Raw genomic sequence first — 72,089 nt, 5'->3', positions numbered from 1 at the left:
CGATTTTCCTTAAATCGCGTATACCAGGGTTTTAACTTATAATTCACTAACTTATTATCATTGCTTCTAATCACATATTATTTCTCACCTAAAAGTCACTCTTAAGCACCAAATTTGATTCTCACTCCGTACCGAATAGTAACACTACGGAAAAACGTGAAAACCCTAATTCGCGCTAACTTAAAAACGAAAAGGGAAAACCTTTACTTTCATGTTCATTTGCACTTATTGTGGGGTGATTGGGTGGTAGGGCTATTATAAAATCATAATTTCCAATTAAAAGGGGATTTTTAAGAAAATGTGAGGGATTTTACAATTCCATAAATTGAATTTAGGGTTTCGGTTGAAATATGAGAAATTTGAGAAAACGGTCAGTCACAAATGAAACTAGGGTTTTTATTAGACTTTAGGGTTTCTAGTCTTTAAAACAAAACAATGTCTTAAAATAAAACTAAACTAAAGGAAGCGTAATATGTTTTTTTTTTTGAGACTAAACAACAATAGTATCCTAAAAGTTGGGGTATCACATAAGAGGCAGCGATGAAGTGAAACGCACTCCATATGAATCGTACGAATTTGCGCAAGTTGGAGTTGGTAAAGTAAGCTCGTGGTGACCAGCTTTCGGACGTGTGAAGAAGCACGAACGTGCACCACTTTTAGCAGGAATAAGCACGAAATCGGGTTGCAAGCCTTTAATCGTAGTTGGGAAATTTTGGACAGCGTTACAACCTACAAAAACAAAATAACCTTCGACTTGAAACAATTCAGAAATCGGGTAAAGAACTAATGGGACATTATTAGCTAGATGGTAAGAAGGTGTAGAACAAGATTTAAATGAGAAAACTCCTTTTGGCACTTCAATATTCCTTCCACCAATTGATTCAACCTGAGATTCCAGTGCTAGTCCTTTACACTTCTCATCAACACCTACATAAGAGCAACAAGAGTTAGTGCTAATAACATGCTCAAAATAAGACAAAGGTGATGAATGAACCATAGGTAGAGAACAAGAAGTAGAATCTGGAATTTCCCTTTTAAGATGAGCTCGAATGAATCCTCCAATGGCACGGACAGGTTTGAATGGACATTGTTCCATGAATTGATACCAAAGAGATTTAGTTCCTAGAAGACAAACTCCATGGAAACTCACAAAGTGTCCAAGTGACTTCAAGATGGAACATGCCATGACCAACTCTACTTGACTTTGTTTAATCTGGACAAACGAAGAGATACTAAACAAAACACATGTTAGCCGGTTAGCAAACAAAATGTTCACACTTTCAGACTTTGTAAACACGGTCAACTCCTCCTCTTTACTCTTCACTACGGCCAAATTGGTCTTGCCTTTTTCCCACTCCATTCTTCTCGGACCATTGCTCACTCATTGTACATGAGGTTTGATTTTTATTGTCTAGCTCATGTTCATGACTCGGTTGCAACTCATTCATATTTGGCTCTTCAATCAATGAGGAAATAGAATGAAATTTTCCTTTATTAGCTCCGGTTGACACATGATTAAGTTGCTCCAAGTGTGAATCCAGCATTTGGCTTAGTCTTTCCATCATGGAATCAACCAATGCCTTAGTCTGACTTCGGAATTCATCCTTTGATTCACGAAGCTTTGACTCAATTCGAGAATTCTCAAACTCCTTGTCTTGATTGTTAAGACACTTCTTAGATGAATCTCGTTTGCTTGAGGTTGACCTCGTTTGCTTGAGGGTGACCTCGATTTAGATGCTCGACGTAAACTTCTTTGCTCCTTCTCATACTCATCACAATCTCGTTTATACCTTTCATATACACACGAAGCACGGTAACGTTGTGTCGCCCCCACTACTCCCAAAGGCGAACCCGAGGGTATCGGCGGGACGCCTGCCTAGCTCGCGCCAGGACTCGATACTCTAAAACTAGAAAATAGAGGTCACGCCAAAAGAAAGTTCTATTTAAACGATTACATCTTCAAAAGTTACATAAACTAGTACATCAAGTCATACATACCACGAGTACCAGAAAGTAAACCCTAGAAAAGCTGATAACTACAACCACCACGACAACTATATATATCTTACTAGTCAACTTATAATAAGTACAAATTCAACTATTCTATAATCAAAAGTCTAAACACCTTCCCGAACGATTCCCGCGTCGGCCCCCCCTGCTAAGGAAAACAAATAGAATGGGTAAGTTATATGCTTAGTAAGTAATCAGGGATAAAAATGTAAACTCACATTCAGTAAATCAAGATATTTCACATCAATAACAGAAAGGTGACATCACAATGGTAGGATACGGGCGGCTCCAAAGCCAGTTCAATTCCCCGAGCTTGAACGCCTGTTGACACTCCGTCAACCAAAGTACCCATGGTCCGTAGACTCCACTTACTTTTCCCGTTCACCTTATCAACCCCCGCTGGCCAGTCAACAGCACACAGCAGCTCGAGCGAAACTGAGCTTTCATCAAAGCTTTAACAAAGAACGAAATCCCAAGGTTAGCATAGAACTAACTTCGACCAAGCCCCGGCAGGCTCGAATAGTTCGTCTACCCTTGGAACCGGATTGGAACCAAGCCCTGAGATATCCAATCTCTCAATAGATGATATCTCTTAATAAAGTACACAACAAAGTACTTACCCCAACAGCACACAGCAAAAAGGGGTTCAACTCAAGTCATGTAACCACCCCATCAGCACACAGCAAGAGGGTGATACTCAACATAAGACATGTATTCGCACATATGAAAGCAAAACAAATGATGGGCTTAGGTCGAGTGAGATAAAATACACCCTCGCCTAAGTAACCTTTTAACATATACAAAACACTTTGATAATTTCACATCAATAAACAACCCAATTACTCACTTGATAAAGCTTGGCACGAAAAATGATACAATTCACTGAGTTTGACCGTCACCGTCAAAAGCCCCACAGTCTGTATTGACAGAATATATACACACATAAGTGAAATGACCATACAATAGCACTTTATAACTTAAACGATCGAAAACGGTCGAAAACGGTCAAAAATAATAAAAAACGGTCAAAAATGACGTTAAGGCCAAAAGAATGTCGAAATTGGCGGAAACGGCCGGAATGGTAACAAAATAACAAAAGGAGTCCTAAACGGTCCAAAACGGTAAAAACGGTTGAGAAATGCACGTGCGTGTGCGCAGGAATGAAAATGGTACAAAACGGGTTACACGATTTTGACCATAACTGGAGCGGTGGTTATCGGATCAAAATGTACTAGATAGTGTCTCGAAACTTAGACAAAAGGTTACAACTTCCATGAAGACACCTCAACCCAGTTTTCAGTGTATCCAAGTCAAATTTGCAGAATACAGAACTAGAACGCCAAAGGCTAGTTTATATCTCTAGCGAAAATTTGGCGGCATGCCCCTTGTGTTTACCTATTTTTCAGTCATTTATGGCTTCAATATTTTCCTCAAACAGTCCCAAAGTCACACACAAAATAATCTCATTTCAATAGCCATTCAATAGACTCAAAGTCATACAAGTACAAAATCAAGCTAGGAACATGTGCGGAAATGAAGTTTGAGTCAAGAAACAAAAGATAGATTTGACGTTGTTTTGCGTAACGGACACAACCAAGGCTACGCTTATTGGATTGAGATGAAATTTATACCATTTCGAAGCTAAGGCAGAGAGCTAAAACTTTGATGAAGAGCACCTAGTCCAGTTCGTAGTGTATCTAGGTCAAAATTTGAAATTACTGAACCAGAATCGTACAAATAGGTCAGTTAACCGTGCTATGTTTAAATGACAATAACTCAGGTTACCGAAGTCCAATCTAGGTGATTCGAGGGGCGTTGGAAATCTAAGACATAGCACTACAACTTTTGTGTTTTGGATAAATGCTAATTCAGTACGCATCAGGGTGAACAGGCGCGGTTAAATTGGTGAAATGTCAAAACTGTCCCTAAAGTTCTACCTATGGCAGTCAGGGGTATTTTTGTCTTTTCACATGTTACAGTGCTCTGACTGAGCTGAAATTTTACAGGTACCTATAACACATCATTTTGTACAACTTTCATGTTTTATACTAGGCCTAATTCAGCCTCTATCATAGGCAAACAGAAACGGGCAGAACTGAAAACAAGATTTCCTGAAATCTGGAATTTGGGGTTTAAAAGGGAAATCTCTTCATTTCTTGCTTAAATCACTACCACAACCTCTTATACAAGCTTGCATACATCATAAACCATCCATACAACAAGTATGAGAAGGGAATAATTCAAACCCTAACTCAAATGCATCACTCCAATCATCCAAAATCTCTTGATTTAAGCATCACAATCACAAATACAAGTTACAAAACAACTCCAACGTGATTAAGTGTGACAGCCCCACCTTCCCCTAAGGCGAACCAAAGGGGTTAGCGGACTGCCTGCCCAACTCTCGCCAGGCCTAACGGTTCAGTTTAGAGTGATCTAATACGTTCCGGAACATACAACCGCGCATAAACAAGTCAAAATGTCAAAATAAAAAAAAATGAAATCGGAGCCGGTCATGAATAGTAATCGACCCGTCAGAACCCAACCAAACGCCAAGTAAATATTTACATCTCGAAATTTAGTATATACAACCCAAAGGGGCATACCAAAGTGACTCAAAAGTGGATACGTGTACGGTTTGCCAAATCTAAAAGAGAAACGGACCCAAAAGTACATTTAGGGTTTCAATCAATGAGCTATACAAAAGATATGTCCAACTAACTCAATTCGGCAACCAATTGTCAAATCCAGTCCAAAAGTATTTATTTTCCTGTAAGGAAAAACAAAAAGGAACCGAAAGGGGTGAGCTTGCGCTCAATGAGGTACCAGACATATAGCAGTAAACTCATGGCATTTCACATTTAACAAATCAGGTATGTGACAGCCCCACCTCCCCCTAAGGCGAACCAGAGGGTTCGGCGGACCGCCTACCCAGCTCTCGCCGGGACTCAGTCGCTCACTACAGTCCTCAAACAAATATAAGATAAATCTCAATATAACTCAAATGAATTACAATAAAAATCTCAAATATTACATCAAATTCCCCAAGAATTACATATCAAAAGCGAAGCGTCCACGCTTCCACTGCGCCACTCTGATCCATGATCCCAATTATTATACAAGAGGAATTCCACAACAATAAAATCGCAACAAGCCTTCCTTCGCCACGAGCCCTGTGGAGGGGAAATAGTTTTGGGGTGAGCTAGAAGCTCAGCGAGTAACCAGTAAAATCATTAATCAAATATATTTCACAATGTTGCATTTCGATCATTTCGATGATGTCATGATTCAGAGATCAAATGTCCGTTTATTGCTCTCGTGAGCTAGTGAAATCATTGCACTTGAACACCCAACGCTCAAATAGATCATTTAACATTAACATTGAGAGGGAGCCCCTTTTTGAGCTCCAGATAAACATGAACATGAACCATAAACAAGGTGGAGACGTTGGTGTCTAGCACAAGACTTTTCCAGAACTCATTGAAGCCAAATCATGTCATGAATCCACATGCAAGCACGCATGATATGCAATCGAATAAATAATGCAAGAAACATTTCACAAGTACTTTGGAAATAGCTTAGGGTCACTCACCTCCATGGCTCAGAAATCATCCATCATATAACATTGCCTTGCTCAAATCCAAGTCTTAGATCACAAATTCAATGCAAACAAATCCCTTCAAAGTTCGGACAGCACTTCCCCTGAATTTGCTAACTTTTCCAGCCATCATGGCTTCATTATTTCCTCAGCCAATCCCAAAGGTACACACACAACAACAAGTTCATCCAATAGCCATTCAGCAAGCTCCAAGTAGTACTAGTACAAGTCAAGCTAGGGAAAAGTCCGGAATTGAAAGTTAAGCTCAAAACCAGAAAAACAGTTTTTGACGTCATTTTGCGGTAATGGTACCAAAGGCACTACGATTATCGGATGAAGGTGAAAGATACACCGTTTTGAAGATAAGGGATAGGGCTACAATATTACAGAAGGTCACTCAACCCAGTTTCGAGTGTAACCAGGTCAAAAATGCAAGATACTACAACGGAATCACAAAAACAGATTCACAGAACGCATTCTAGCGGAAACATCATAAAGCAGGCTATCCAAGTCCAAATCTAGAAATTCCAAAACCAGCAGAAAGCTACGAAACAGGGATACATTTCCTCAGAAGATCTCAACAGCCAATTCGGAATCAATTCCAGCCAAAACAACCAATTACAGGCGCAATTCTTATATTCGGGTAAAACCAGGACAGCAAGAGTAATTTCGAATTTTCTCATTCTACACTACTCCGATTGACCTGAAATTTTGTAGGAACCTCTAAAATGTCATTCCCTACAAATTTTATGTTTTAATTCAAGGCCAATTCGGCCTCTAACTAGGAGCTATAAATTCGGACAGAATGTTATTCACAAAGACCCTAACTTGTCAATTTTTTCTTCCAAACCAGAAATTGGTTGCAATCATCCATTTTTTCCACCTTCCAGAATCATTATATACCATTTCCAATCATCATAGATAGCCACACAATCATGTTCATATTAAAACAGAAAAATCTCCAAAAATAATAAAACTTCATCACTTCAACCACAAATCAAGAAATAATCCATAAACTTGCATCTCATACCACCACTAATCATGATTTAAGCATCAATTAAGGAAGGAGAGTGGTTCTTCATAACTCACCTTGAAATGCAAGAAAAGGAACAACTTGGCACCTTAATCCTCCCAACAACTCCACTAATCACCTTACAAGCACTAAACTAAGAGGTTTTATGGAAGGAATTCAAGATTAAACGGTTTAATTGAAAGATTGGGCAAGATTGGAGACTAGAAAATTGAGAGCTTTTCTTCCCTTTTTTGAGCAAGAGAATTCGGCCAAGAAGCTTGCAAAATGAAGAGATTTTGGCCAATTTTAATTAAATGGTAAAGTTATAAATATTAGTCAAACTCAAGACTAAATCTTATGGTGACACTTGTCACCTTTAGGTTTAAAACTTATCTTTTTGTCTCTCCAATACAAATATCTTAACACTTTGTAAAATAATATCACTTAATACAAAATTCCAACAAGTTGTCAAAAATATAATGCATTTACCGCACTAGCGGGTCCCACGTCCAAAATACGCTCGTAATTTCTCAAAAACTAACCAATACTAGAAAAATCATTTTAAAACTATCATTGCTCATAAACTTTATCTGGGGAATTTTTCTAATAAAGAAAATGTAGAAAAGACGGGCGATTAAATAAAATAAACCCTAGAAATTTCTTTCGGGGCGTCACAAACTCTCCTCCTTAAAAGAATGTCGTCCTCGACATTCCATCTTGTACCAATCAAGTCGAGACATCCCGCAAGAATCACTAATATTTCAGAGGTTACCCACAGTCCGGCATCCTAAACTTCAAGCCTAGGATACATAACAAGAATCTGAAACCTAAGCTCTGATACCAACTGTGACAGCCCCACCTCCCCCTAAGGCGAACCAGAGGGTTCGGCGGGCCGCTTGCCCAGCTCTCGCCGGGACTCAGTCGCTCACTACAGTCCTCAAACAAATATAAGATAAATCTCAATATAACTCAAATGAATTACAATAAAAATCTCAAATATTACATCAAATTCCCCAAGAATTACATATCAAAAGCGAAGCGTCCACGCTTCCACTGCGCCACTCTGATCCATGATCCCAATTATTATACAAGAGGAATTCCACAACAATAAAATCGCAACAAGCCTTCCTTCGCCACGAGCCCTGTGGAGGGGAAATAGTTTTAGAGAGAGGCCAGATAGGAGGCTCGGCTTCTGTAGCACGCGGAGCTTGCGGGTATTGCGGAAAGCCAAACCACTCGGAGGACACTTGCTGGAAGAATGAGGGAAAATGTTTGCGCTGTGGAAGTGCAAACCATCAGCTCGCTACTTGTCCAGTCCTATCACGAGATGGAAAGGGGAATCAGCAAGCGACGAAAACTAATTCCGAACTGGCCAAGGTGGAAGGGACCAAATCTAAGGTAGCGGCTCGAGTGTATTCATTGGAACCACAACAGGTCCCCGATTCTCCTGAAATTGAGGAAGGTATGATTTTGGTATTCCACCGATTTGCGGGAATCTGAGTAGATTCCGATGTTATTCATGCATTTGTCAACCCCAATTTTGAGGGACGAAATAGATACCACGCCTGATTGTCTACCCTACGACCTGAAAGTAGTACTCCTATGGGGAAACATCGTTTGAGCATTGGTATGGTTTGTAAGGATCGCAGCGTTTGGGTAGGAAAGAGAATAGTGTTCACGCGGAAAAAAAAAAGTGGAAAAAAATCATGGGATAGAAGAGGCTACCTGGGAGGTGCAAAAGGAATACCCTGAACTGGTTGTGAACCAAGGTGAGAAATTTCGAGGGCGAAATTCTTTTAAGGGGGAGAGAGTGTGAGAACCCGTAATTTTCCCATTTTCTAGGTTTTATTATTTTTCATGGCTTGTTTTCTGCATTTTCGTGAGTAGGAAAAATTTCTAGATAATTTTAAGGAGCAGATATAATTTTTAGATGATTTTTCTAGTATCGAATAGTTTTTGAGAAATTAAGAGCGTATACCGGACGTGGTACCCGCTAGTGCGAAAAGTTCGGAATAATTCGGCCAACTAGGTTAAGTTTTGGATACTGTAATTAATTTACCGGGTGTTAAGAGATAAGTAGAGGATGTTAAGTGGATTGGTATAAGAGAGACAAAAGTTAGGCAAGTCATAAATGAGGTGACAAGTGTCACCATGAGATTGGTTCTTACCTAAGACCACTATTCACCTTTTTCTAATTGACCAAATAAATCACAAAATTAACCAAAAATTCACCATTTTCTCTCCTCTTTGGCCGGCTCTCTCTCTCAAAAAGAAAGAAAGAAACTCTTCAAGTTTTGCTTCCATTTAGCTCAAATCCATCCAACCAACCATTGAAACTTGCAATTTCTCCATACAACCTCTTCAATTAGTGTTAGTGAGTTGATTTGTGGAGTTATTTGGAAAGCTAAGAGGACCTATTGCTCCCTTTCTCTTGTTTCTAAGGTGAGTTGAGAAGAACCACCCTCCTCCCTCTAATGATGCTTAATTTGTGATTAGTGGTAGTATAAGGTGCAATATTATGGATTACATCTTGATTTGTGGTTGAATTAGTGAAGTTTTCTATTTATTGGTGATTTTTCTGTTTTAATATGAACATGATTGTGTGGCTATCTATGATGATTGGAAATGGTATATAATGACTCTAGGAGGTGGAAAAAGTGGGTAATTACAACCAATTTCTGGTTTGGAAGAAATTGTAGAAAGTTAGGGTTTTATTGGGAACATTCTGCCCGGTTTTGTAGCTCCTAGTTATAGGCCCAATTGGCCTTGGCTTAAAACATGAAAGTTGTAGGGAATGATATTTTAGAGGTTCCTACAAAATTTCAGGTCAATCGGAGTAGCGTAGCCTGAGAGAAGTCGAAATTACCCTTGCTGTCCTGGTTTTACCCGAATGTAAGAATTGCGCCTGTAATTGGTTGTTTTGGCTGGAATTGCTTCGGAATTGGTTGTTGAGGCCTTCTGATGAAATTTATCCCTGTTTCTTAGCTTTCATCTGGTTTTGGAATTTCTGGATTTGGACTTGGATAGCCTGATTTATGATGTTTCCGCTAGAATACGTTCTGTGAATCTGTTTTACGGGTTTTGGTGTAGTATCTTGCATTTTTTACATGGTTTCACTCAAAACTGGGTTGAGTGACCTTCTGTAATGTTGTAGCCCTGTCTTTTAGCTTCGTAACGGTGTATCTTACACCTTCATCCGGTAATCGTAGTACCTTGGGTGCCATTACCGTAAAAAGAGGTCAAAAATTGTTTTTTTCCGGGCCAAAGCTAATTGCATTTCCGCATTTTCTGGTTTCCTCTAATGCTTGTATATGCTTATGGAACCCTATTGGGGTTGTATTTGGCATTGGTTTATGACTCGTTATCGAGTCTCATTGTACTTGTTTGCGTGTTTTAGGGCGTGACGGTGGTTCACGACGTTCCTTTGACGGAAGTGCATGAAATATCACTTTCGAGCTTGGTAAGTGTACGACTCACTTATGTGTTACTATATAGCTTTGATACTTGAACTTGATGAGTTGAATGTTAATTGATTGAAGTGAGAGCGTACTTTATCACTCTCACTTATTATTTCTCATGTTATTGAAATGTTACACGAAATGTTACATGAAATGAAAAGTACTTGACTTGGTGTCGTTTGGACGAGTATCCAACGACCATGATTGTTACCATTGAGCTCAACCCCATTGGTAGTTGATTGAATCGAGCCGGCAAGGGCTTGGTCGTGACAATTAATGAGCCTTGGGTAAAGTTATAAGGAATCTTGTAGTATGAGAGACTCTCGATTCCGGTATACTCGAGTAATACCACAGTGCAAGTGTTTGGAGTTCGGGCCCGGTAGGGGGATGTTAGGTGGAAGGAATGGGAGTGAAGTGAAGTCTACGGTTGGTTACTTTTAAACATTGACGGAGAGTCAATGAGATCCGATCAAGAATGCAAACGAGGAAAAATGGCTCTTGAGAGCCGCCCGTATCCTTTTATCGTCATTATTGATGTGTGTCTTTATTTACTTTAGATGAATTGGACTGAAAAGCTTGATGCATCTATGAACTCGGTGGCTTGAGTGGTACTATCTCACTGGGCAATTAGCTCACCCCGTTCCTTTTGTTTTCCTTACAGGAATCTGACTGCTTTTGGAATGACTTTTGAATTGGTTGCCGAATGAACTAGATGACTATAGCTTTTGAAATGTATAGCTTATGATTGAAACCTTAAATGTGCCTTTGAGGCCGTTTTCACTTTTCATTTGGCAATCGTACATGTATTAACTTTTGAGTGACTTTCATATGCCATTTTGGCTTGTAAACGCTAAATGTTACGTTGTATATGTATTTTTGATGTTTGGTTGGGTTGCGGATAGGTTCGGTTTCCGAACGGCAAAAGAAAAAATTTTGGCGAGGACTGCCTGGCCTGAATCCGGCCAGGAATCCGGCCAGAAACTGGACGGATTGCCTGGGGAAAATTTTGAATCCGGGCTGTTAGCTACTGGACAGTATCCGGCCAAGAATCCGGCCGGATTCCACTGTTCCAGACACTATTCATCATTTTCGTTTTTTTTATTTTTTTTTATTTTGGTACTTGTGGCTTGTCCGAGCGCTCTTTTACTTTTCCGAAACGTTTTAGATCGCGTGTAACTGCCCGTTAGTCCTGGCGAGAGCTAGGCAGGCAGTCCGCTAACCCTTTTGGTTCGCCTTTGGGGAAGGTGGGGCTATCACAGGTGGTATCAGAGCCACTTCGCATGGTCTCTGCGCGAAGTGAGCTTGGGCTAAGTGGTGTTATGGTCCTGATTTCATGGATATGTCTAAGTGCTCGTTTGAGCATAAGTTATGAACCGAGCATGTGATAAGTGTAAAAATCTTGATCATGAAACTTGAGGAAGTTAGATCTGTATGTCGGGTAGGAATCTTTAATATGGATGATTTACGCTTGGGACCGGCCGGCTCGAGTTGTGAATTATCTTAAATGGGATTCTTGCGCCCGGATACGAAAGAGATGAGAGTCTAGGTTAGAAAGAATTGGGCGAACTAGAAATTACGATTCTATGGATGACCTTGTATGTACCTGACTGACTGTTCTGTATACTTGTTGATCCTGTTATGTGTTCTCTGTATATGTGTTATGTGTTTAAATGCTCTACGAGGGAGTTGAGTAGTTAATTGTTCTTATTTACTTGTTCCTGTTTTGTGCTGCGAAAAGGAGGGGTTAGGTGCCCTTTAACAGTATATTCATTTTGTGACCGATCTTAGATTGTATGGAAGGCACACGTAGTGGACGGGGGCGTGGGCGCGGGAATAGGCAACCTACGCCAGACCGGGGTGCTGGGGAAACATCCTCAGGACCCCATCCTGAACCGAGAGTTGACCCCAATGTACAGATAGCTGCCGCTATGCAGCAAATGACAAACCTGCTGGCACAAGTGGTGCAACAACAAGGCCAGAATCCAAACCCTAATCCGGGAAACCCTGGAAACCCTGGCAATCATGTTGAGAGCGAAGACAGAGCTCTTGAACGTTTTCAAAAGTTTGCTCCACCCAAGTTCATTGGGGGACCCGATCCGGATGTCGCCGAAAGGTGGCTCGAAAAGATGGTCGATATTTTCGCCGCCCTGCACTATACCGAAGAACGGCAGGTGACTTTTGCCATTTTCCGGCTGGAAGAGGCGGCCCGCTCCAGGTGGAATGTCATTCGGCAAAAATGGGAGCGGGAACAAACGCCCAGGACTTGGGTAAATTTTATGAGGGAGTTTAACGCGAAATTCTTCCCTCCTCTGGTTCAAGAGAGGAAGGAAGATGAGTTCATCCGACTCCGCCAAGGAGCTCAATCGGTGGCGGAATACGAGAGCCAGTTCACCCAGGCTCCTGAGTTGATTGTGACGGAACAACGGCGAATTAGGCGTTTTATCCAGGGCCTAAACGTGAAGATTCAGAAGGACCTCGCAGTGGCTCAAATCAATGCTTTTAGCGAGGCCGTTGAGAAGGCCCAACGGGTAGAGAGTACCAGATTGCAAGTAAGAAACTTTCAGGCGAAAAAGTTAGGATTTCCTGGAAGTAGTTCGGGGCAGGGGGATGAGAGTACCCCTTCCAAGTTTGGGCGAGGAATTGGAGAAGAAAGGATGCCGAGAGTGTCACGAGAGAGCCCGTCACGAGGCGGCCAAGTGGGGAGAGGCCAGAGAGGAGGCTCAGCTTCTGCAGCACGCGGACCTTGCGGGTATTGCGGAAAGCCAAACCACTCGGAGGACACTTGCTGGAAGAAGGAGGGAAAATGTTTGCGCTGTGGATGTGCAAACCATCAGCTCGCTACTTGTCCAGTCCTATCACGAGATGGAAAGGGGAATGAGCAAGCGACGAAGACTAATTCCGAACTGGCCAAGGTGGAAGGGACCAAATCTAAGGTAGCGGCTCGAGTGTATTCATTGGAACCACAACAGGTCCCCGATTCTCCTGAAATTGAGGAAGGTATGATTTTGGTATTCCACCGATTTGCGGGAATCTGAGTAGATTCCGATGTTACTCATGCATTTTTCAACCCCAATTTTGAGGGACGAAATAGATACCACGCCTGCTTGTCTACCCTACGACCTGAAAGTAGTACTCCTATGGGGAAACATCGTTTGAGCATTGGTATGGTTTGTAAGGATCGCAGCGTTTGGGTAGGAAAGAGAATAGTGTTCACGCGGAAAAAAAAAAGTGAAAAAAAATCATGGGATAGAAGAGGCTACCTGGGAGGTGCAAAAGGAATACCCTGAACTGGTTGTGAACCAAGGTGAGAAATTTCGAGGGAAAATTCTTTTAAGGGGGAGAGAGTGTGAGAACCCGTAATTTTCCCATTTTCTAGGTTTTATTATTTTTCATGGCTTGTTTTCTGCATTTTCGTGAGTAGGAAAAATTTCTAGATAATTTTAAGGAGCAGATATAATTTTTAGATGATTTTTCTAGTATCGAATAGTTTTTGAGAAATTAAGAGCGTATACCGGACGTGGGACCCGCTAGTTCGAAAAGTTCGGAAAAATTCGGCCAACTAGGTTAAGTTTTGGATACTGTAATTAATTTATCGGGTGTTAAGAGATAAGTAGAGGATGTTAAGTGGATTGGTATAAGAGAGACAAAAGTTAGGCAAGTCATAAATGAGGTGACAAGTGTCACCATGAGATTGGTTCTTACCTAAGATGACACTCCGTCAGCCGGGTGGGTATTAAGTCCATAGAACTTCACTTACTCTTCTCCATTCACTGTTACACCCCCTGTCTCGAGCCCGCTCTTCTTTTATAAAAGCACTACTCCACGAGTATGCCAAGCGAGATCTCTTAATAGATCAAACTTTTGATTATCTCATGGTTCACCGAGCTTCTCGACCAAGCCCATGCTATCTCGAGTCGCAAGGTCGGCCAATTGAGATTTGGGCATCCCCCACTATTATAAATATAAGTCGAGAAGATTCACTCCAATCGACATTGATTCAAACATAGTATAATTCACTATTGCAACACTGAGCAAATTCACTTCATATAATTCACTTAAAAGAGAACGAGTGCGATAAAGTACACACTCGACTCGACAATTCTAAATCATGTAATCAATGAGAAGCAATTCAAGTAATTTCAACAACTCATGCACTTGACACTCACCAATTCAAAACTAATGAGTAAGTGCAAAATAAGATCTTTAGTAGTCGGCTCCGAGATTCTCTTCAAGATCCTCTTGAGCGCCTGAAGAAATAACAATTATCTATCACTCACAAATACTTACAAACCTCTTGCCAAACAATGAAAAATGTACACTTGTTTAGAACTTAAGACAATGTCTTAAAATTGAACTTTAATTGCTAAAAATTGAGATTCGAAAGTGAGGATTTAAAGTCTCAAGAGAAACTTGCCTCTCCAGTGAAATCGGGTTCAAAACGATCTATCAATATCAAAAGGAAATGAAAAGTTCCTAATAACTCATTTCCTACGAAATCATGAATTTTTTGTTTTGCGCGATAAACTTGGTAAAATCGGATCTTGAGTTTGACATGTCCAAAAATGGAAAACATTACACCGACGGAAACTAGATTTAAAGTATTAAAAGTTCCTAGAAGACACTTTTCCAAGATTCTAAACGGAGAGCCCACATATTTCAGCTCAAAGTTGCTGATTGAAGAAGGTAAGACAGAACCCGTCTTGGTTTTCGGCGATATTTGGAAATTTGGCAAAATTCACAGAAAGTGAATTAGCTTTTGAAATTTGTAACAGAATAAGAGTCCCTAACAAGGTTTCAAACACGACAAACGGAACTAAATTCAGAGTTTTGAGCGCCAAGATATAGTAGCTTAAATTGGGCTAACTTTTGTACACTGATAAAAAAATTTCAGATTTGAAGAGCAAACTTTGGGCGTTATTTGAGTATCCAAACAGTCTTGAATTTATACCAAATTTGGTACACTTAAACTTTCATATGTGGACTACCTTTCTACCAAATTTCACGCAAAAACTCATGTGGGAAGGCAGTTAACAAAACTACCAAAGTTCAAAAAAATGTTTCAAGGCTAATCTGCCCTCTTGCTTTTCTTTCTTTTCCAAACGTTTTGCACAATGAAATCAGCCCCAATTCAATCCATTGTGAAACCAAGGTCCTATAAACATTTAATAAGCAATTGACATCAAAATTTTCGAGACAAAACATCCCAAAACAACTCTGACCATTCAGCCAGCAAGAAGGGAAAGACTTTCTAGTTTTCCAGCTTGTTGCACTTTCGAAATCAGACCACATCTCACTCAATACAAGTTCAAATTGGGAATGGTTGGTGGCGTTGGAAACTAGGTTCAAAATGCCACATTTCATCAGAAAGAGTCATGTCCAAAATCAGTTCACAAGTGAGATAAAATAGAGCCACAAGATGCAGCTTCTCCTTTCTTCTCGGACAGACAGGCACAACAGAATAGCAAACTTTGCCGAATCACTACGTGTGACGCCCCACTTCTCCCTAAGGCGAACCAAAGGGTATCAGCGAAACGCCTGCCCAGCTCTCGCCAGGACTCATGGCAATATCCGTTCAAGCTTAGCACAATACTATTCAACAATACTAGATAAGTAAGAAAGTGCGGAAAACTTCCAAACTTAATAATATATATAACGATTATCCAATCCTTACATCAAATTCCCAAAAATTACATCAATACCCAAAATATACAACATCCAGGTACATCAAATATCCAAATCATATATTAGGTTCCCAAAAGTACAACCAACAAGAGGTCTAGCCCAAACTATATTAGAAACCCTAAGCCAAAAGTGCATCAAAAGGGTTCCTCCAAGTCTCACTCCATGCCAAATCCTGTTAAGGAAAACAAATCTACAGGGTGAGCAAAACGCTCTGAGGCCAAGAACACACATGCAGGCACGTTGTTCAAGTAACAACCCCAATTCAACAAGTAGAGCAATAATATTGCAATAAATAACAATTCGAGCGAGAAAAGTAAACAGAAACAATTCAAGGATATAGGAGCTCTCAGGAGCTATTTTCCACTTGCACGATCACGAACCTCCACGAGTTGACACTCCGTCAATCGGGTAGGTTTAGTCCGTAGAACTTCACTTATCATGTCCCCTTTCACCTTACATACCCCTGTATCGGGCCCGCCTATTGTTTGTTTGAGGCGATACTGCTCGAGTATACCAAGTAAGATCTCTTAATAGATCAAACTTTTGTTTTCTCATGGTTCGCCAAGGAGCCCGACCAAACCCATGCCAGCTCGAGTCCAAGGTTAGCCAGTGAGATTTGAGCGTCCCCCATGTACATTTGAGTGTCAAGGAGATTCACTCTAGCGACGTATGCAGCCATAGCATACTATTTCAGGTCAAACAAACATGTGATATATTCAAGCATTCATGTTATGTCCAGCAGGTCATTCATTTCATGTCAAGCAAGTTAATCATGAATCATTGGTTTCAAATGAGAACGAGTGCGATAAAGTACACACTCGTCTCCATTTTCAAAATCTCAAGTCATGGATACCAAGTAAGCATGTATCAAATTCACAGGAGTCCAATTAGTCATGCACTTGACACTCACCAAGTCAACCAAGGAAAAATGTTACTTGAAGTTCAAGCGTCTACCGTAGGATCCTCAAGGAAGATCGCACGCCTGTACAATCCTAGAAAATTTCACTAAAATGAGCCTAAATTACTCGCAAATTAAGGCTCAAAAGTGGGGTTTTAAAGTACAAGAGAAATCGAGTTTTCATCTTCAAAATCAAGTATAAAACTTTCAAGTGATATCGAGGGAAAAAGAAGAATTCGAAAAACTCCATTTTCTTAAGTTCTGAAAATTTCAGTTTTGATACGAGATATTTGAAAAATCGTATCTCACTCTTTACAAGTCTAAAATTGGAAAACTTGGTACCGTTGGAAACTTCTTCCAAAGTACTAAAAGTTCCTAGAATACACTTTCCCTTGATTCCAAACGGAAGGTATTCAAAAATTGGCTCAAAGTCGCTGTTTAAAGCTTGCTAGACAGTTTCGGGGTTGGTTTTTCGCCAACTTTGGAAATTCAGTGAATTCCAAATTTGAAACTCAATTAGAGTTGCATTCAAAGTTTAAAACAAAATAAGCGGAACAAGAATCAGAGTTTTGAGCACCAAGTTATAGTAGCTCAAAGTTGCTGAAAAATTGAGACGGTTGGGCAATTTCCAGATTTAAGTTACAAACTTTGGGACTTTGTTTGAGTATCGAAACGGACTCGGAATGGCACCAAAATTAGCAGTATTACACTACCATATAAGGGCTATTCTACTGTAAAATTTCATAGAAAAATACGCATGGGAAGTTGGTTAATAAAACCGCTAAAGTCCCAAGAAGTTCCAAGGCAAATCTGCCTTGGACTTCCGTTTTTCCGTTTTCAAGCATTTGGCCAAGGAAAATTCCTCAAACATGGTTCATTGGTGTAGACAAGGTCTAATAATCATCCAAGATGTGTTTGGTAGGTGATTTACACCAAAACTTTCAAATAGCAAGGCCCAAATCAATATTGGTTACAATCTGTCCAAAATGAGGGTTTTCGCCTACAGAGTTGGTTTCAAAATCTGGTCATAATTTACTCAATTCAACTCGGAATTCAGTGTGGTTTGTGGAGTTGAAAACTAGACTCTTAAGGCTACAATTTCATAGAAGAAATCGTTTCCAAAATCTGTCCACTACTAGCTCATTTTTGAGTATCAACTCGTTGTTCAAAACAGGGTTCCAGTGTAAACGAGAAACAGGACAGTCATGTTTAAATGATTGGCACGGACTGCTCAGGCAGAATCAGAACGTGTATTTTATACCATTGGAAAGATGGGAATGTCTAGTTTCCAGTGCCACAAACGGTACTCAATTTCGACATCGAAGTAACAAGTTATAGCCGAAAAAAAAGACTGCCTGGGCAATGACGGGAAAATTTCCAGATTTGCTAAACCTTTGAAATCACCACATTTGACCAACCAAATCATGTTATTTTTCAATGAAACTTTCTACACCATTCATATAACATGTATACTTCATAATTAAGCCATTAGAATCACTAAAAATCACCCTAAGGGTCACGGACAACATAGGGGTAGAATTGGAAAATTTTCACCTTCTCTCCCCTTTGAGTTTCTACCAACAATACAACGTTATTCTACTACTTTAAGCACTAAACCAACATTATTAGCATCATCATTCACCAAATCAGTTCATCCAACCAAAGTGGGAGTTCATAGAGCCCACACAACAATTTTGCCAACATAAACAAGCTACCCATATGCAAACATGAGCTCATATGTGTACTACTACTTCTATAAAGTAAGATTTGAAGGGTTGATCATGATTTACCTTCTTAGATGAACTACGACAGAATTTTCGGTCCAACAAAGCCAAAGAAAACCGTGGAAAGCAGCCCTCTTTCTTAGCTCGATGTAATCTCCAAGTGATTTGCTAAGTGTAGGTGAAATTTGAGGTGAAATAGAGAAGATTTGGTGAAGGAAATGAAGAGGAAATTCGAGCTGTTTTTCCTTCCTCTTGGTCGGCTGTTTGGAGCAGCAAAAGAAGAGCTAATGCTGATGGTCAGCTTCCGTGAGAAGCTTTAAAATTTGTGGCCAACATTTGCTTCCAAAGTCAACTCTCCTTCGCGCGCGCGCGTGTTTTGTGCTCGATTCCTCTCGAGTTTGTTTCACTAGTGCACTAAACATCTAATGCATTTGTATTCATACTATTATTATTCACTCTTAATGGTCTAAAAATAATGGTCTTAAATCCCTCAATTTAATCGCGGGCGTAAAAACGCGTGCTTCCGATTTTTGTGCGATAAAGTGAAATCTCCAAGAAATTCTTATAACGATAGCTTCACTAATTAATACTTGAATACTTAAGTATAAAATTACCTATTTTAAGACTAATGTACAACTCTCCAATTTTCCAAACTTATAGTATTCTCAAAACGGTTATTGCTTCCAACCGCGCATTCGCTATTCTCACTTAACGAGCTTTCAAAAATTATATTTTGAAACGAGTCATTTTAAAAATATAATTAAGTTATAGACCCATGTAATTAGGTCTAGAGAGGTTAGAAAATAATATTCGGGGCAATTGGTCAAATAAATAATTAAATGAGCTAGTAATAGGAGTTTAAAATAGGTAAATTTTTGCAAGTCCTCACATGAGTCGAGTATTAATTTCTCAATTAACCTTTCTTAATCTACCATTGATCATTCTTAACTCTACAATATTAATACACTCCCGATTCTAGTATAGCCTCGAAAGACGTGCAGTCGTTGTTCCGAACTAAACGAATTTTCGAAAAGTGAATTTTCCAACAAAACGCTTTAAAAATATAAAAGAGGCGTTGTTCCATATAAATGGATTTTAAATGGTCGAAATAAACACTTCGGAGAAAATGAGTAAATAAATATTTAAGTAAACTTGTAATATTCAATAAATAAGAAAATTTTTGGCTCCTCATACTATGGATGACTCAAAATGAACTAGCGGGTGATTTTTATACCATTAGAAAACTACGGATGTCTAGTTTTGAATGCCACAAATAGCACTCAGTTTTGAATTTGGTACAGAGAGTTACATTGAAACAAAGAGTTACTGTTCGGACATCCTGATTACCATTTCCAGATTTCTTTCAATTTCGAAAACCCTAGTTTTGAACAACCAAATGAAATGATTTTCGCAAGACACTTTGTACATATAATATACCACATATAACCATCAATTTCACAGCCAAACTAGCATCAAAAATTCAAAATTAAAACAGAACATCATAACCAGAAATTCGGCCAGCTCTCTTGCACTATTTTCCTTCGATTTTTCTTTCACTTTCTAACCAATATCATCTCATACAACACATAAACAACATTTATCAACCAATTACACCTCAAGTCAGCTACCTATAATCCATCTCAAGACTGCTAGCCTAGTGATTAAAGCAAGAAATGAAACACCTCAAGTCCGCTAGCCTATTCCTTGCTTAGGGTTGTAAACCCATGCAAACCAACCATGATTCTTGAGGAAATTTGAAAGATTGAAGAAGGTGAAGGGTTACCTCATGAACCCTTGAAGAAACCAGAAATTTTTACCACAAAACGTCCAAGAAAATCCACAAGATGAAGCCTTTCTTCAAGCCAAGATGAATCTCCAAGTGGTATGTGATTTGGGTGAGGATTTCCAAGTGAAATGGAAGCAAGGATGGAGCAAAATGAGAAGAGCTTTCTTCCTCCTTTTCCCTTGGAGTGTTCGGCCGAGCAAGGAGAGAAGAGAGAGAGTGTTGGTTGGTGTGAAGCTTCCCTTGGAAGATTGGAGGGAAAAAGGAAATAAAAACTAGCCAAAGTCAACTGCAAATAGTGTTCGAATAGTGTCCCGTACTACCACTTTTCTCTCTTGTTTGTTGCACTAGTGCACTAATCCTCCAATGTAATTCCTTTAACACTGTATTTACTCATTTTTATGAGTCTAGTATAACTTTCTCAAATTTTCACTGAGTCGTTCCGACGCGAAATGCGCGAACATTCGACTCGCACTCGATAAAGCGAAATTTTTGAACCCACTCACCTCTAATCTCTCAATTAACTTTTCCTAGTCTACTATTGATCATTCTTAATATTCCAAGATTATTGTACTCTCGGATCGAATATTGTCTCAAAAAAAGTGTACTCGCTATTTCTCGCTAAACGAGCCTCTGAAAAATTAAATTTGCTAACGAAACGTTTTTAAAATATAAGTGAGACATTGCTCCATGTAAATAGATTTAAAATAGTTGAAATAAATTATTCGGAGAAAACAGGTGAATAAATAATTAAATTGGCTAGTAAAATTGAATTAAAAGTAAGTAAAATTGGGGTCCTCACAATGGATCTAGATCAAAAGAATTCAACTCAAACCCTACCCATTAACATGTTTAACTATCGCAATGCACAACTATTTTTCTTCATTGGTTTTTGGCACCATGTTCTTATGTAAAGCTTTTAATGTTAATTGCTCTTTACAAGAAAACCCAGAACATTTGGAAGGTGGAAGTCTGATTAGAGATTGTAGAGAACATTTATTAAATGGTTTCCTATCCTTCTACGGTTCTACAATTTTCACACAAACATGAAGGTAGAAGCAATGGTTCCATTAGGACTCCAATTATGTTTAACTAAAGATTTCTCTAGAGTGACTGTGGAGGTAAGATTTGCAAGCCTTCTTAAACCCAGTTTTACTCTGGTCAACCTACACTTGGAAAATACATGACAATGTCATTTGTATTTCTCAATTATTATAATAAGGTTGGACTTCACTTTAGTACATTGTTACAAGGAACCTATTCTAGTAACAGATGCTCTTGCCAAAATACCAACTACAACTCACATGTTGGCTACTTATGAAGCTACAGATCTACGAGCAAAAGAATGAGGCATTCTTCATCTTAACAAAGAGCAATTTCCTTATATCCATTCTGGACATTAATTGTAATGGAGTAGTACTTCTTATTTGTTGCTTTCCATAGCTTGTATTGGGGGCTTGGTCTATAAATCACTCCAAGATTTTTCATCTTTGACTAATAAAATTCGGATTGGCATCCTATCCTTATATACCAAGTTTGTCAAAGAGAGAGAGAGAGAGAAATTTTGATAGCATTCCCAAAATTTGTTTTATCATATAGTCTAATAAATGAAAATTGTATGATAAAAATGACAATAGGAGTGTTGTGACGCCCCGAAAGTATGAGTGTGAGAACCCGAAAATTTTCTAATTTTCTAGGGTTTATTTTATTTAATCGCCCGCCTTTTCTACATTTTCTTTATTAGAAAAATTCCCAAGATAAAGTTTATGAGCAAAGATAGTTTTAAAATGATTTTTCTAGTATCGGTTAGTTTTTGAGAAATTAAGAGCGTATTTTGAACGTGGGACCCGCTAGTGCGGTAAATGCATTATATTTTTGACAACTTGTTGGAATTTTGTATTAAGTAATATTATTTTACAAGGTGTTAAGATATTTGTATTGGAGAGACAAAAAGATAAGTTTTAAACCAAAAGGTGACATGTGTCACCTTCTTATTCAAAGTTGGACTTTGACTAATTTGCATCACCTTTACTAAACCTCAAAAATTGACGAATTTCTCTCCATTTTAAGCTTGTCTTGGCCGAACCTCTTGGAGCAAAAATACAAGAGAAGCCTTTCTTGTCTACTTCTATTTCTTGCTCAATCTTCAAATCCAACCAATAAAACTCCAAATCATTCCATAAAATCTCTTTGCTAAGTGGTCTTGAGGTGTTTTGTGGAGTTGTTTGGAAAGCTAAGGTGACTAGTTGCTCTATCTCTTGTATTGCTAAGGTGAGTTGTGAAGGACCCCTCTCCTTCCTCTAATGATGTTCAATTCATGATTGGTGGTAGTATAAGATGCAATTTTATGGATTATATCTTGATTTTGGTTGAATTGGTGAAGTTTTATAATTATTGGGGATTTTTCTGTTTTCATATGGATATGATTGTGTGGTCATTTATGATGATTGGAAATGATGTTTAAGGACTCTATGAGGTGGAAAAAGTGGTAAATTGCAAGCAATTTCTGTTTTGGATGAAATTTTGAAAAGTTAGGGTTTATGAAGGAACATTCTGCCCGAATTTATAGCTCATAGATAGAGGCCAAATTGGCCTTGACCTAAAACATGAAAGTTGTATGGAATGATATTTTAGAGGTGTCTACAAAATGTCAGGTCAATCGGAGCAGTGTATCTTGTGAAAAGACGGAATTACCCTTGCTACCCTGGTTTTACCCGAATTTGAGAATTGCTTCTGTAATGGGTTGTTTTGGTTGGGATTGCTTCCGAATTGGTTGTTGAGGTCTTCTGATTAAATGTATCCCTATTTCTTAGATTTCAGCTGGTTTTGGAATTTCTGGATTTGGACTTGGATAGCCTGATTTATGATGCTTCCGCTAGAATGCGTTCTGTGAATCTGTTTTTGTGATTCTGGTATAGTATCTTGCATTTTTGACCTGGTTACACTCAAAACTGGGTTGAGTGACCTTCTGAAATATTTTAGCCCTATCTCTTAGCTTCGAAACGGTGGATCTTACACCTTCATCCGACAATCGTAGCGCCTTTGGTACCATTACCGCAAAATGACGTCAAAAACAATTTTTCTGGTTTTGAGCGTAACTTTCATTTCCGGACTTTTACCTAGCTTGACTTGTACTAGTACTACTTGGAGCTTGCTGAATGGCTATTGGATGAACTTGTTGTTGTGTGTGTACCTTTGGGGTTGGAATGAGGAAATAATGAAGCCATGATGGTTGGAAAAGTTAGCAAATTCAGGGGAAGTGCTGTCCGAACTTTGAAGGAACTTATTTGCGTTGGGTTTGTGATCTAAGGCTTGGATTTGAGCAAGGCAATGTTATATGATGGATGTTTTCTGAGCCATGGAGGTGAGTGACCTCAAACTATTTCTAAAGTTATTTATGAACCGTTTCTTGCATTATTTACCTTTAAACTGTTTCCAAAGTTACTTTTGAACTGTTTTCTTGCATATCATGCGTGCTTGCATATGAGTGTTCCTTGTTTGTTGTATTCTTTGACTTATTGGCTTGTTATTATTGATTGATAATGTGTTAAGTGCTTTCAATGATTGTTAAAACGAGTTTTCCAGGCGAGTGTGTACTTTATCGCACTCGACCTAAATACATGTGAAATTTTCAATGGTTAATTATTAAATGCTACTTGCGCATGAATGTAAGCCTTTTGGGCTGAACTGGCCATTGCCCCTTGTTACCGGTCGTCTCGAGCCAGAAGCGGACTCGGTCGGGCGATTAGGGACCTGGGTGAACGTTTGGTATACTCGAGTATTACCTTTGTAGGTTGGTGGAGGTTGGTGGAGCCTGGACGATGTCCGGGAAAGGTTGAATGAAAAAAAAATACAATTTCAAAGGAATAAAAAAAAAAGGGAATGACAGGAGAACGAATGTATCCTTTTCATGAATGTTACTATCGCTTTCCATTGTACATGTTTCTTGAATTATTGATACTCCATATTTAATGTTTTGTAAATGTTGTAATTGTTTCTGGACTTATCATTTGATTTATGACATCATTGAAATGAACTATTGTTAAACCGATTTGATTACTGATTTTCCTGGTTACTCGCTGAGCTTTTAGCTCACCCCAAAAATATTTTATTCCCCTCCACAGGGCTCAAGGCGAAGGAAGGCTTGTAGTACTTATTCACGTGGCTGGATGGCATATATCTTGTACAGTTTGGATTTTGAATCATTTTATGTATAGTTGGGAATTGTTTCCGCTTCGCTTATGACATGTAATTTTTTTTTGAGAATTTGATGTATATTGGAGATTTATATTGTAATATTTGAGGTTTATTCTTGTAATTCATTTGAGGACTTTAGTGAACGACTGAGTCCCGGCGAGAGCTGGGCAGGCGGCCCGCTGACCCCTTTGGTTCGCCCTAGGGGGAGGTGGGGCCGTCACAAGTGTGATTAACTAAACGGGAAGTGTAATTAGCATTTTTCCTTAAAAAAGGGAGAATTACTAATTAAATTTATTTTGTTCCTTGTTAAATTTATTTTTCTAGTAGGGAAGGGGTGGGATTTAGAAAGCGGGGAGGGAGCAGGAGAATTAGAGTTCAGGACTTCTAATTTCTGAGATCTCAATCTTATCCACTAAACCAAGGTCTGCTTGGCAAATTTATTTGTACCTACCTACTCTTAAAGTAATTAATAAGTTAATAGGTTATCAAAAATTAGTTAAGGGTTTCTCTCTAGGGTTTCTCTCTACCAACATTGAGCTGCACGTTTGCTTGATAGCAAGCGCCTCCATGGACGCCCTTCAACCTGGGGCCCCCTCGGCACCCCCCCTCGCCTTCAACAAAATCTTTTGCACCTCTCTTTGCTGCTGAATCACCATCTCCGATTGAGATCTAGAAGCCGGCGGCGCACAAAAGGGAGCCTGCAGTTTTCTTCTCACGCGAGGACATTGATAAGCTTGCTGCACCATATAAATTTGCACTCGTTGGGAAATTCTCTCATGGTAGGCCGAGATTGGAGGAGATTCGTAGATTCTTCACCACTTTGGACCTTAAAAACTCTGTCACAATTGGACACCTAGATGCTCGTCACGTTCTACTGCGGTTCGTCCAGGAGTAAGATTTTTTACGTATTTGGACTCGGGGGCTTTGGTAGATAGCGAAGTCTCCTATGCGGGTGTTTCGATGGATGCCGGACTTCCCTGTTCAGTGGGAATCTTCTCTAGCGCCAATGTGGATTGCGCTGCTGTGTTTACCAATCCACTTTTTTGACAAACATAGCCTGCTCTCCATTGCCAGTGTGGTTGGGCGGCCTCTATACGTGGATGCGGCTACTTCCTCTTTGCGTCGGCCCAGCGTGGCTCGCGTATGTGTAGAGGTTGATCTCCTGCAACCTTTACGGCAACGTGTTTGAGTGGGGATGGCTGGAGAGGTGAATGGGTTTTGGCAGCCAATTGTGGCTAATCACCTACCGCAATATTGTATCAACTGCTGGCACATGGGACATGCGAAGAAGGACTGCAAAACGGCTGACCATGTAGGCAAGCTAAAACGTCTGGAGAAGAAAGGCCCAGCTGCTGTTACGCAAGGTTTGACGGCACCCAGAAAGGTTGTCAAAGCTATGACAACAGACATGCCATATGTTGGTTTTGTGGAGGCTGGTGGTCTTGGCGGGGGGTGTGAAGAAGGCGGGAGTGCAGATATTCAGGGGGGTCTGGTTGATCAGGGAGCAGGACACACGGGAACTCAGGAGAAGGTGGGGTGGTGAATCAAGGGAGTGCAACTGGTATGGGTAGTGCCTATCAAGAGGGTTGGGTGGAGACGTTTGTCCAAGGCTTAGGCTGCGGGGGAAGTAAAGATGAGGTCTCTCAGGGGGGCTGGATCCTCAGGAGGTGAGAGAAAAGGGGCCACACGGAAAAGGTGAGGAGGGGATTTTGGTAGTGAAGCAGGCAATGGAGGGAGGCTGGAGATTGTCTTGTCACAGGATGGCATTGAGGCTGTAAGCTGGAAACATGGAGAAACTTGCGAGTTGGGAAGGATTGTAGTTTCTGATGCTGTTATGCCACGGGCTACAGATACAGTGGTCGAGGCTACGGGGGACATGGAGCTTGAGAGGGTGGATGAACAGTGAGCGGAATCTAGCAGCGAGAAAGAGCTTCAGATAGCAAATACTTCAGTGGGCAACTTGTCTCCTCGTCATGCTGAGAGCCTGGCGTGTAGAGAGGATGAGCAGTTTACTTCAGCGGTGGGGGCTCTTGAGAGTTCAGTAGCAGTCCGAAGTCCCAAACAAAAAGGTATTCGTGCAAAATTCCCATCTGACAGACTGTTGCGCTCTAAATTAATTAATTCGTAGAATGCCTTCCAAGTTTTATTAAATGATTAAGAGTCACTTTTGGAATGTTCGGGGCATTTCTAAAGCTCCGAAAATTAGAAGGATTAAAAAGTTGATTCAAATGCATAAGATTCAATTTCTTGCTATCTGTGAGATTTGGCTGGAGGTTGACAAAGCGGAACGCTATCGCTATAAATTAAATTTTCATGGTTTGGTGCATAATTCTGTGGGCTCTATCTGGTTTTTTTTCTAAGAACTTTTTTCGGGTTTGGTTATTGGAGAGAGCCCCTAACATGTGTCTCTTCGACTGTCCCACGATCACATACCAGGATCTCAATTTATGGTATCTTTTGTGCATGCTCGGTGTACCTCTGTTAAGAGAAGTGAGCTTTGGGCTGGATTATTGCGGGATAACACAAGCTCTGATGCATGGCTTGTTAGTGGTGATTTCAATGTAATTCTAGATGCTGATGAGAAGAAAGGGGGACGGCCTTTTAATCCTGCTGAAGCTATGGAGTTTGGGCAATTTATTAATGAGATGAAACTCATAGATATAGGATTTTCTGGTGCAAGGTGTGACAACCCCACCTCCCCCTAAGGCGAACCAGAGGGTTCGGCGGGCCGCCTGCCCAGCTCTCGCCGGGACTCAGTCATTCACTACATTCCTCAAACAGATTACAAGATAAAACTCAAATATTACATCAAATTCTCCAATAAATAATTACATATCAAAAGCGAAGCGTCCATGCTTCCACTGCGCCACTCTGATCCATGATCCAACTATTATACAAGAGGAAGTCCAAATTCAAAGTACACATGAGATAATTCATCCGATCACAGGAATAAGTACTACAAGCCTTCCTTCGCCTTGAGCCCTGTGGAGGGGAATAAAATAGTTTTGGGGTGAGCTAGAAGCTCAGCGAGTAACCAGTAAAATCAGTAATCAAATCGGTTTAACAATAGTTCATTTCAATGATGTCATAAATCAATGATAAGTCTAGAAACAATTACAACATTTACAAAACATTAAATATGGAGTATCAATAATTCAAGAAACATTTACAATGAAAAGCGATAGTAACATTCATGAAAAGGATACGGGCCCACATGGAGCCAAATATTCCCGCGCGCGCTCATTCTCCTGACATTTCCTCCTTCCTTCATTCTTTTGAAAAGCATTTGTTTTTTTTTTCTTTAAATGAAATCCCCGCACATTTGATCATGCATTTCATTCACCCCCTTCCCAGCCATTGGCCGGGCTCCACCAGACTTCAAGGTAATACTCGAGTATACCAAAACGTTCACCCAAGTCACCATATCGCCCGACCGAGTCCTCTTCTGGCTCGAGTCGATCGGTAACAAGGGGCAGTGGCCAGTTCAGCCAAAAGGCTTACATTCATGCACAACTAGCATTTCAATTATTAAATCCTTGAAAATTGCACAGTTATTTAGGTCGAGTGCGATAAAGTACACCCTCGCCTAGAAAGCTCGTTTTGGAAATCATTAAAAGCACTTAACACATTATCAATAAATAATAACAAGCCAATAAGTCAAGGAATATAGCAAACAAGGAACACTCACATGTAAGCACGCATGATATGCAAGAAAACAGTTCAACAGTAAATAATGCAAGAAAACAGTTCAAAAGTAACTTTGGAAACGGTTCAAAAGTAAATAATGCAGGAAAACAGTTCAAAAGTAACTTTGGAAACAGTTCAAAAGTAAATAATGCAGGAAAACAGTTCATAAATAACTTTAGAAATAGTTTGAGGTCACTCACCTCCATGGCTCCGAAACTATCCATCATATAGCATTGCCTTGCTCAAATCCAAGCCTTAGATCACAAACTCAATGTAAACAAGTCCCTTCAAAGTTCGGACAGCACTTCCCCTGAATTTACTAACTTTTCCAGCCATCATGGCTTCATTATTTCCTCAGCCAGTCCCAAAGTCACACGAAATATAAACTCTTCACAACGGCCGTTCAATAGGCTCCCAATAGTACAAGTACAATTCAAGCTCTAAAATATTCCAATAAGCACAATAAAACTCGATTACAAGTCATAAACCAATTCCAAATACCACCAAAATAGGGCTCCATAAGAATGTATAAGCATTAGAGTAAACCAGGAAAATCCGGAAATGGAGCTAGCTTTAACCCTGAAAAAAACAGTTTTTGACGTCATTTTGCGGTAATGGCACCAAAGGCGCTACGATTGTTAGATGAAGGTACAAGATACACCGTTTCGAAGCTAAGAGATAGGGGTACAATATTACAGAAGGTCACTCAACCCAGTTTCGAGTGTAACCAGGTCAAAAATGCAATCTACTACACCAGAACCGCAAAAACAGATTCACAGAATGCATTCTAGCGGAAACATCATAACTCAGGCTCTCCAAGTCCAAATCAAGAAATTCCAAAACCAGCTGAAAGCTAAGAAACAGGGATACATTTCATCACAAGGCCTAAACAACCAATTCGGAAGCAATTCCAGCCAAAACAACCAATTACAGGCGCAATTCTTACATTCGGGTAAAACCAGGACAGCAAGGGTAATTTCGACTTTTCTCATTCTACGCTACTCCGATTGACCTGAAATTTTGTAGTCACCTCTAAAATATCATTCCCTACAGCTTTCATGTTTTACGCCAAGGCCAATTCAGCCTCTATCTATGAGCTATAAATTCGGGCAGAATGAAGAACATCAAACCCTAACTTTCCAAGATTTCTTCCAAAACAGAAATTGTTTGCAATAATCCACTTTTTCCACCTTCTAGAGGCATTATATACCATTTCCAATCATCATAGATAGTCACACAATCATGCTCATATTAAAACAGAAAAATCCCCAAAAATAATAAAACTTCATCTCTTCAACCACAAATCAAGAAATAATCCATAAACTTGCATCTCATACTACCACTAATCATGATTTAAGCTTCAATTAAGGGAGGAGAGTGGTTCTTCATAACTCACCTTGAAATGCAAGAAAAGGAACAACTTGGCACCTTAATCCTCCCAACAACTCCACTAATCACCTTACAAGCACTAAACTAAGAGGTTTTATGGAAGGAATTCAAGATTAAACGGTTAGTTTGTGAGATTGGGCAAGATTGGAGCAAGAAACTTGGAAGCTTTTCTTTCTTTTATTGTAGGAAGAGGTTCGGCCAAGAAGCTTTGAAATTTGGAGAGTTTTTGATCAATTTTTGGGTTTATTTAGTAAAATGGTAAAAAGATGAATAGTAAGTCAAATGTAGGAATAAATCTCCAAGTGACACATGTCACTTTCATTAATTGTTTGCCTAACTTTTTGTCTCTCTCACACCTATCCACTTGGCAACCTCTAAATATCTCATAACACTCGGTAATTTAATTCCAGTATCCAAAACTTAACCTAGTTGGCCGAATTTTTCTGAACTTTTCGCACTAATGGGTCCCACGCCCGGTATACACTCTTAATTTCTCAAAAACTAACCGATACTAGAAAAATCATCTAAAAACTATATTTACTCATAAACTTTATCTGGGGATTTTTCTAATAAAGAAAATGTAGAAAAGGCAGGCGATTAAATAAAATAAACCCTAGAAAATTAGAAAATTTCTGGGTTCTCACTCTCATTCTTTCCGGGGCGTCACAATCTCCCCTCCTTAAAAGAATGTCGTCCTCGACATTCCATCTTGTACCAATCAAGTCGAGATATCCCGCAAGAATCACTAATATTGCAAACCAAACCCACAGTCCGGCATCCTAAACTTCAAGCCTAGGATACACTACAGAGATCTGAAGCCTAAGCTCTGATACCAACTGTGACAACCCCACCTCCCCCTAAGGCGAACCAGAGGGTTCGACGGGCCGCCTGCCCAGCTCTCGGCGGGACTCAGTCGTTCACTACATTCCTCAAACAGATTACAAGATAAAACTCAAATATTACATTAAATTCTCCAATAAATAATTACATATCAAAAGCGAAGCGTCCATGCTTCCACTGCGCCACTCTGATCCATGATCCAACTATTATACAAGAGGAAGTCCAAATTCAAAGTACACATGAGATAATTCCAGTATCCAAAACTTAACCTAGTTGGCCGAATTTTTCTGAACTTTTCGCACTAATGGGTCCCACGCCCGGTATACACTCTTAATTTCTCAAAAACTAACCGATACTAGAAAAATCATCTAAAAACTATATTTACTCATAAACTTTATCTGGGAAATTTTTCTAATAAAGAAAATGTAGAAAAGGCAGGCGATTAAATAAAATAAACCCTAGAAAATTAGAAAATTTCCGGGTTCTCACTCTCATTCTTTCCGGGGCGTCACACAAGGTTTACCTGGTGTAACAATAGGCACGGTGGGGCAAGGATTTGGAAATGGTTAGATCAGGTACTGGTGAATGAGGAGTGCGTTGACTCGGGGTTTTCATTGTCGGTGTCTCATTTAGCCCGGGAGTCATCTGATCATGCTCCGCTACTTATATTTGTCTCAACCAGATTGGATAATAAACCACGGCCGTTCAAATTTGTAAACTTTTGAACGGGGCGTGAGAATTTCCTGCCAATTGTCAGAGAGTCTTGGGGGTAGCCATGTTTTGGTTCCCCTTTGCAAGTCCTGTGTCGCAGGCTGAAAAGGCTTAGGGGAGAGATCCATGTGTGGAGTAAGGAGGTGTTTGGGGATATCTTGCAGGCAGTTATGCAGAAGGAAGAGGAGGTACGGTTGGTTGAGATCCGTATGGAGAGTGATGAGTCTGAGGAAGCTAGGGTGCATTTACATCTTGCTCAAGCCCAATTACGAGCTGCCTTACGAGTGGAGGAGCTCTTTTGGAAGTAGAAGGCTCGTCTTAAGTGGCTACAAGAGGGAGACCGAAATACAAAGTTCTTTCACTCTGTGGTGAAACATAGAAGGGTGCGTTCCGTTATTCACAGGATCAAAAATGAACGAGGGGAATAGGTTGAATCGGAGGAGGAGATAGGAGCTGAGGCGATTCAAATTTTCAAGAAATTGTTCACGGCTCAGCATCCAATGTCATCCTCTGATTTGCTCCAGCATATCCCAAAAATTTTGACAGACGAGGATAACGTTTTATTGGAACAAGTTCCATCCGAGGAGGAGATTCGTCGTGCGGTGTGTGAGATGGATGGGGAGAGTGCGCCGGGGCCGGATGGCTATACGAGTAAATTTTTTACGGCTGCATGGTCAATTATAGGAGAGGATGTGGTTAGAGTAGTGTGTAGTTTCTTTTATGGAGCTGAATTGCCAAGGGCAGTTACGGCGACCTCCATTGTGCTCATTTCTAAGATTGCACACCCTCAAGATTTTTTGCAATTCCGACCAATCAGCTTGTGCAACTTTGTTAACAAAGTTATCTCGCGAACATTGGCAGATCGATTGGCTCAAGTGCTTCCCAAGATCATCTCTCCACAACAGAGTGGATTTGTTCGGGGGCGGCACATATCGGACAACTTCTTGCTTGCCCAAGAGCTGCTATTTAGTATGGGTAGATCATCCAGGCATGCCAATGTCGCTCAAAAGCTAGATATGTCAAAGGCGTATGACCGTCTCCTGGATGTTTTTTACTTTGGTTTTGAGAAGGCTTGGTTTTGGTGAGCAATGGATCGATATGACTTGGAGGTTAGTCTCAAATGTCTGGTTTTCAGTCCTGATTAATGGGGCAAGTGTGGGTTTCTTTAAATCCACGCAGGGGGTTCGACAAGGGGATCCATTGTCTCCAGGATTATTTATTATTGGTGTAGAGGTGTTATCTCATTCTTTGAACAATTTATTGGAGAATCGGGAGTTCAAGTGCTTTTCGATTCCAAGGGGATGCCCTAAGATCACTCATCTCTCCTATGCAGATGACATCCTTATTTTTTCCAGTGCCTGTCCCACCTCGCTACGATGTGTCATGCAGACGATTGGAGCATACAAAGCAGTATCAGGCCAAAAGATTAATGCTCAAAAGTGCGGTTTCTTGGTGCATGAGAAACTTCCTAGCCGTTGTGTGGCAAGGGTATGGCGAGTAACTGTGTTTGCTCCTAAGTCATTCCCAGTGCATTACTTGGGCTGCCCGCTATTCTCTGGAAGGCGGAAGAGCATGTATTTCATGGAGTTGGTGCAATCAGTCATTAATAAAACCTCCTCTTGGAGGTCCAGATGTGTGATACCCCAAATTTTAGGATAATGTTTTTCCCTCGTTCTTTTAAAATTTTGATTTATTTCTTTTGTTTTGTTTTAAAAACATTATTTTTTTTTGGACACTTTAAATTTATATCAAAACCCTAGTTTTACTTGTGACTAAAAGGTTATTATGTAATTGAATTTATGTATGATAATGCATATTTTATTATAGGTAATTATAGTGATTGGGTGATTAGTGGTGTAATTGAGGTGTAATTAGGTTTTTAGAATATATCAAGTATGTAAATTGTGGAGTAAATTGGTAGGATTGTAAATTTAATTGGGCCATAGTGTGACTTCACAAGTTGCTAGACTTCCTAAAGGTTCCATGAGATTCCTAAGCTTAATTGTGATTGGCTAATCAAAAAGGTAGTGGACTTTGACCAAGGGACGTAGTATTAATCTTCTTAGCAAGACCAAAGCCAAAGAAACAAGGTAAGTTTCGGCCAGCTCTTGGGAGAAAAGAAGAAAGGAAAAATCGAGAGAAACAAGAGGAAGAACAAGAGAAAAAATTCTGGTTGTGTGCAACCCATCCAACAAGCTTGGGAGTTAGAACAAACGAAAGCTAAGGAACTTGGTTCTTAAAGTGCAACCTTGTGAACCAACCTTTGGAAGGTAAAGCAGCCTTGAACTCTTGTAAAAGCTTGTAGCAATTGAGTAGAAATATTGATTTTGATGTTGTAAGATGCTAATAAGGGTTAATGATGGTTTATCTATCGCTTTTGTGGGTTTGTATAGGAAGTTGAGGTAGTAAATCAAGCCAGAAATAAGAAAATTAGCATTGGACTGCATGAATTCCAGTTTTCAGTTTTGAAGATACCCTGTTCTGCCCGGTTCTGTTTGACCATGATGGAGGCCAAATTAGGTTTAGCACAAAACATGAAAGTTGTAAGGAATGATATTTTATAGTCGTCTGTAAAATTTCAACTCAATCAGAGCACTGTAGAGTGTAAAAAGACAAAAATACCCCTGACTGCCATAGGTAGAGCTCTGTGGCCAGTTTCGACATTTCACCAATCTGACCACGTTTGTTCACCCTGATCTGTACTGAAATAGCATTTGGCCAAAACATAGAAGTTGTAGTTCTATGTCTTATCTTTCCAACGCCCCTGAAAACGTCTTAATCGGACTTCGGTAGCCTGAGTTATTGTCATTTATGCATAGTGCAGTTAACTAGCCCGAATGTGAGATTCTGGTTCTGTAATTTGAAATTTTGACCTGGATACACTATGAACTGGACTGAGTGGTCTTCATCAAAGTTGTAGCCCTTTATCGTATCTTCGAAACGGTATAAATTTCATCCAAATCTGATAACCGTAGCCTCAGTTGTGTCGGTTACACAAAACAACATCAAATCTATTTTTTGTTTCTTGACTCAAACTTCATTTCTGCACATGTTCCTATCTTGGTTTGGTACTTGTATGACTTTGAGCCTATTAAATGGCTATTGAAATGAGATTATTTTGTGTGTGATTTTGGGACTGATTGAGGAAACGAATGAAGCCATAAATGGCTGAAAAATAAGTAAATACAAAGGGCGTGCTGCCCAAATTTACAATCGAGGGCTAGGTAGATATACTTGCGACTCGAGTAAGGCTTGAGAGCGAATACCACTTGAACCATCTAGGATATTTGCATCTTCTTTTATCGAGATATATAAGTTAGAACTTGGCCGAACTTGTACCCTTGGAAAATGAAATAACGACTACTAGAAATACGTTTTCTCTATTTTTTCGACTCAAATGGTATTTCAAAGTATAATTGCTTCAAAGTTTCAAAGGTTTAAGAGCGAGCATGAATTTTTCGGAATTTGATAAGTATCGTGAATACTACTTAAGCGAATTGCATTTACTTGATTTTCTTGAAGTGAAACTCCTATGTTTCGAACTCTAGAGAGTTTTACATTCACAAATGATATTTCATCACAGATTTGGACTCCAACCAAGGAGTTGGACCTGAACGTGACTTTTGAGAGGCACTAGACCTTTAGTGAGTGCTTCCAAATACCTGATTGAACTGGACACTTGTCTTCAATACTTGACCAATGTGATTTAATGATATGTCATTTGTTTGATCGGGTAAGAGTGTACTTTATCGCACTTGCCCTAATCTGAGATATACTGTTTATTGTTGCCATGAATTTGAGATATTGGTGTATATGGTGCGCACTTCCTGAAATTCCAGAAACCCTATGGCGAGTTACTCGAGTCGAGCTGGCAAGGGCTTGGTCGATTGGGTAACGAACCCTGGGCCTTTTGTTTTGTCGAGTGAAGTGATATCTCCTCGGCTAATCGGTATACTCGAGTATTACCACCAGTGTTTATTGAGGATTTTGGGCCTAGTAGGGGGTTTGGATGGTGGACGAAGAGTAGTTTAAGTGGTGCTCTACTGGATTGGTTACTTACTTGAAAGTTGACGGAGTGTCAACTATTACTTGATCAAGCTCTGGTGATGCAATGGGAAGTTGGCTCCTGAGAGCCATCCGTATCCTTATATCTTGGAATGATTAGTACTTATCGTGTTATTTTTTCGTTTTAAAAGAAAAAACTTTACAGTCGCTCATTTTGAGATTTGCTACTTGAAGTGTTATTGCCCACTTTTATGAACTTTTCATGCTCATTACTTTGCTATATTGACACTTGTACTTGTAAACAATGGTCGATTTGCTATTTGGAACCTCACTGGGCTTTTAGCTCATTCCACGTCATTTGTTTTCCTTGTAGGGGGTACGAGCGAGGCGTGAGACTTGTACAGACTAGCGTAGTCTAGTCTTTTTTTTTTATTTTGCTATTGTACTCGCACTAACACCCGACTAGGTTTGATTTTACTTGGGTTGTAATACTTTAACGTTTTGGGCGTGTATAAATCTTGCAGCTGAATTTGAACATTAATGATGTGAGACGGATCTAGACGAACACCAAGTTGGGATGATTTGCGGAACTTTGACCCTTCTAGAATCACAAGCCACGAACTAAGGAGATTCCTTAACCCAAGACTAGCAAATTTAGTGAACCAAAAGTATAGTTAGAAGAACGCCACAATCAAGGAGACTACTTGATTGATAAGTTCAATGAACAACTTGAGATTAATTCTCAAGTATTCAAAGGAAATTCTCTTGTGGCAAGAGAGAGTGAATAAACTCACGAATATTTTATAAAATCTGAATTCCCCTTTAATGAATGAAAACCTAGGCTATATATAGCCTTACAACTTGAAAACCTAAAGTGACTTGACAACCCTAACTCGGCTAGGCTAGGCCTTTGGCCCGATTCCACTACTCAAATCCACTATCTAATGGTCAGCTTATAATCGATCCAATGAAAGCTTTAAGCTGGCCCAACATAACCCAATAAAAGCTAATTAACCAACTTAAGTGACTTGTGAGCCTAGACTCTATAAATCGGATCCAACTCAACATGAGGTCTTGGACCGAATTTATTCCTAGCAAATAAAATAGAAATCTAGAAAATAAACTACTAACTATTACTAAAAGATTCAATCTCTTGCAGCCCAAAACATGGCCCATAAGCGGCCCATATTTCGTATCAATTAATGTATCTATATTAAGTTGAAGTGGCTGTGTTATTTATTTTCTATGGTTGTACGTTATTTTTCTTGAACTACGAGTGAGTGAGTCCTGGCTAGAGTTGGGCAGGCGACTCGCTAAACCCTAGGGTACGCCCTAGGGTCAGGTGGGGCCGTCACAAGATGTCTTTCTAGTAGGGGACGTATCATACTCATTAAGCATGTTCTTTCAGCGATTCCGATTCACCTGCTTACGGCCTCGAGTCCTCTGAAGGGAGTCCTTGCCTTGGTTGAGCGGGCTATGGCTAATCCTTTGGGAAGGGCGGGAGAATGGCCTCCGTCATCACTGGATCAAATGGCAAGATTTATGTGCCAACTCGTCACAGGGAGGAATAGGTGTTCACTCGTTATTGGAGGTTCACTCAGCATTCTCGATCAAATTATGGTGGCGATTCCGAACGATTGTTTATGGTCGACATGTATGCGTGCCAAGTATTGTCAACATAGTCATCCATGCATGGTGGGAGTGCTGAAGGGCAGCTCATATGTTTGGCATCGAATGCTACAGGTACGTGAGGTGGCAGAGCAAAACCTTTGGTGGTTGGTGCGATTAGGGCAGTGTAACTTCTGGTTTAACAATTGGCTTGGGTCCGGTCCATTGTGCCAACGCCTACAAAGTGTCTTGGATCACTTGGTAGTTGACTTTGTGTCGAATGGACGGTGGAATCAACGTTTGTTGAGGCAATGGGTCCCGGATTATATTGTTTCAAAGATTGTCAGTAAAGCAGTCCCAGCGGGAAATGCACAAGATTGTGTGGTATGGGAGTTGACGGAGTCAGGGGAATTTTCGATTGCTTCATCCAACCTTCTACTCAGTGGACAGACACCTTCTTCGTTCATGTTTGACAGGGTTTGGCATTCGTTGTTGTTGGTCAAGATATCTTTTTTCATGGTGCGTCTGTTGCGGGATCAGTTGCCTTTAGCATCTTCATTGGGAAGATTGAATGTGCATGGCCCATCAAAGTGCTTTTGTTGTACAGACTCACAGTCCGAATTGTTGGAACACATTTTTGCGGAGGGAGAACTTGCACAGTTCCTTTGGGCATTTTTTGGGAACGCTGCGAGTGTGGTATACAGAGGGGCCGGAGTGCGCTCTCGGCTGGCTGGTTGGTGGTGTCAACTGAAATGTCACTCTCGTATGGAATCGCTAAACACAGTGTTGCCTAGCATAATCTACTGGCATATTTTGTTAGCACGGAATCTTGCAATCTTTGAAGGTAAGACCATTTGTGATCGTATCCTGGCGGATGCAGTTGGGGTATTAAGTGGGGAAGATGGGAGGGGAGCCTGATGGGTTTGGGTCCTGGCCTGCCTTCTACTCCAGTATTTCTGGATGGAGGCCTCGGTACTCCCATAGGGTGGTTTGTTGGGAGTTGCCGGCCCAGGGAAGTTGGAAGTTAAACACGGATGGTTGTTCACTAGGTAACCCGGGAGTTAGTGGCGGGGGTGGTGTACTTAGGGATTTATTTGGTGCGTTGTTGTTTGGGTTTTCTGTACCTTTTGGGGAGCTGACATGTATTCAGGCTGAGGTTAAATCTCTACTATTTGGGGTGCAGCAATGTCTTCTTCGGGGCTTCTCACGGATACAGGTGGAGGTGGATTCTCTAGTGTTAGTAAACATCCTTCTACATAAATCGAGATGCCCGTGGTTAATTCGATCTGAGTTAGATATGTTAATGGCAATACAGGGTTTGGAATAGAAAGTGGGGCATTGTTTTCGCGAGGCAAATCAAGTGGCAGATGCTCTGGCCAAGGTTGGGGCAAACTCTGCGGATATTGTCATTTATACCTCACAGGCGGAATTACCAAGATTGGCAAGGGGAGCCTTGGGTTTAGATAGATCACAGACCCCCGTCATACGCATGCAAGCTATTCGCAACTAACGCCTTTGTTATCTTGCTTTGTGGTTATTAATAATACATGGGGGTGGCGTCCTTCCCCGCACATGGGTTTAGCCAAAAAAAAAAAAGGTTATCGAAAATTGTTTAGACATTTGTCATAATACATTTTTTTGTAATATTTATACCATATATCTTGTACTAGAAAAGGTGAAGTACTCTATTTAATTTAAAATTTATATTTTAATGATTCATTGGTTCAAATACTCACCCATTGACTAAACAGTAATCCATTGATCTATCCCTTTCATCGAGTTCCTGTTAGGTCGGGTTTAATAACTTATGGTGTACATAAAACTTGTGCATTTATAAGTAGTACAAAATAACATAACCAAGTCAAGATAAAATAAGATATAACACATTAACTAGAGGATGATAACCTCCCCATATAATAGAAATGAGGTTTTTATATAGAAGAAATGACCAATAGGATGTTAAACAACATTAACAACCACTCTTCCTCCCATTCTGGATGCTTGGCTAAACAGCTACTTCCCCCTCTAGTTAATGAAAAAATGAAGAAGATTTAATCTCTCCTAGTTAACTAATTGAGCTAACCAATTTTTTTAAGTTTTTTCATTGGACAAAAATCTTCTTCATTTTTTCATTGGCAAGTAGGTTTTGTGATTAGCAGTAGCTCAAATGTGAAGAAGTTTTTCCTCCAAAGAATTTCGAGGGGATTCCTTAACAGGGGTTGATTGTTCTGACTGGGAAAACACAATCAGTATTTGCATGAGAATGACAACAAGGGCCAAGAATACAGTACAAAATGCAATTTCTCCCCAAGAAAATGGACACCATTCAAAAAATTTGACAGCACCAAATATGAGGAAACAGGTCCAAGAGATGACAACCTATCCATCCACAAAAAACAATTATAGACTGAATATAGCAAACAAAAGATGACAACTCAAACTGAATGTGCAAACTTGTGCAAGCTATAGGGGTGAAATAGTACCAGCAATGATCTTATAGGTCTGCCAATATGATAGTTATCTTTATTACCAAATGTGTTCATGGCAACATGCCGCTCCAACAAAGCATCCTGATTGATCACAACCAGCAAAGATTTGAATATTGATATTTCATTATCAAGGGTAAGACTGAACTAGACATACTTAATTCCTTAAAACTTGAAACCTACTAAAAAATGTGTAAAAAAAAAAAGTGGTATGATAAATGAACATATCATAGATAAATATATTTGATATGTGGATAGTTTATAAATAAAGACTATAAATATTGTGAAATAAAGATTTTACATCAAATCTGATGTAACTTGTAATTCATCTATTACCTACATTGAAGAATCAAAATAATCACACAAACATGCACATGTATTAGATACATGACATTTTCATATATTCATAAAATCTATGCACACGTTGTAAATAGAATATAGAAATTGATAGATCCAAATCTAACTTACATTGAATGCTGAACTGAAACTCATTCCTTGGCCAAGATTTTTATGCCCTTGTAGGAGATTAAAATTATACTTTCTTTTTGGAGTTTAAATGGAATGTGTGTGTGTGTGTGTGTAAACATAAACATGGTCATATTTGTTCATCATAATTTTGGAGTGAAAAACTAATTGAAAAATTATCTAGATCATCATTGTAAAGAAGAAATTTATTCATTGCATTATCAATAGTCTAACCTTTGCTACAAATATATCCTTACACCACTGGGAAATGCCGCTACTAGTTTCAGGCAGTTCTTGCATCAAATGCCGCTCAATATGCACATGTACCTATATAGGAAATTAGTTTGCTAAATCAACATCAATATAAGTGAAAATAGTAATTAATGTACACAACCACTCAACACTTGAAGGATTCTCACTTGAACATGTTCATTCAAATATAGATGCTTAGCATCATCCTTTAAATTGAAAGTACCAAATTCTAAGAACTTCATACTCACTCTACTAATAAACACAAGCTAATAACATCTATGGCTGAATATTAATAATCAAAAGACAGAAAATAGAGAAAACAATACTAATAACTTAAAAGACCAAATATAGAGAAAGTAACATATCCCCCTTACTACTAAAAAAGGTAATGCAATTGTTACAGTCACTTAAGCCACATTAGTTGGAAAAATAGATAAATGAAAGAACTGCATTAAAGTAATCTTACCAACATATGTGTTTGTGAAGCTCACAAGCATTTAGAGAGAACTGTGTGCTTGGTTAGGGGTTTGTGTGTTTGCAAATGCAATTTTACTAGTAATTAAATTAGTCAATTGAAAACTAGTGAGCTTACCACAGAAGAACACCCTCTCAGGATTCTCAACATTGTAGGCTGAGGCTCATTTTTAGGTATGGTTACCGTGATATCATAAATTGCTGGAACAAATGAGCTCAATTGACTAACTGCATACACAAAACCCTGCAGAGATACAGATGTAATGAATAAAAGAATCATCACAATCAGTTATTTTTCATGGTGTGTTTGATATGACTAGCTCAATTTGATCATTACAAGTTGTTTCAAATTATTATTGGCAGCTCATCTTTGAGAAAACCTAATCTTGTCAAGTTTGCATGTACTTTATGTAGTATTTTTCATAATAGAATTGAAACTGAAGATTGATACTGCAAGCTACATGCAACCACATAAAGAGAAATGCCCAAGATCTACTACTAATTGGGATATAATAACTAATTTTAGAACGAGATAGAAACTAGACATATTTATCCTAGCATAATTTAGGAAAAGCATCACCTTTGTTCGGGGTATTAATACATTTTGTGGAACAGGTAACCCTGCTGAAGCAGCATATTCTTGAGCTGCTAAGAGCTTTGCTTGCGTAAAACGAGTTCCTTCCACAAAGAGGGCTAACCAAAATGGCTGAGGAAAATCGTTAAGACCTTGTAAACCTGACTGCAGTTAAGCACCGCAAAATAATACAATTTATTAACCAAACATAAAGATGTACAATTAATAAATACAATGGTTAGTATTGGAAAAGTACCTTGAGTGTATACTCATCTTTTGTCCAGCTTCTTTCAAGAAATATATAATTATTGAACCACATTGACCATCCAAGAACCTACATAAGAGAGATTTCTTTCTTGCCTAATTAGCATGTTTGTGTGGTACTATTTGAAGTACACTCTTTTTTATTATTATCTACATTTATTATGTTATAACTTGAAAAGGACCTAGTCAAGTTTTAAGAAACAATTCAAAAGTAGTTCTTTCCTGAACCCAGAATTTGAATCAATTGCAAACGTATTCTAAAATTAAAAGATTAGAACACCCATTCATCACTTGCAACAATATCCAATGAAGGAAAATTAAGGGTACCAAATCTACCGTGAAAAGTAAATATTATAAATATGTTATAATCTTGTCGAGCACGCGCCATTCACTTCGAAATAAAGGACCGACCCAGATTGTGAAAGCATATTTGTCTCTTAAAGTAAGCAAAAATCTCGAGAAAACACCTTGACTTACCTCTACCAATCATTAATAAATGTTGTACTATTGATAGTCATAGCAAATATTGTAACAATTAAATACCACATGACTCCTTCATGTAATTTGTAATACTTTGAAATACGTATGTAATGATTATTAGCCTCAACTTTGACTCGTTCTACTAAACAGGAGACCCAAATATTTCTTAAATAGGTCATTTAAAGAACTACAATGACTATGGAACAAAAATTTCCATTCTAACCAATAAAATACTCAAACAATTAGACAAGATACTATGTTCCAAATACTAGGCTTATATAGATAGTCTTAGATTCGAAAGTCTCAATTTATAGTACTTCTCAAAGTACCTTAGAGCAATAGAACAACTAATTTAATAGGATTCATGCTATCAAGAAAACCACCTCTTTTTTCTTTTTTTCTTTTTTTGGCTTGCAAGCTATATACTTTTGTATTGATCAATAATGAGGTGTACAATAGGTGGGGGACTCCCCCAATGAAAATTACATTTGATAGTCAAGAAATTCAGTAGCTACAAAACCTCCTCTTTGAATATCTAAAAAAATGTTTCATTGTGTTGAATTCCTAAATAAGCACAAAATTGCAAGTTTGGAATTGTGTGTAAATTCTAAAAAAACACATAAGATTGAATTGAGATTAGTACTATATAAAATAAATAAGAACAACTAAAGAGAATCTCACCGGTAGGTATAAAGCTGCTTTCTTTATTAAAGCTAGTGTGCTACCAAGGCAACCAAACCGCTGTAAAATGTAAGGAAATTATACTTAGAAAAGGAACTAAAATGCTTGGATAATTTTTCTAAAACTCAATTGATGTTTTAGAAAAACTAAATCATATGTTATAACAAAAAGGAATTCTAATTACACAATTTTGTAAATTAATTCAGAATCATGATTTTGTAACCATGTATTCTTGAAACAATATTAAAATATAGACAAGGTATTGATCATTAGATCAAAATATAAAAACCTTTATTTTAAGAGAACAAATAGTTTATTATGAGTTATTAGCTTATGATAGCATATAGATTTCAAATCTCAGGCACAATTTGTTTTAATTATTTGATCCAAAAACTAGTCTTGATAAGTGAACGATGCAATGAACTTGAAAGCACTTTTTAATTATTTGATCCAAAAACTAGTCTTGATAAGTGAAGGCTGCAGTGAACTTGAAAGCACCTATATTTAGAAAAGAGATAAAATTGCCTACACTAGAAGCATAAAGAAATGACATGATCAATTTTAAAACAATTTATCCATTCTACTTAAGAATCAAACAAAGCCACAGCAATGCCAACACCAACTGAAAGAAAATTTAGCATGTTGTAATAGTGAATATATCCAAGGAGCACAATGATTGTACTATAAGTGATACATACCTGAGCAAGAACCCATCCAACAAGCCAATCAATGTCACTTCGATGATTACAAATGAGAAGTGCATGCTCTTTACCTGAAAATGTATAAATGAATAAAATACAACTTCAAAATCTGCAGAAGACAAGTTGGCTAAAAGAAAGTAATGTTTAAAAGGAGAGTTCTTACCCAAAAATTCAAAAGTTTCTGGATCTGTGTATAGTTCAACCTGCAAAAAGAAATAGTCACCAAAAATTTTGTATTGAGGTTAAAAAAGAATATGCTACACTGACTTGACTCCTTGACATTTGTTATATATATGGATTACTTCTTTTTTTTGGGTTAATTCATAGAGAGTTTTCGTTGTTGAGATGCTTTTGTCAGTAGGGGTAGTACGAGTCGAGTACCATAAAAAATCTAAACCCTAGCCCGTATATTTAAATCTTTTATCAAACCCTATAGAGTAACCATAGCCCGTATATTTAAGTCTTTTATCAAACCCTATAGAGTAACCCTTCAGGTATTATACTCTCATTACCAAACCTTCTCATTTCGAGTTTGGATTATCTATCAAGTGCCCTCTACCCGCTAATCTAAATCGTACAAAAAAATTAACTTTTATCAAACTAAAATCAATACACATTACATTAAATTAATACATTATGTTGAATTTTAAACTTGAGTAGATTTAATATTTTATGAAGGGTAAATTTAAAAGTCTACCAAAATAAGATTCAAATAACTATCTCACATTTTTCAAAAATGTGTTGTGCATAAAATATGACAAATAATAGTGTACAATACATACATACATATTTACATACATATATTCGGGTATTGAATTTTTAGAATTCTCTTACCAAATCCTATTGGGTAACCCCTCATCATTGCTAAACCCTATTGTATTACTCATCGATCATCTAATCGGATTGACCATCAGGTTGAGAATCCTCGGGTATCGGATTTTGTCTTACCCACTGCCATCCCTATTTGTCAGTGGTTTTACATTAAAAATTACTTTGATAGATGTTTAGTAATAACTCACACAAAATCAAGAGTTGGGAAAAATTACTTTTAACACAAGTTAAATTTGGTTGTTCAACTAATAATTACTCAATTGAAAGAACCCGATATTGGACCACTACAAACTTGTAGTTTATTACTACTACTGTTAGATTAATATTGAAAGTATTTCAATAAAAATATTTTGAGAAGAATTGGTACGAACCCCATGGTACGTACTTTATCTAAAACTCTAGTGATATGAATACATTTTAACAAGTTCCATAATGCCAAATAGGATCTTCTTTGAGCTTGATCTTAAATTTCAAATTTTTTTTGTTTTTCCCAATGATAAATCTATGGATGGATATATTGATTAAGATTAAATCTTATTGTGAGGTCAACAAACTGGAGACATTTAGATTTGTTAATATACAAATAAAGGGAAATTAGATAAATCCTAAAGTACATAAAAAATATGGGAGATGAAAGTACTTATTATGAAAGTTAAGGAATGTAAGTCTAATTTACTTGACAAATAAAAGAAAACACCCAATTTTATTTAATTTGTATATCTAAAACTTTTTTTAGTGTTGAAAGTTTATTGTCTTTCAATACCACTGGGATTGGCCCAATGGTTAAGAGAGAGTTCTAAGAGTGTTTCTAGCTGGTAGGTTTAACATTCGAATTATGAGCCTGGTAGTTGGGAGGTGGAAAGAGAGTGCAGAGATATAGGAGGGTTAAAAAAAAGAAAAAATAAATTTAGAAAAATTTCTCTTCAAAATTCAAACGGAACCAATGAACTTGATTTATGTCAAAAGCAGCATATGACTATCCATTATCCATAGTAAACATCATCTATATATGGCAAAAGTTTCAACAGCATAATCAAGACCATATATACGACTAGATTATATTAATTCTTAATACTTAACTCTACTAATTAGTCCCATCATTACTGCACTAATATAAAATCTACAATAATTTTGTTATCAAAAATATTATTAATGCCTTTAATACATTTCTATAAGGAACTTCTATTAATCTACTAAAAAAAAGTTATCATGAGAATGCACAACTAGACTCGTTCTTCCCCTCATTTTTTATAAAAAGTGATTTCTATTTTGTATAATAAATTATACCCTAAAAAGCTATATAAGTGCAACACAATAATATCTAGTTTCTTATTTGTGTGATTGCCATTCAAATAGTGGAATCTAAGAAGCAACAAAAGGAGGTATTTATTGTATAATATTTATGTACAATGGTTATAATAGGTAATGTTATTAAGCACTAGTAGAGCATATTATTTTTGGTAAAGTAATAAAGAAATACAATTATAGTGGACCATTTAGAAACAACAAAACAATCAAGAGGGTTAAGTGGCACAATTTATGGTCGGCTGGAAAAAATTCAATTGAGGCCTTGAATTCAAAGGTTTGAATGCAATCCTAATTTTTTTCCTTTTTAATGAGTTAGTGCAATAACTAAAATTAGTGCATATACAACACAAAAAGCTATTGCAATCTAACTGAAAGAGAAACTGATTTACTAACACTAAAGAAAATTATATTCATATCTTTATATGATAAAAAAAAATTTGGTTTCCAAAATTTCCACCAAGAAGATAAAAATTGATGAGTAAATTTGTTATCTAGAAGTGCATCAATGAATCATAGTTACAATAGTTGTAAATTATAAGTAATCTTATATTTACTTTCTTCTACATCCACAACCCTTTAAGTATATAGGCTCTATTAGTGAAAAACCTACCAAGGAGTATTACGGTTCAACATTGATTCCAAACTAGTAAGTTTCTCTTGGGTTCAAATTGAACAAAGGGAGATTTTTAGCAATTGTTTGGATCTTTTCGAGATACAAATTGTACGACTTAAAGGTTTTCACTGCATAATCACTATAAGCAATAATTTATCGATATAATGAAGAGTTCTCATATAGACTGAACGAAAGATGTCACGATTAAATCAAAGAAAACATCTATGGCTATAGATATGATTCTAATTATTTTTTACCAACAGTAAAGAGAGTTGATTTTAACATTCTTTTGAGAGAAGATTGCTATTATCTTTTTAATGAGTAAGAACAACCACTTTAGGTTAATCTATGACTGGTGTGCTCCCTTTTTATTTTCAACTTTTCATTCACTAGAAAATGGTTTAATATATACCGTTTAGTTCAACTGGATTTAGTCATGTTGTGATCTTCATCAAGAATGAAAAGAAATTATAAAAATTTCTTTAACATTGAAACACCACGAACAAACTTTTGTGTTGTTATCTATTTTCTCTAAAAAATCACACCTCAAACTTGTATTGAACTACCAAAATTAAATTATTTTGGACATTGCATGAGTACAAACGACTCTGTCAACCTACAACTAGACTCGTTTGGTCTAGTAAAAAAATAACGTAAAATTTCATGTTTTTTCATCTATTTCCTCTATAAAATCACATATCAAACTTGTATTCAATTACCAAAATTGAATTATTTGAACATTGCATGTCATCACAAGGCATTGTCTCAACTTGCAACTAGACCCTTTTGATTTAACAAAAACAAATAATACACAATTTCATCTATAATGAAATGGGGTTCATTTAATACTACCTAGGTGAAAGGTTTAGAATTGCATGCTCAATTTAGGAACAAAGAAGTAAAATTAAAAACAAAAAATCAAAGTAATGTTTTAAGAAAAATAAAAATTTTAAAAAGAAATGTAGAAAAAATGTAAATCACATGTGAGTTCCAAAGTAAAGGAATGAATGAAGAAATAGAGAGGCAATTGGCTATAAACTTAACAAATAACTTAACAAAGCAAACAAGAAAATCAAAGTGACAACTAAAAAAAAGTGAAATGAACCAGAAGGATGCTTAATCAACATGTTTTTAGTGGGAAAGAAACAATTGCCTAAAAGTGTAATTCAATATTTCATGGAGTTCATTTTTCAACACGAACAGAATGATTAGATATTCATTGAAAGTGATGTTGGAATCAACACATTTGTCCTTTTACTAAAAGAAGTATTTACTACAACTTGAAGTACTTCGTTGATGAGGGAGTCTCCATAAAACAATTAGCCAAGTCAGTTAAGGATTCAACCATCAGCATTAACGATCTAGCAAATATTCTTTCTTAAAATTAACAGGTTATTAGGTTAATATTATAATTCATCAAAATTGGGTCATCTTCACAAACTCCAAGGTCTATTGATCCATTAAACCTGATATGGAATTCAATGGAGTATTTTCGATCGAATTGTGTTGCTTGCATCTAAATTATATCATGTATAATCATTTTTCATATATCTCAAAATTGCTAATGCATCAATACATATGCATCATTTGAATCACCCTATAAAAACCTAACCATCCTATAGACCACAAAAGACTACTAAATAAGAATCGTAAGTTATTAAAGTAGTTGATTTCGTGGATTAAATAGTACTTAGTATAAACATGTCACAAACTTTTTATACCTTAAGTAGTTATGGACTAGATTCCTACGTACAATTTATCAAGGATTTTCAAATAAATATTTTTTAATTTACAATATGTCATGAATTGTGGCATTTGAAATCTATAATCATTCTTGAAAAACTAAAATTATATTAAGTCCCTTTCAAATTCTTCTTTCAAAGCACCATTCTTATTCACAATATAACTGATTGAGTTTCACTTAAGGATTCCAAATCCATTTACTTCTAAATCCTTCATCTTTTTTAATATAAACAATGTAAAAACCAAGTTAATGAACTATCAACAGAATAATTTCTCATGTTTTAAAGGATAGGCTGATCAAAGATCATAATGATAATAAGATCAGTTATACTTCATCCATAAGTAAAACTCAAATGAAGATTTTAATGAATAATAATCCTCAAAACACCTTAATGTTTGCCCACCAGTCAAAAAGCCATACTATCTCCAACCACAATAATTCAGTGACTTCTTTGTTGATTCTTCTGAATAAGTTTTTTGATAATGGGCGCACCAAGATGAAGATGAGTGCCTAAAAGTTCAGATCATGTGAGCAAATTTGTAAGATTTTATCTAATAAACATATAAAACTGCTTGCACAACAAGATCAAAAAGAGAAATAAATTAGTCCAAAATATCAAATAAAACCTGTAAAAACTATAATTTTTTTCTAGTCTCTACATTTTGTTGTTTGCGATTTTTTTGGTAATGATTTTGACATGAAATTGTTAATGCCTAGTTCTTTATTGTGTTCTCAAATAATAATAAAGTGAAAGAGAAATAGAAAAAGAAGAAAGGAATGACTTACTTAGAAATCTTAGAAAAGGTAAGAAGTTTTAAGTATATTTAGTTCTTCACTAGCAATGTAGATTCTTCCATTTCCCAAAACATGGGGTGAAAAAAATATTTTATCTATATCCTGAAGGAAATGCTAGAAGAAACTAAAACTTAATTAGTATACCAAATGAAGGTATTAACATGAACTCTTTCTCAAATACTAAATGAAACTAGTGTACTATCTTTATATGCAAGTTCTTCTCAAAGAGAAGAAGAGAAAGAACATAGTTGTATTAACAAGAAGCAAAATTATGCATTGTCCAAGTAATTATACAACAATTCTTTTAAGACAATTCTTGTAGTTAGTTTTATTTATTTGAATATAAAGATACAACAAAAGTTGTATTTTTTTAAGTCTTTCTTTATATAGAAAAGGAATGGAACAATGCGTGAATTATTAGGTTCACTTTTGGAGCTCAATCATGTGACCCAGAAGGCAACATGGTCAATCTAAAATGATGCAACCATAGGCTCAAGTTTACAACAAAAAATGCAAACAAAACAAACATGTGTTTCATGAAAAACATATGGCTTAAGATCTAAATTACTCAAATTTCTTCTTTGCAAAAAACTTCAATGCATTCCAGTTTCTCCTTGTAATTTACTCCTCACGATTTGTAATTTGATCAGTTACGGTCTACAAGTTCCTTGATTATTCATTCTAGCAGTCTTGAATGTTTCAGGGACATCAAATATAATAAATATATTTGTTTACCATATTTCATAATTTGCTATGTTGCGATTTATAGGTTCCTTGAATTATTCACTCTGTAGGATATAGCATTGGTTTTTACATATTTTTCCTCTCATTTCATGCTTATTTTTGAACTGTAGTGTGAAGGTTTTTCTCTCCATTTGTATAATATAAAGCTCGTCAAATTACTTTTTTCTGATACTCCAATCCTTATACTCAATGAAATACATATTGCTATCCTTCCCTATGAAGTGTGATAGCCCAAGATTATATAGAATATACCAGCAAAACTTATTGTCAATTAGGAAAACACTCTAATCTTTATTAGAGTGCTTCAATCTTCATACTCACAACAAACCACTTTCATCTACACATTCTCAAATGATATTTTTATGTAATCCAACAACAAGAAATACCTTGACATTATAAATGTTGATCTTATATCTAAAATTGAAATCTCACAAAGTCACAAATCAGTATAATGTACAACTTTTATTGTGATAAGTCCAACTCCAATTACATATACTTTTGCTATTTTCCCCTTTTAGTATATATTTCTCCATTTTCTTTCTTTTGTTCTTTGTCTGGTTGGAAAATTGTTCTTTGAAACATATCCCATTCTTTCCAAACATGCAATCCCAAAAGAAATCTACAAGAATGCATTAATAGCAATACGATTTTATCAATTCATCAACAATATATAAAACCAATCCAAGTTTAATTTCACAAACTGCAAAAAATGTCATAAATTTGTCAAAAGGTAATGAAAAAAATTCAAAAGATATATACAGTACAAAAATAATAATGTACCTGAATGAAATTGATAATTAGACCAGAGAGAAGGAAAAGGAGACCCAGAGGAAGAATGACAACAGCTGCAATGGCCATTTCTAAAAGCCCTTTAATTACATAGAATATTTATGGAAGATAATAGAAAGAATGGTAGATTTATAGAGAAGAATTGAGATCTCTACACCAATAGCTATATATTTTGTTGTATTGGATGAAGAAGATGAAAAAATGAGAGAGAAAGAAGAAATATTCACAGATGGCAATCAAACCCATTTGTCAGGAAACGAACTTTCAACGATAACTATTAGGTTTGTTAAATTTATTTTTTAAAAATAAACTCTCCTAAAAAGCTAATTCAAATAGCTTTAATGGCCCAATCAAAGAAAAGTCTTCTATTTCTTAATCTTGGCAGTTTGGATGATTAGTCTAGAAACCCGTGTTTTGCATGGTTATAAAGAATATTGTAAAACATAAATAGTTATAAGAATACATTACATAGAGAAATTCTTTTAGTTTTCTAGCTATCTAAAAATGATGAATTAAAATATTAAATAACAAATAATTTTTAGCTGTAGTCTACTTAGTGCAAACATGCATTATAGAAAAAATAACTGCAACAAACAAGACACTTGATATCAAGAGATAATAAATCTAAAAATTAAACTATATATGTTAAATGTCGATTCATTTATCAACCATCATGTTGAAGATTATGAAATTCGTAAAGTATTTATTGAGATACTGATTCATTTGTCAACTATCAAATCTAAGACTAAGAAAACTATAACATGGTATAAAATCCATGCTATGTAATGTTCTAACTTAGTTTGCATGAAAACACTTTCAATATTTTTACTTATGCGACCTTTTAAGATTTGCCACATTTGGTTAAAGAAAGTTAAGATTGTATTGCCTCAACTTCCCCTCTTTTAGGTTTTCTAATTTTTTTCTTATTTGTTGAGAGTCTTTGTACAATTTTAGATTAATAAAATTTAAAACTACCATCCCTCCTGTACGGGGTTCTACTATTAAATAGAGTCTCAACAACCTATTTATTTGATTTTGGAACTTTTAATATTCATGGCATCATATTTTTGAAACCAAGAAGTCAATGCTTAAAATATATAAGGACTTAAGTATTGAAACCTTTTTTAAATGTGGAAATTCAATCGGATTCTCAGATATTGGTGGGAATTCTTCAATGGCGGTTTCGGTGCCCATGGCAGATCCGGAATGAGGTAGAGCAAATATGGGAGCTGATCGAGGACATGACGAGAGTTTCGCACTGCTTCAGAGAAGCCAACCGGGTGGCGGATATTCTAGCCAATGTGGGTGTTTCTCACCAGTAACAGGCTTGTGTCACCTATGATCACATAAGCATGTTCCCAAAGTTAGCAAGGGGGGAGATCAGACTAGATAAGCTAGGCATGTCATTTGTCAGGAGGATAAAAGGGGTAGAGGAAATGGTAGTGCGGGTTGAGGAAACTCTATAATTTTGATGCTTTTGTTTCGACACGTCAATAAAAAAGGCATTTTATTAAAAAAAAAGAAAAAAAAAGAAAACTTTTTTAAATAAAGGTGATGAATCTTGTTAATCATGTATACAGTTAAATACCAAAAAGAAATATGCACAATATAGAAAAAATCAACAAAAGTTTTGCCATAACTTGATTTCCATAAATGTGACTTGTGCCATCACTACATCATAATATATAAATATTACAAATATAGTAATTAATTGCATGCATAAACTTGAAATTTTTTTGTAAAAATACTATTTATCTAAATTGCAATTTCGTACTTGTTTTTGGAATCCCCCTTGATATAGGAATAAAAAGTACTTTCTTTGTTTCATGCAAAAGTCTCTTCTTTTTCATGTTCTCTATCACAAATAACCTTTTTAGATTTGAATAATAAAAGATTTTCCTTATTTTTAGAATTAATTAAGTCTAAAGCATTGGTTGACTACATTATAATTTTGGTCCTTCATCTTTGAGGACTTGGCCAATTTAATCCCTTAACTATCATGGTGACCATTTTTATCCCTCATCTTTACACGAACAAGAAAAAAACTAAGCTAGAACCTCTAACAGAAAGTTGAAAATCAAGTGTACAACAAGGTCATGTCTAATTTTGTCCATTTAGAAGTTTAAACTCTCATTTTCACATAATAAAGTCCATTTTTTATTTTTAATAGAAAATTAGAAAACCCTAATGGAGCAAATTTCATTGGCTATAATTATAATTCTACATTTGAAAAAAAAAATAGCAGAATTTAAAAAAACACACAAACCTCTTAATTTGTATACGTTGACATATAAGGGATAAAATTGGACACGACCCTAAAGATAATAGATCAACTGTGACGCCCCCATCTCTCCCTAGGGCGAACCCTAGGGTATCATCGGAATGCCTACCCAACTCTCGTCAGGACTCAAGCACTCATTCAAGTTTAATAAAGGATCACAAATTAACCATCGGCTTAATTAAGAATTACTTCGAATATACAAGCTCGAAACTCCCAAATATACCATTTATGATTACAAACCACAAAACTCGAGTATACAAAATTTACACTAATGGTCTCCAATAACATACAAAAGTAAACTAGCTCCAACCGAAGTTGCTAGTCTAGGATCTCCAATTTCCACCTTCAAAGACTGTTAAGGAAGAACAAACTTAAAGGGATGAGCTAACGCTCAGTGAGGCCAAGAAAACAAGCAAGCAAACAAGCACGTAGAACCAATTACTCGAATAGCATGCTTAAAAGCAACTTAAAATATGACATTTCATTTAAGTGCACAAGTAGGAATTAACACACAAGAAGGATATAGGAGCTCTCATGAGCTATTCCCACATCTCGATCAACTTGAGCCATCTGGGGTTGACCCTCCGTCAACCCAAGTAGTAACAAGACCGTAGTGCTCCACTTACTTCCTCCATCCAATATAACACCCTCTCGGATCCGGAACCAAACACTCATGAGGTGGCGATACTATTCGAGTATGCCAAGCGAGATCTCAAAGTTTCTCGACCAAGCCCTTGCCGGCTCGAGTTACAAGGTTAGCCAATGGGTTGGGGCGTCCCCACAAGTATAAGGGTCAATGAGACAACGCTCCAATCGACTTAGAGTCTATCATAGCACTGAGTCGGGATGAGCGGTACCTTTCACCCGAATAGGGAGTGATACTTCTAGCCGCTCAGTACTCACGACTTAAAACATGTGTCATATACAAGTGCAAGTCATATATATTCATCTAACAAGTATCATGTAATTAGGAGAGAGAGAGAGAGAGAGGACGAGGGTGATAAAGTACACCCTCGTCTCGGCAAATTCACGTGTCATATAGCACTTATACAAATCTCAATTCAATCATATTAACATCGAACATGCACTTGACACTCACCAAAAGTCAAGGCAAAACAAGAGCAAAGCGAGAGTCAGATGAGCTCTTCGGCGTCCTCGTGACCACCTGAGATATGTATAATCATGATTATCTAGGTACTCGACCACGGTTATAAAGAAAGAAAAAATATATATATATTTTCTTGCTACTCACCCTCAAGGTCACAAGTCGAATCAAGTTAAAAGAGTTTTTCTCGCTAAATTGTTGAAATAATGCTCAAAGAGAGGTCGAAAGTCGTTTTTGATTCAAGTCGTGGAAAGAAATCTCAATTTCAAAAGAAAGTACCGTTTTCACTTTCGGCACGAAAATTGAGGAAAAGGGTAAATGGTTTTCGTCCCTCGAAACTTCTAATCTCATCTCCGAACTTTAAAACATAAAGAGCGTTCACGTTTTCAAACTAATGGAGTTAAAACTCATCCAAAACTCCACTCATCTCATAGTAAATGTCAAGGCTAAGGTTCCAAGGTTCAAGTATAAAACTAGTGAAATTCACCAAGAATTACTCTAGTCAAAATGCTCCCTTTTTAGAGTTCAAACTCATGGAAATCGAGGCCATAAGAATAGGGGTTGAAGTCCATAATTCAAGTATGAAGAGAGGTGCCATAACCAAGGGTGTTATGCAACCAAGAGGAATTATAAAAAGGGAAGGAAACTAAGATTCGAGATGAAGGTTTAAAGTTCAAAGAGACCTTGTATCTAATCCTGAAACTAAACTTAAAATAGTCCAACAATCGTAATGGAAGGTGGAAAGTTCTTAAAAGGAGTATTTGTTTGAAAACAGAAAATTTCCAGCTTGGTGCGACACTACTTGGAAAAATCGTATCTCGAGTTCCATAAGTCCAAAAATTGAAAACTTTATACCGTTGGAAACTAGACTCAATGCACTAAAACTCTCTTGAAGACACTTTTCTCAGACTCCATTTCGAAATCATTCAAATTTTAGCTCAAAGTCACTGTTCCAAACAGGACAGAGCAAAACAGGCTTGCAATTTCAGTAAAGTTTGAAAATTCGGCAAAATTCGTAGAAATGGAATCAGCCTTTGAAATTTATACCACAATTAAAAATCCAAATCTAGTTTCAAATACAACCAACAGAACTCAATTCAGACCTTTCTACACCAAGATAAAACAGTTCTAAGAAAACTGATTTTTGGAACCTGTTTACGAAACTTCCAGTTCTGATGTACTTGGCAGAGTTTCAAAATCTGACATAACTAGAGATACACAACTGGAAATTTAGTGTGGTTTGAGGCGTTGAAAACTAGATTCAAAATGCTACAATTCACTAGAAGGAACTGTCTTAAAATTCTTTTTGCAAGATAGGCGAAATTGAGCTACAAACTGCAGCTAGGACTGTTTCTCGGAAGAAAACAGTGAGGAAATTCAGCCATCTTTGCTGGTTCACTACGGCTCCTAGGAAACGAGTTAGGAGGCGCATTTTATACCGAAGGAAAGCTCTCAGAGTCTAGTTTCGGATGCCACATAAGGCACTCAATTTCAACTCCCAGACAGAAAGTTATGACCCAAAACGTGAACACTGGTTGAGCCTCCTGATCAGAAAATTTTCCATATTTCTTTCTCACTTTAACCCTACTTTAACACAACCAATTGAAAAGCTTTTTGGAAGATATTTACTACACATAATCACCCACATGTATCAAACATTATTGCACCAAAATAACATCAAAATTCGAAATTAACATGAGGGTTTCAACAAGCCAAAATTCAGACAGCATGCAACTTTCATCTTCTAGCTTTCTTTTCCAACTTTCCAACTAAAACTAAACCATATCTTCTCAAAACAAGCATCAAAAAAGCAATTAAACATACAAAATCCTCAAGGCCTCTACCTACAAAGCCACCTCAAGTCCACTACCTAATGTCAAGGTTCTTGTGAACCAATCAACAACCCAACAACTAACTAACTATAACTAACTAACTACTAATAGTTGAGAGGAAAAGATGAGGGTTTTTGGATGATTACCTTTGCTTCCAAGAATGAAGACTAACCACTAGTGTATGAGCTCTTAAATCACCAAAGTTTCTTCCTTGTTCAAGTCACCTTCCAAGCTTGCATGAAGAACCAAGACAAGAAGCAAATTTGGAGTGTCTTTGTGGAGCAAGAATGGAAGAAGCTAGCTGAAATTTTTGGGGAGAAATGGGGGAGGGGGAGTCGGCCAAGAGGAGTGGAGAGGAAGAAAGGTTTTGGGTCGTAGTTGGGTGATTTGATGGTGTGACAAGATGAAGGACATAAAGGTGTCTTGATACCCCAAAAGTCAACAATCGATTAGTGAGCAATTAGTGCTCCTAATTGAGCTTAATTTAACTCACCCACCTCTAGTTCCTCTATTAACTTTTCTTAGCCTACTGGAGATCATTCTTAATTCTCCAAGATTAATATACTCTCGGATCGAGGGTGGTTCTTCACAACTCACCTTAGAAACAAGAGAGAGAGAGCAATAGATCCTCCTAGCTTCCCAAATAACTCCACAAATCAACTCACTAACACTAATTGAAGAGGTTTTATGGAGAAATTGGAAGTTTCAATGGTTGGTTTTGATGATTTGGAGCAAGCTTGAAGAGTTTTCTTCCTTGTGCTTAGAGAAAGAGAGAGAGAAAGAGAGAGAGAAAGAGAGAACCGGCCACCATGGAGGATTTTTGATGATTTTTGGTCATTTTTGGTTTATTTAAGTCAAATGGTAAGACCATGAATAGTTTTCTTAAAGGTAAACCCACTCAAATGGTGACACTTGTCACCTTTTTTTAAATGCTTACCTATCTTGTCTCTCTTATACCAATCCACTTAGCATCCTCTACTTATCTCTTAACACCCGGTAAATTAATTCCAGTATCCAAAACTTAACCTAGTTGGCCGAATTTTTCCGAACTTTTCGCACTAGTGGGTCCCATGTCCGGTATACGCTCTTAATTTCTCAAAATCCATTCGATACTAGAAAAATCATCTAAAAATTATATCTGCTCCTTAAAATTATCTCGAAATGTTTCTAATCACGAAAATGCAGAAAACAAGCCATGAAAATCCTAAAACCTAGAAAATAACAAATTACGGGTTCTCACACTCATTATACTCTATTTTCTTTAATACTCCATTCCAAACTTGGTCGGAGACATCTAATTTGAGTATCAAATCATCTTTATCATTTGGTAGGGTTAATTTAGGTAAATCCTTACAAAGAACTTTAATCTTTTTAACCTGATTCTCTAAATAGGGTGAGAATTCAAACTTTTGATTTTTCTTTAAAAACTTTGAAAAGGTTTTCATATTTCTGCTAAATTTTGTATAAAATTAGAAGAATAGTTAAGAATTCCAAAAAACTTTGTAGTAGCTTTTTATCTAAAAGTTTATTAGGAAATTGATTAATCTTTTCAAGTATATGAGGTTGTATTTTTACTGCCTTTTCATCTATTTCCATACCAAGAAATTCTATTTCCTGCAATCCTATTTTTGCTTTCTTTTCTGAAAATGCCAATAGATGTTGTATACATAAATCTGCAAAAGTATTCAAGTGAATAATATGTTGAGTTATATTATCACTAGAAATTCAAATATCATCTTCATACACATTAATAAAAGGATATTTCATAAAATATTATCCTTTTTTCTTTAAAATATTTGTGGTGCATTTTTTAATCCAAAAGGCATAACAAGCCATTCATATTGTCTCCGAGGAGATGAAAGTACAATATATTGAATACCATCCTTATGCATTTTTATTTGCCAAAATCCACTTTTACAATCAAAACTTTAAGAATATATTTTCTCCTCTAGTAGCATTAATTAAACTTTCCTTGTGAGGTAGAAAATATCCATCAAAATTTGTATTATCATTTAGGAAAATTTGCCAAATTGGTCCCTAACATTTTTAAAAAAAAACTTTTTTAGTCCCCAACATTTTAAATCAGCCATAATTGTCCCTAACATTTAAATTATGATCCATTTTGATCCTAATGCTCGTATTTGCTAATTTCTCCGACAAAAAATAGCACGCCTCTCTCACTTGGGCATATTTTCTAGGGCAAAATCGGAAACTGTGAGAACCCGAAAATTTTCACATTTCTAAGTATTATTTTATTTCTTTGCCTACATTTTTATACTGTCCTTTAAGATATTAAATATTCTATACATTTTATAAGTAAGTACAGTTTTTAAATCATTTTCTTGGTATAAGTTGGTGTACGTTAAATTTGAAGTGTATTATAGACGTGGGACCCACTAGTGCGGTTAGTGCGATAAAATTTTGGTGACTAAGTGATTTTTGTGAAAAGGGATATTATTTTACAAGGTGCTAGGAGATGATTAAAGGTTAGCTAGATAGATTAATCTTTGGGAGAAGGAAGATAAGCTTTAAATATTCAAAGAGCCAAGTTGGACTTTCCTGAAACAAATTGACACAAAAATTTCTTACCTTCTTGGCCGGCCCTCTTGAGGAGAAAAACAAGGGAGAGTTCTTCAATTTCTAGTTTCCAAACTTGCTCAAATCTTGAGTTTTAGCCAACCAAATTTGAATCTACTCCATACAAGTGTTCACTAAGGAAGTTTAAAGGCTTTGGTGGAGTTATTTTGGAGGAGGAAAGACTAAGCTGCCATTTTTCCTTGAGGTTCCAAGGTAATTTGTTAAGAACATCTCTCTTTGCTTCTAATAGTTGTAAATTAGTGGCTTGTGGTTGCCACTTTAGTAGTTTTATGCAATATTTCTTGGTTAGAAGTGGTGATGTGTGGATTTTCAATTTTCTTAGAGAATTTTCTGCCTCATGTGATGGTTAATGGTTGGCCATGTTTTACTAGCTTTGATATGTGAAAAATCTAGTGTTTTGGTGTTAGTTTCATTTGCCTAAAGAAATTCCAGCTTGGGGTGCATCAATTTCAGTTTTAGGGTTCCTAATTTGAGCATGATTAGGGTTAGTTTTGGAGCTAGCAATTGGTTGTATTTTAAGAGGGTTTAATAGCCTATGATGTATATGTGGAATTTGGTTAATTGTTATGAGATTTGGTGGTTGGTTGTAACATGGAAAGTAAAGGAAAAACAAGGGAAGTGCTGCTGAAATTTTCCGCAGGAACTCTTGAGCAGTTTTGGGAAATTTGCTATATCTTGTTGTAGAAATATCGGAATTGAGTTGCATTTGTTGCGATTTAAATTAGATTCATAGAGCTATAAACCGTGAAAATTTTAGACCCTGGTTATGTCTGTACGATTTATGGTGATTTTTCAAAATTGACTGAAATTGCATACCTGTTCTGTTTTTTACTGGATAAAACAGAAATTTGAGGCTCAAATTTGACTGACTTGTGGTCTGAATCTTATAAGTGTGTCTTCTGAGAAATTGTACCCCTTTGAGTCTATTTTCCGACGGTATAAATTTTATCAATTTTGGACTTAAGAATCTTGAGATATGATTTTTCAAATTGTGGTGCGCAAAACTGGAAAATCCTGTTTTCCTAAAAGTGTCCTTACTCTCATTTTCCACCTTAAGTTCGGAGTTAGTAAATCATTGTAGGTATGGTTTTGGTAGAAGTGAAGGGTTTGGGGTCATTTAAGTTCTTAGGGCCAACCGTTACCTTTTTACTCCAAAACCGCGTTTTTATCTCCTTGTACTAGTTGTTATTCGGATTTTCTTTGATTCAGCTAAACTTTGGATGGTTGAACCGTAATATTTTCTCTTGGTTATTCTTAGGGTTTCTTGGTGATTGAGGGTGTTATCTGGAAGGAAACTTTGGACGTTATTTTGCTTAAATAGGTGAGTGTTCTATATACGTTTTGTTTCCAATGACTATGTGAATTGTTGTGACTATTTGAATTGTTGCTGTAATAAGTGATTGATGTACGTTATGTTTCCAAGGTTTGCTAAAAATGAATTTTGCTAGGCGAATGTGTACTTTATCGCACTGGACCTAAATGAACGTGAAATTTTCAACGATTAAATGATTAAATGCTACTTGTGCATGAATGTAAGCCTTTTGGCTGAACTGGGCCCTTGCCCTTCGTTGCCGGTCGAATCGAGCCAGAAACGGACTCGGTCGGGCGACTGGTGACCCTGGGAAAATGTTTGGTATACTCGAGTATGACCACGGAGTCTGGTGGAGACTGGCCAGTGTCCAGTAGGGGGAAAATGAAATGAACGAATGAATGGCAAGAACAATGGAGGGGTTTTCACTTACAAATGAAATTATTTTTAATGCTGGAGGAATAAGGAAATGGTTGGTGGAATGAATGAACGAAGGGCTCCATGTGAGCATGTATCCTTATAATGAATGTGTTATCATTGCTTTATATTGTAAATGTTATCTGGATTACTTGTTATTACATGATTAATGTCCTTGTTTAATTACTTGGTTATGTGTATGGAACCTCACTGGGCTTTTAGCTCATTCCGTTAGCTTTGTTTTCCTTACAAGGGATGCGAGCGAGGGCGTGAGTCCTGTGCAGACTAGCTTGGTCTAGTTTTTTTTTTTGGAATTTTGTTTTTATTGTACTCGCGCTAGTGCTTGGATAAGGTTGGATCTATTAGGAACTTAAAGCTTTTGTTCTAATTGGGATTGTGTTTGAGATGGCTATGAATGTAAGTGTATGTTTCAAGTTTGGGAATTGTTATTTCGCTTAGTCTCGAGGTTATATCTTTTTCACTGGATGAGAATGATCGAGTCCTAGCGAGAGTTGGGCAGGCGGTCCGCCGAACCCTTTGGTTCGCCTTAGGGGGAAGTGAGGCTGTCACAGAAATACACTTCATTTCAAGTTGAAAGTAAAAGTACACAGGACTACCACCCCCTTTTCACCTATCTTTGTCCTATTTACAGTCTCAAGAAATCCTAGTTCCTTGCATCCCTTAATTAACAAGCATAACCTGAGGAATTATGGTGACGATGATGACAACGAGAAAGCTGTAGGCATGTGATTGAGGAATGATCGAAGGTTTGGGTAGAAAATCGTGAAGAAAATCTTCAAAAAGATGTAGAAGGAATTGGGAAAATGGAACTTCACAATGGATTATGGTAAGTTTTTTTTTTACCAATGTGTTTAATAAATTTATAACTATGGCCGAATCTTGCTTAGGACTGTGTTTTACTGTAATTAACTGAAGATTGTTAATTATTTTACTTATTTTTGCTGTGGTCCACAATTTTTATTATGAAAGGCTCCACCTTTCTGAAGTGGTCCCAAAGTAATTGTTGCTTTAATGGCTGACAGGGGCCAACGAGATGCATTTTTCTATTCGCATATACTTTGGAGGGGAATTTAGAGATACAAAAAATAGAGACTATATAGGGGGTTCGGTTAACATAGTTGATGGTTGTGATCCGGAAAAATGGTCTCTGTGTAAGTTGGACGAAGTAGCTAACAAACTTGGATTTGAGCCTTTTACAGTGGGCCACTACCACCTGATTCGTGGTAGAAATATGGCAGATGGATTACTGTATATGTTGCAGGAGGATGATACTACTGAATTGGCTAAATTAGGGATGATGTATGGGTTAGTTGATGTGTTCTTCATTTATCGAAGAACATATAATCTGCCTCATTTTGCTATTGATGAAGAAGGAAGAAGGAATTATAGTAATAGGAATAATCAAGATGATTTTGTACATGTGGCCACACCAGAGAATGTTCAAGAAGATTCTGCACATGTGGCCATACCAGAGAATGTTCAAGAAGATTCTGTACATGTGGCCACACCTAATTTCACTATTGATGGTGGTTTTCAAGATGCTAACACAGCTTGAGGAACTCCTTCACGTACTGGTAAGAGAATGAAACAGATTACAAAGAAGAAAACCTCACCTGCAAATATTTAAAATGCAGCAGAGTAAAAATGATGCTGGCCATCAAGATGTTGCTGCTGAGAGTGGTGTTAGTGGCAAGAGTGGATCATGCCAAAGTGCATCTCAAACCGAAAACAAAAGTAAGCATGGTGAACATGAGACTGGTGGAGTTACAGAAACTGATGCTACTGGACATGAAACTGATGCTGGTGAATATGCGACTGCTGAAGCTACAGAAACTGATGTAGGTGAACATGCAACTAATGGAGCTACAGAAATTGATGCTAATGTAAATGAAAGACATCGCAAAGGTAAACAAGAAAGAAGAGCACCAACAAAGTCAAGAAAGACATCCAGTAGAAAGGCTGAAGGTAAAAAGTTGTTTAAAAAAATAGGGAGCAGATCATAGAGGATGTAGTCTCAAGTGATCTCAAGAGTCTGTATGATAGCGAATATGCTATAAGTGATGAAGAAGAGCTAATGAAATCTATTAGTGATGTCGCGCCCCATTTTTTATAAGAAAAATGAATAAATGGTTTAAAGAGTGAATTTTTTGATTGAAAATGTGATTTTTTGATTTAAAAGGAAAATGGGTAAAGAAAATAAAATGGGCCTAAATGGGACTTTGAAATGCGACGATTTTGACCCAAAATAAGTTTAAAAAGGGTTTTGAAATAAAAAAATCGGAGTCGCCACTTGGTATTGAGTTAAGGTGTACCAAGTCACCTAAAAATGAAATTTTTAAAGAAAAATAGAAAAAACCCTTTTTAAACGACTCCAAGTCTACGTAAATCAAAGAAAAAGGTTCGGGAGTCACATTTGAAGAGAGGGAAGGCAAGGACGAGATCCAAGGCACCCTCTCAACCTAGCCAAGGCTAGTTGCGCGATTTAGTCAAAGACTTTCTTATTTTAACCTAAAGATTTATCACATTTGGATGTACTATATGAATGCAAACCCTAGACCTAGGGGGGTATCGGGGGGCAAAATTTCTCTTCAAAGCTTGAATGGTGCCAATCACATTAATTGTGATGCCCAATAATGACTCTTTGGAGAGGTCACGAATAATGCAAAAATATGAGACTCCAAGAAAAGAAAAGGGATAAAATAATTATAGAAATATACATGTCTTAAAGGAGTGCATCATGTCGGGTACGGGGGACTAATGTTCGTGACTCAATTTTCCCTTTAATAGAGGGAATACGAGCGTGCTAAGGCTAGAAAGCCAAACTCGTCCATATCCCATATTCAAGGGGGGAATCTCTAGTCTAATCAAGCAAAATGCACTAATCTAGTTCTAATGCTTATATAAAATGCAAATCTAATGTCATGTTTCATACAAAAGGGGCAAGTAATATACATATAAGGGAAAATATGGGGGAAAGGGTATACATATATAAGGAAAGTGTAATGCAATATGGTGAAAGAGGCCCTAAAAAATAAAGATATGCATGAGATGAAGTGATTTTATCACACAATCATGATCTAACGCGCGAAGGGCTCCTAAGGGTCTAGCGTTGGACTAGCCCATGTTTCTACTTTCTCACTAGCGTTGGACTAGTGGGAAATCGAACCAGAAAACCACAACTAGCGTTGGACTAGTGTGGTATCGAGAAATGAATCACAACTAGCGTTGGACTAGTGTGATAACGTCACTAATTAATTATAATCTCATAAAAGCATAATAAAGTGAGTAAACACATAATGTCACATAAACACATAACACATAATCATGATATCTAGATGCAAGGCCTTAAGAAAGCGGTAACACATAGCACGTAAGCATGCAAAACACACATAAGGCAAGAAGAAAGCAAATAAAACCCTAGCTATTACATTTGAGAGGGGGCCTACTACAATCTAAGGGGAATGAATTAAATAAATAAAATAAATACCTAACTATTACAAATCTGGCATTCAAGTGCCTTTCAAATGATCGAAATTGAAAATAACTAAAACAAATAAAGTGGATAAATAAATAAACAAAATGAAAACATTCAAAAGGCATGCAATTGAGCACATAAATCACATAAACACATAGGGTCGAAGGAAGGTAAAATAAGGGATAGAATGTACCTCCCTTGCAAATGGTAATCAAATGAGGAAAAAATAGCTTCAAAACAATAGAAGGGTCAAGGCATCGCTTTAATTCGCAAATAACCATGAAATTGAAAATAAACATGAAATTGAATCATTCAAACCATTCAAATAAATTAAACAACCCATATTCATCCAATTGAAACAAACAAAGACCCATTTGAAAGAATTAGAGAGGTTCGAGTGATCAATTTATTACTGCGAATATTAAGGGTACGCTTGAGCGGAAACCTACCAATCAAATGATAAAACTCACAAAGACAAATGAAAACAAATTTGCCACGGTTAAACAATCAAAATCACCAAAAATTCCACAAACCAAAAACAAATCAAATTAACACTACAAATCTAGAAAAGAAAAGTTATAAGACTCTTCAAAGTCGTCCTAAAACTCATTGGGAATCTGCCCAAAAACAAGTTAAAACATATTAAAGAAAACATGTATGTTAGGAGGACAAAATTGGTTGAATTATTCAATTAGTTGGGCCCTAGTGGCATTAGACAAGAATCCAGGGGTTGGAATGCAACTATTGGAAGCTTTTCATGCAACCCATGCAATCCACGAAAGAAAACAAGCTTCTGCAACACTTTCTATTAAGCTTCGGCAAATGAGACAGACCTGTTGCACCTTGTGTTCGAATGCAAATTTCAAACCCGAACACACAGCTTTGCTCAAAACAAAATTTTTTAACCAAAATCATAATGTGAAACTAGCAACAAGGCCCATAACTTTAACATCAAACAAGCAAGAAAACACAAAGGGAACTGATGCAACTTCTTGGAAATTTCCATACAAAATGGTTCGGCAACCTATTTTTCTTCTGCAATTTTCACATTTCATACCTGCCCAGTAGATAAACAAAACCAGACTTCCATATATTATAGTAATGTACCAAAACAGAAAGTCATCGCCTTCATGCACAAAACTAAACAAAAAAAAAATCCCAGAAAATGATCAGAGCTTCAGCATGAACAACGAATCTTTAAAGATCGAATGAAAAACAGAATGGAAGGCATATGTAGCGACAGAACAGCAACAACCAGTTTTTTTTTCTGATTTTCTTGGGATGGAACCTCATCATCAGTTACTTAAACACAATAATTAACTAGCAAATTGGAGGATTAAACCCAACTTGTGAACCGTTATGGCAAGAAAAAAAAAGGAACAGCAAAAAACATAAAAACGCAGGCATGAAACTTTTCCTAATGGTTTGGGGCTTCAGCAATCAAAGACCACCTATGCAACCTCTCTCAATCTCCGATGCTTCAAGACTCAGCAGTCTTACGTAAACAAAACAATAAAGGAAAACACTACACCTCTGTGAAACGTATAAGGCAGCAAAAAAGGAAAACAAGACACCCCAAAGTATCATGTTTCCGCTCTTTTTTCAACTGGGTTTACAAGGTTGCGAAGTCCTGGGTTTATCAAGCTCGGATGAGCTCCAAACCTTCCAACTCAAACCAGAAATTGGCAATCACGTCAACGTAGAGAAAGAAAGACATCATGCGCAGGGCAAACATAGAACAACAAAATCTGAAAAGATAAAGCAAAACCCACAGGTTCAAAGAACAAGTTTCATCAAGACTTCATTTTTCTACAACTCGCGAGACCGATATCAACCCAAGATTCATTGGTGAAATTTTACGGATACAAAAGGGTTGTTAATATCTAATAACCTCCACATTCTCCTAATTCACAATGACACAAAAATCCAGGTGCAGAGGTATGAGGAAAAATCTGAAACAACAACGCATGGCAAGGAAAAGAACCGAAGACAAAGAAGAGAAAAAAAACATGAGAACCAGAACGGGATATTGCAGCATATCGACCTGAGTATGGGTAGGCGGAGGAAAAGGGAAAGGAAGGGTTACCTTGAGAGATGATCGAGCTCCGCAGTAGATCCACGAGACCTGCCGCAACCTTGATGAAGGAATCCGCTGCTGGTTTCTCCTTTTTACTTTCGTAGCTTTGCTCCTCCCATGAAGCTCTCCGCCATTTCTTGGCTTTCTTTGTTTTTTCTGTTTTTCTCCCGTAGCCTCACTCTCCTTATCAGCCGTCACCTCCCTAGCTTGTTCCCTTCATTTTTGTTCTCCGTAGCTCTCTCCTAAAACCCCTTCACCCCGATTCTCTCCTTTCACTCTCGGTTGTTGCCCCCTCTCCCCTTTCTCCCTTGGCCGAAAGCCTTTTTTTCTATTTCTTCCCTCTCCGCCGTCACCCCAGTCTCTTCCTCTCTCGGTTGTTCTTCCTCCTCCGCTGTTCACTCTATTCTCTCAACCCTAGCCGTTACTCCGCTGTTATCCCCCCCTCACTTCTTGGCTGCGGCTCCAGCATTTAAAGGAACCCCAAAACCTAAACCTACGATGGAAGGCTGAGATGTCAAACCCCAGAAATGGGTTTATGTGGCCTGCTCTTGCCTCTTTGATCCCGCTTGTACTGAGAATCCTTTGGAGGAACGAATGAAATGGGAAGAAAAAGCCAGCTGCCATTTTTTTTGTACTGCGCATATCTGGTTTCTGATATGAAGCTGAGGAAGGGCTTGGATCGTGTGTAGCTCACACAAGCGTGAGCTTGCTTTCTCCTCTTTTTTTTTTTTGAAATTTAGTATGAAGACAAAAATAAATAGATAATAAAATAAAATGAACTTTAACAAAATAAAATAAAATAAAACCCTAGAATTGCAACAAATAAAGCAAAATTAAATTAATTAAACCAATAAAGTTAAAAAATCAAAAATTTGGTGTCTACAGTTTGCCTCTCTTTGTCTGAGTTTTGGAAAAACTTGAGACAAAGAAATAGACACCAAATACTTACCTGTGTCATTCGGTTGCCACTATTCGAACGACTACCGTCTTTGAAATGAGGACTGACCCCGAAAAAGCTTTTTAAAAATGGGACTGACCCAGATGAGAAATTTAAAACGAGACTGACCTGAACAGAAATTTAAAATCGGGACTGACCCGAAACAAAAATTTAAACGGGATTGACCCGAACAGAAATTTAAAATCGGGACTGACCCGAGCAGAAATTTAAAATCGGGACTGACCCGAGACAGAAATTTAAAATCGGGACTGACCCCAACATAAAATTTAAAATCGGGACTGACCCAATGGGACTGACCCCAACATGAAATGGCGGTGCAAAAGAAATGCTCACTAGTGGGACTGACCCAACGGCTAGTGGCGGTGCAACTAAAATGCTCACTAGTGGGACTGACCTAACGGCTAGTGGCAGTGAAAAATAAAATGCTCACTAGTGGGACTAACCCACGGCTAGTGGCGATGCAAAATAAAATGCTCACTAGTGGGACTGACCCAACGGCTAGTGGCAGTGAAAAATAAAATGCTCACTAGTGGGACTGACCCATGGCTAGTGGCGATGCAACTAAAATGCTCACTAGTGGGACTGACCCAACGACTAGTGGCAGTGAAAAATGAAATGCTCACTAGTGGGACTGACCCAACGGCTAGTGGCAGTATAAAATAAAGTGCTCACTAGTGGGACTGACCCAACGGCTAGTGGCAGAATAAAGGAAATGCTGGTATGTATGAAGAAACTGTGTAAGAGTTACTTGAAAAATTATCCAAAGATTTGTCCCAGTGTGATGAATTGGTCAGTGGGATTAAACCCGAGCCTGCCTTAATTGGTGGTACAAAATCCAAACCCAACATGATGTTTGTGAAGTTGGCGGCACAAAATCCAGGCCCAACGTGATGTTTGTGAAGTTGACGGCACAAAATCCAGGCCCAACGTGATGTTTGTGATGTTGGCGGCACAAAATCCAAGCCCAACGTGATCTTTGTAAACCAAGCCCAACGTGATTTTTGTGAAGTTGGCGGCACAAAATCCAGGCCCAACGTGATGTTTGTGAATAGTCAGTGGGATAAGACCCAGTCCTGCCATCCAATTGGTCAAGAAATTGAGTGTGATTGTCAAGAAAGGAGGGATAGAAGGGTGCGCGGCATACGCTGAAACTTCGCCCACAAGACATTAAATTTGATTTTTCCTGATTTTTGACCTTTTCGAGAGAACCTTTTCAAAAATAATTTGCCCCAGTGTAGGGCCCTTTTTCTTTCTTTCTTCTCTTTCTTCAGCATCGGCCTTCCACATCACCAGATGGTCTTTCGTCGATTTCAACTATGAATACCTGCACAAGGGGCTTACCAAAGTATGACATGCACTTAAATTTCATGAAAAGAGCAGCGTGATTGATTTGAAAAATGTATAATTTGATTCTTGGACAAAAACCTCAAATGTGTTACAAAATTTGTCCCAGTGTGGACTTATTTCGCGAAATCTCACAAATTAAAATTTGCCCCAGTATGGGTCCATTTTGCAAAATCTCTTAAATGAAAATTTGTCCCAGTGTGGACCTATTCAATTGCAAAAATTTGTTTGGATGACTCTCCATTTATTTGAACACTATGTTTCCTAACAGAAATTTTCATGATGAATTTCTCAAAATAAAACCAAATCACAGAAGATTTCTTCCTCACCTTGGCATTGGTGCTTAGGGTAACGGGTCACCATTTCTTGTTGGCTCATCTTGCAGGACCAATCAAGTGGTCGTTATTTCTGATTTTGAGACGGCTAAGGAAAAATGAGAGGTTAGGACCTGCTTTATTCTTGTGCCCCAATGGTATGTAACCTATCTAACATCACATCTTAGTGAAAGCAAAGAGTTTGTCACCCTTATTTCTTAAGAAAACTTGGTCAACATATAAGCTTTATAAGCTTGTCACAACTGGATAGAAACTATAGCTAAACATGCGGAAACAAGTCATAGCCTTATGATCACGAGTGATTGATGGATTCCTTAGGAGCATGATCTTTATTTTGAGTTGTCGTGAAAGGATAAGTCAACGATGGACTTTATGAGCTTGTAATGTGGCTTGAAAATGATAGTTAAAGAAATAAGATTTTAAGAACATTGCACCGAAGATCGCATTTCTAAAATTGCCCCAATTTTGAACTCAAAGATCTAAGACTTTGTTTGTATTCACCAGGGACTTCAGCGTCGAATTTTTCTGCATTTTCTTGCATTTACTTTTCTTGCTTTGCTTTTGTTTCCTTTTCTTTTCCTCGACCTGGTGGGTTTTCTCATGGTGAGTAGCGTCAACCCCATACCCAAGCAATTCAGAAATACAGCTAAAATTTTTTGGCATCAGAAATTTTCTTGACAGGGCCATTGCAAGAACAGAAGTCAGGACTTTCGGCTTTTGTAATGGGGTCAGGTGGGGTGCTTAGAAAAATTAAGGTTTGAAAGCGGATTTCAAAAGCGGTTTGAAGAATCCGAGATCGCATTGTTGCGCCAACCCTATTTTAGGGCTAAATCAGAATTTGCCCCAGTTTATGCTCAACTGAGGCTTTTCTCTTTCATTTTCTTTCTTCTTTTGATTTTTCGGCCTTTTGCCATTCTTTTGAACTTTCACAAAATTTGCCCCAGTTTATTTTTGAAATTAGGTTCTCTTTTCTTCTTTTGTCTTTTGATTTTGTTTCATTATCACTTTTCACTTCTTGAAACTTTTCCCTTTTCAACTCAAACTTGCCCCAGTGTGGGGTTTGCGATTCTCAGGGGTTGCCAAACGAAGTATTTTATTCTGAAGGTTCAAAAGGGATAACTAGGGATAGAATGTTTGATTGGAAAAGAAGAGGGCCTGGCTTTTATTCCGTTCCTTACAATAACTCTGAAATGAAACTTTCATTAATGCGAAATTTCTTGCATGTATCTGAATTAATTGACTGAGGAAGTGTGAGAACCCGTATTGCCCTAATACTTTTCCTAGGGTTTTTCCCCTTAAATTTCATGTTTTCTGCATTTTCTGGCTTAGGAATATTTTCTTGGTGGCTTTTATGAGCAATTATAGTTTTAAGATGATTTTTCTAGCATTGGTGAATTTTTAGAAAATTGAGAAGATATAGTGGACGTGGGACCCACTAGTGCGAAAAGTTCGAAAAAATTCGGCCATTAAGGTTAAGTTTCGGATACTGTTTAAAATTTATCGGGTGTTAAGTGATAAGTAGAGTGTGTGAAGTGATTGATGTGAGAGAGAAAAGAAAGATAGGAATGCATTTAATAGAGTGCCACATGTCATCTTCTTATTGGATGCCTTTTAAGAAATACTATTCACAATTTTGACTTTTTTGACCAAAGGTTAAATATCCAAAAATTGCACAAAATTCACCATTTTTCTCTCCTTGTTGGCCGGCCACCTTGAGCAAGAAAGGAAGGAGATTTCTTCAATTTTCAAGCTTCTACTTGGTGCAAATCAACCAAAAACATTTGCTTCCATCCATTTCACTCCATAAAATTCTTCCTTCTAGTGATAGTAAGTTGTTTGGTGAACTTTGTTTGAAGGACTAAGGTGCACAACATCTTCCTCTCTCTTGGTTCTTGGTAAGTGAAGCTTGAAACACCCTACTACACCTAATGATGCTTATGTTGTGCTTATTAGTGATAAGAGTGCTGAAATTTCTGGTTTTTATCTTGATTTGAAGAGTTTTGGTGAAGTTTTTATTTTATTGGGAATTTTTCTGGTTTAATATGAATGGGATGTTGTGGCCTTGTATGATGAATGGTAATGGCTGATAATGACTCTATGAGGTGTATTGGATAGGAAAATGCAATCAATTTTGGATTTGGTGTGACAATTGAAAAGTTAGGGTTAGAGGCCGAATTTGACTTTGCTCAAAACATGAAAGTTGTAGGTATTGGTGAGTTTGATGTGCCTGCAAAATTTCAGGTTATTTGGATTAGTGTGGAGTGAGATATGACGAAATTACTGTAGCTGTTCTGCTTTGGACAGAATGCGAAAACTGTACTTGTATTTGGTTTTTTTGACTGGATTTGGTTTGGATTTTGAAGTTGGTATCAGAGCCATATGCCGACGGTTGGGACTCTACGTCCTTTTACTGGAAAAGCCCCGAGCCTCTCGTTCGTGAAGAGTCACGAAGCGAAACTCTCCGTAGGGGATGCCCGCGTGCGGGTGGCAAGCTGATAGGTACCTTGTGATGTAACCCTGGAAACCCCGGAAACCCTGGCCATCATATTGAGAGCGAGGATAGAGCTCTAGAACGCTTTCAAAAGTTTTCCCCGCCAAAGTTTGTTGGGGGACCCGACCCTGATGTGGCTGAGAAGTGGCTTGAGAAGATGGTAGACATTTTTGCAGCCTTACACTACCCTGACGAACGGCAGGTGACTTTTGCCGTGTTCCAGCTTGAAGGGGCAGCCCGTTCCTGGTGGAACGTAATTAGGCAGAAGTGGGAACGAGAACAGACAACCTACACCGGTTAGGGGTGCGGGGGAAACCTCGACTGGACCTGATCCTGAACCCCAAGCCGACCCTAATGCCCAGATAGCTGCTGCTATGCAGCAAATGACAAACCTGCTTGCACAAGTAGTGCAGCAACAAGCTCAGAACCCAAACCCTAATGTATAACGGGTTCATTTCCTTTTGATAGGCAAATCGAATGTGTACTCCTTAATGAATGGTTTTGGCATGCCATTATGGGTGTAAATGTTGGATTTCAATGTGTATATGTTAAATTGATGTTTGGATTCTTCTATCCAGGCCACTATTCAGTTTTCCATTTTTTTATTTTGCTATTTTGATACTTATGGCTTGTCCGAGCGCACTTTTGTTTTCCCGAAACGTATTCGAACGCGTGTAACTGTACCGTATTCCTGGCGAGAGCTGGGCAGGCAGTCCGCTAACCCCTTTGGTTCGCCTTAGGGGAAGGTGGGGCTGTTACAGGAAGACTCTTGTTCATCCATATCTATGAAACATAAGTGATCCACCGGACAAAACCCGTCCTTTTTCTCCTCCATTCTCTCTTCTTTTCAAAATTGAAACCCAGGTAGAATCAAACTTCCCCAATTTGCGGTTCCCTTTTCTCTTTTTTTTGTTTGTTTTTTTTTTTTTTTTACAAAATTCCCCAATCTCCTTCCCCAATGTGGGGTGCGATCATAAGTGCACTAAAAAAGAACCACCAATTTTAGCTCAAATGAGGATGCAAGGGATAAATGGTGTTTAGGTTGTAGAAACGATAGCCAAAGTATCATTCTTACACCTCATGACAACCCAAGTAAAAATATCTCACTAAGAATCCACTCCCTTTTGAAACTTTCCAAATGCAGGGTAGTGATCATTAAGGCTCTTATTTGAAAAGAAATTATTCTTTCAATGGGTCAAATGGGGGAGCAAATGATAAAATCTGTATAGGTAGAGAAACGAATGCTTGAAGTATCATTCCAAATTTTCCAAAACAAACAAGAATAATGCACATTTTGCTTTCACTTAGATGTGAATTGAATATAATTAGACACAGTGGACATTTCTCAAGCAAAGACCGCCCCAATTTGCAAATTTATCAATCAATGTGACTGATTTTATTTTGAGGTTAAGTGAAGGAGAAAAGGTATCTGATGGGGCCTTTTGAGTGACCTCTTTTTAATTTTGAGCACTCTTATTGTGTAGTTTGGATCACCAATCTAGTGTACACAAGGATTTTAGAAAGCGTACGCTTACGAATTTTCAGGTTGGAGGTTGAAAAAAATCTCAAATTGGTCTTATTTCTTCAAATTCATCATGAAATCTCCAATGAACAAAAATAAACAATGAAATGTACATGAATATATATACAAAACAATAATTGTCCAAAGCTTTATTGCTGAAAAAGTTTAAAACAAAAATTCTCGTTCAATTATAATACAAATGAGAAGAGAAAAACTTTTAAAAAGCTCCTCATATATACACTTTTTGTCTCCAATTCTTTTGGAACAAAATGTATTAACAAATCAAATGAACAGAATTTTCCTTTGAAAAATAATTATAAAGTCTCTCAGAGACTTTAGCCTAGAGCTTTCAGATAGATCTTTTATGTTTTCATTGCAAGGTCTGCCCAAGAATCAAGTAATACTTGTAATTTTCAAACTTTATTAGATCAAAATTATCATCAGATATAGAAAAATGTTTTCGCCTTATTGAAACATTTTTTATGAATGCAGGGGAGGGGGAAAACAAAAGAAAAAATATC

General features: G+C 37.5%; 1 protein-coding gene across 1 annotated transcript; it reads right to left on the bottom strand.

Moving 5' to 3' along the window:
* Window positions 1-38,765: 38,765 nt before the first annotated feature.
* On the bottom strand, window positions 38,766-49,872 carry LOC113750551 (1-acyl-sn-glycerol-3-phosphate acyltransferase 2-like). The gene is made up of 11 exons (XM_027294512.1): window positions 49,795-49,872; window positions 47,863-47,985; window positions 43,143-43,182; window positions 42,977-43,050; window positions 42,279-42,338; window positions 41,110-41,187; window positions 40,860-41,018; window positions 40,398-40,523; window positions 39,788-39,880; window positions 39,086-39,172; window positions 38,766-38,981 (listed from the first exon to the last, which is right to left on the bottom strand). Exons 1-11 carry the CDS (start codon window positions 49,870-49,872, stop codon window positions 38,766-38,768), a joined length of 1,134 nt encoding a protein of 377 aa, XP_027150313.1.
* Window positions 49,873-72,089: the final 22,217 nt, after the last annotated feature.

The sequence above is a fragment of the Coffea eugenioides genome, chromosome 10 (genome assembly GCF_003713205.1).
Source record: "Coffea eugenioides isolate CCC68of chromosome 10, Ceug_1.0, whole genome shotgun sequence".
Lineage (NCBI taxonomy): Eukaryota > Viridiplantae > Streptophyta > Magnoliopsida > Gentianales > Rubiaceae > Coffea > Coffea eugenioides.
This window is presented reverse-complemented; position numbering and strand designations above follow the sequence as displayed.

Bases quoted from the DNA above. Each gene is read 5' to 3' on its own strand.
- LOC113750551 (XM_027294512.1), bottom strand. From the start codon at position 49,872: ATGGCCATTGCAGCTGTTGTCATTCTTCCTCTGGGTCTCCTTTTCCTT. The intron at 41,188-42,278 runs GTGAGATTCTCT...TCTCTTATGTAG, and splicing joins AAGCAGCTTTATACCTACCG to GTTCTTGGATGGTCAATGTG. The intron at 40,524-40,859 runs GTGATGCTTTTC...GTATCTCTGCAG, and splicing joins TATTAATACCCCGAACAAAG to GGTTTTGTGTATGCAGTTAG.